The sequence below is a fragment of the Ambystoma mexicanum genome, chromosome 2p, assembly GCF_040938575.1.
Source record: "Ambystoma mexicanum isolate Mex_15411 chromosome 2p, UKY_AmexF1_1, whole genome shotgun sequence".
NCBI classification, from domain to species: domain Eukaryota; kingdom Metazoa; phylum Chordata; class Amphibia; order Caudata; family Ambystomatidae; genus Ambystoma; species Ambystoma mexicanum.
Genome location: NC_090923.1, coordinates 1311270740 through 1311342828, shown reverse-complemented (window position 1 = coordinate 1311342828; position 72089 = coordinate 1311270740).

The window sequence follows — 72089 nt, the reverse complement described above, 5'->3', positions numbered from 1 at the left end:
AGCCTGAAAGGGGTATTAACCCACATCCTAGACCACTGAAATTCCCAAAAATAACTTTGGCACAAAAAATGCATCCTACACCAATGAAAGTTACGAACATGTTAGCAGCCCAAAAAAGGCCGTAAAATGCATTTTAGGCCTGCAAAAATGTTGAAAACTTTGGAGGCCCAAAAAAGGGGTTTACAGGCATCCTAGACCCCCTAAAGTCCAGAAAATGATGGTGGCCCAAAAGGTGCGTCAGAGAGCTCTGAATGTCCCAAAAACATTTGCATCCTGAAAGGGGCATTAACCCGGATCCTAGACCACTGAAATTCCCAAAAATAATTTTGGCACAAAAAATGCATCCTACACCCCTGAAAGTTAAGAATATGTTAGCAGCCCAAAAAAGGCCTTAAAATGCATCTTAGGCCTGCAAAAATGTTGAAAACTTTGGAGGCCCAAAAAAGGGGTTTACAGGCATCCTAGATCCCCTAAAGTCCAGAAAATGATGGTGGGCCAAAAACTGTGTCAGAGAGCTCTGAATGTCCCAAAAACATTTGCACCCTGAAAGGGGCTTTAACCCGCATCCTAGACCACTGAAATTCCCAAAAATATTTTTTCCACGAAAAATGCATCTTACATCCTTGAACGTTCAGAATATGTTAGCAGCCCAAAAAGGTCTTAAAATGCATCTTAGGGCTGCAAAAATGTAGAAAACTTTGGAGGCCCAAAAAAGAGGTTTACAGGCATCCTAGACCCCCTAAAGTCCAGAAAATGATGGTGGCCCAAAAGGTGCGTCAGAGAGCTCTGAATGTCCCAAAAACATTTGCATCCTGAAACGGGCAGTAACCCGCATCCTAGACCACTGAAATTCCCAAAAATAATTTTGGCACAAAAAATGCATCCTACACCCCTGAAAGTTAAGAATATGTTAGCAGCCCAAAAAAGGCCTTAAAATGCATTTAGCCCTGCAAAAATGTTGAAAACTTTGGAGGCCCAAAAAAGGTGTTTACAGGCATCCTAGACCCCCTAAAGTCCAGAAAATGATGGTGCCCAAAAGGTGCGTCAGAGAGATCTGAATGTCCCAAAAACATTTGCAGCCTGAAAGGGGCATTAACCCACATCCCAGACGAACTGAAATTCCCAAAAATAATTTTGGCACAAAAAATGCATCCTACACCCCTGAAAGTTAAGAATATGTTAGCAGCCCAAAAAGGCCTTAAAATGCAACTTAGGCCTGCAAAAATGTTGAAAACTTTGAAGGCCCAAAAAAGGGGTTTACAGGCATCCTAGACCCCCTAAAGTCCAGAAAATGATGGTGGCCCAAAAACTGCATCAGAGAGCTCTGAATGTCCCAAAAACATTTGCAGTCTGAAAGGGGAATTAACCCACACCCTAGACCACTGAAATTCCCAAAAATAATTTTGGCACAAAAATGCATCCTACACCCCTGAAAGTTAAGAATATCAGCCCAAAAAAGGCCTTAAAATGCAACTTAGGCCTGCAAAAATGTTGAAAACTTTGGAGGCCCAAAAAAGGGGTTTACAGGCATCCTAGACCCCCTAAAGTCCAGAAAATGATGGTGGCCCAAAAGGTGCGTCAGAGAGCTCTGAATGTCCCAAAAACATTTGCATCCTGAAAAGGGCATTAACCCGCATCCTGGACCACTGAAATTCCCAAAAATAATTTTGGCACAAAAAATGCATCCTACACCCCTGAAAGTTAAGAATATGTTAGCAGCCCAAAAAAGGCCTTAAAATGCATTTTAGGCCTGCAAAAATGTTGAAAACTTTGGAGGCCCTAAAATGGGGTTTACAGGCATCCTAGACCCCCTAAAGTCCAGAAAATGTTGATGGCCCAGAAACAGGGTCAGAGAGCTCTGAATGTCCTAAAAATATTTGCAGCCTGAAAGGGGCATTAACCCGCATCCTAGACCACTGAAATTCCAAAAATTATTTTTTCCACGAAAAATGCATCTTACATCCGTGAACGTTCAGAATATGTTAGCAGCCCAAAAAAGGCCTTAAAATGCATCTTAGGCCTGCAAAAATGTAGAAAACTTTGGAGGCCCAAAAAAGAGGTTTACAGGCATCCTAGACCCCCTAAAGTCCAGAAAATGATGGTGGCCCAAAAACTGTGTCAGAGAGCTCTGAAAGTCCCAAAAACATTTGCAGCCTGAAAGGGGCATTAACCCACATCCTAGACCACTGAAATTCCCAAAAATAACTTTGGCACAAAAAATGCATCCTACACCACTGAAAGTTACGAATATGTTAGCAGCCCAAAAAAGGCTGTAAGATGCATTTTAGGCCTGCAAAAATGTTGAAAACTTTGGAGGCCCAAAAAAGGTGTTTACAGGCATCCTAGACCCCCTAAAGTCCAGAAAATGATGGTGCCCAAAAGGTGTGTCAGAGAGAACTGAATGTCCCAAAAACATTTGTAGCCTGAAAGGGGCATTAACCCACATCCTAGACCACTGAAATTCCCAAAAATAACTTTGGCACAAAAAATGCATCCTACACCACTGAAAGTTACGAATATGTTAGCAGCCCAAAAAAGGCCGTAAAATGCATTTTAGGCCTGCAAAAATGTTGAAAACTTTGGAGGCCCAAAAAAGGGGTTTACAGGCATCCTAGACCCCCTAAAGTCCAGAAAATGATGGTGGCCCAAAAACTGTGTCAGAGAGCTCTGAAAGTCCCAAAAACATTTGCAGCCTAAAAGGGGCATTAACCCACATCCTAGACCACTGAAATTCCCAAAAATAACTTTGGCACAAAAAATGCATCCTACACCACTGAAAGTTACGAATATGTTAGCAGCCCAAAAAAGGCCGTAAAATGCATTTTAGGCCTGCAAAAATGTTGAAAACTTTGGAGGCCCAAAAAAGGGGTTTACAGGCATCCTAGACCCCCTAAAGTCCAGAAAATGATGGTGGCCCAAAAACTGTGTCAGAGAGCTCTGAATGTCCCAAAAACATTTGCACCCTGAAAGGGGCTTTAACCCGCATCCTAGACCACTGAATTTCCCAAAAATATTTTTTCCACGAAAAATGCATCTTACATCCTTGAACGTTCAGAATATGTTAGCAGCCCAAAAAGGCCTTAAAATGCATCTTAGGGCTGCAAAAATGTAGAAAACTTTGGAGGCCCAAAAAAGAGGTTTACAGGCATCCTAGACCCCCTAAAGTCCAGAAAATGATGGTGGCCCAAAAACTGTGTCAGAGAGCTCTGAAAGTCCCAAAAACATTTGCAGCCTGAAAGGGGCATTAACCCACATCCTAGACCACTGAAATTCCCAAAAATAACTTTGGCACAAAAAATGCATCCTACACCACTGAAAGTTAAGAATATGTTAGCAGCCCAAAAAAGGCCTTAAAATGCAACTTAGGCCTGCAAAAATGTTGAAAACTTTGGAGGCCCAAAAAAGGGGTTTACAGGCATCCTAGATCCCCTAAAGTCCAGAAAATGATGGTGGCCCAAAAGGTGCGTCAGAGAGCTCTGAATGTCCCAAAAACATTTGCAGTCTGAAAGGGGCATTAACCCGCATCCTAGACCACTGAAATTCCCAAAAATAACTTTGACACAAAAAATGCATCCTACACCACTGAAAGTTACGAATATGTTAGCAGCCCAAAAAAGGCCTTAAAATGCATTTTAGGCCTGCAAAAATGTTGAAAACTTTGGAGGCCCAAAAAAGGTGTTTACAGGCATCCTAGACCCCCTAAAGTCCAGAAAATGATGGTGGCCCAAAAACTGCATCAGAGAGCTCTGAATGTCCCAAAAACATTTGCAGTCTGAAAGGGGAATTAACCCGCACCCTAGACCACTGAAATTCCCAAAAATAATTTTGGCACAAAAAATGCATCCTACACCCCTGAAAGTTAAGAATATGTTAGCAGCCCAAAAAAGGCCTTAAAATGCAACTTAGGCCTGCAAAAATGTTGAAAACTTTGAAGGCCCAAAAAAGGGGTTTACAGGCATCCTAGACCCCTTAAAGTCCAGAAAATGATGGTGGCCCAAAAGGTGCGTCAGAGAGCTCTGAATGTCCAAAAAACATTGGCAGCCTGAAAGGGGCATTAACCCGCATCCTAGACCACTGAAATTCCCAAAAATAATTTTGGCACAAAAAATGCATCCTACACCCCTGAAAGTTATGAATATGTTAGCAGCCCAAAAAAGGCCTTAAAATGCATTTTAGGCCTGCAAAAATGTTGAAAACTTTGGAGGCCCAAAAAAGGGGTTTACAGGCATCCTAGACCCCCTAAAGTCCAGAAAATGATGGTGACCCAAAAACTGCATCAGAGAGCTCTGAATGTCCCAAAAACATTTGCAGTCTGAAAGGGGAATTAACCCGCACCCTAGACCACTGAAATTCCCAAAAATAATTTTGGCACAAAAAATGCATCCTACACCCCTGAAAGTTAAGAATATCAGCCCAAAAAAGGCCTTAAAATGCAACTTAGGCCTGCAAAAATGTTGAAAACTTTGGAGGCCCAAAAAAGGGGTTTACAGGCATCCTAGACCCCCTAAAGTCCAGAAAATGATGGTGGCCCAAAAGGTGCGTCAGAGAGCTCTGAATGTCCCAAAAACATTTGCATCCTGAAAGGGGCATTGACCTGCATCCTAGACCACCGAAATTCCCAAAAAATATTTTGGCACAAAAAATGCATCCTACACCCCTGAAAGTTAAGAATATGTTAGCAGCCCAAAAAAGGCCTTAAAATGCATTTTAGGCCTGCAAAAATGTTGAAAACTTTGGAGGCCCTAAAAAGGGGTTTACAGGCATCCTAGACTCTCTAAAGTCCAGAAAATGATGGTGGCCCAAAAACTGTGTCAGAGAGCTCTGAAAGTCCCAAAAACATTTGCAGCCTGAAAGGGGTATTAACCCACATCCTAGACCACTGAAATTCCCAAAAATAACTTTGGCACAAAAAATGCATCCTACACCAATGAAAGTTACGAACATGTTAGCAGCCCAAAAAAGGCCGTAAAATGCATTTTAGGCCTGCAAAAATGTTGAAAACTTTGGAGGCCCAAAAAAGGGGTTTACAGGCATCCTAGACCCCCTAAAGTCCAGAAAATGATGGTGGCCCAAAAGGTGCGTCAGAGAGCTCTGAATGTCCCAAAAACATTTGCATCCTGAAAGGGGCATTAACCCGGATCCTAGACCACTGAAATTCCCAAAAATAATTTTGGCACAAAAAATGCATCCTACACCCCTGAAAGTTAAGAATATGTTAGCAGCCCAAAAAAGGCCTTAAAATGCATCTTAGGCCTGCAAAAATGTTGAAAACTTTGGAGGCCCAAAAAAGGGGTTTACAGGCATCCTAGATCCCCTAAAGTCCAGAAAATGATGGTGGGCCAAAAACTGTGTCAGAGAGCTCTGAATGTCCCAAAAACATTTGCACCCTGAAAGGGGCTTTAACCCGCATCCTAGACCACTGAAATTCCCAAAAATATTTTTTCCACGAAAAATGCATCTTACATCCTTGAACGTTCAGAATATGTTAGCAGCCCAAAAAGGTCTTAAAATGCATCTTAGGGCTGCAAAAATGTAGAAAACTTTGGAGGCCCAAAAAAGAGGTTTACAGGCATCCTAGACCCCCTAAAGTCCAGAAAATGATGGTGGCCCAAAAGGTGCGTCAGAGAGCTCTGAATGTCCCAAAAACATTTGCATCCTGAAACGGGCAGTAACCCGCATCCTAGACCACTGAAATTCCCAAAAATAATTTTGGCACAAAAAATGCATCCTACACCCCTGAAAGTTAAGAATATGTTAGCAGCCCAAAAAAGGCCTTAAAATGCATTTAGCCCTGCAAAAATGTTGAAAACTTTGGAGGCCCAAAAAAGGTGTTTACAGGCATCCTAGACCCCCTAAAGTCCAGAAAATGATGGTGCCCAAAAGGTGCGTCAGAGAGATCTGAATGTCCCAAAAACATTTGCAGCCTGAAAGGGGCATTAACCCACATCCCAGACGAACTGAAATTCCCAAAAATAATTTTGGCACAAAAAATGCATCCTACACCCCTGAAAGTTAAGAATATCAGCCCAAAAAAGGCCTTAAAATGCAACTTAGGCCTGCAAAAATGTTGAAAACTTTGGAGGCCCAAAAAAGGGGTTTACAGGCATCCTAGACCCCCTAAAGTCCAGAAAATGATGGTGGCCCAAAAGGTGCGTCAGAGAGCTCTGAATGTCCCAAAAACATTTGCATCCTGAAAAGGGCATTAACCCGCATCCTGGACCACTGAAATTCCCAAAAATAATTTTGGCACAAAAAATGCATCCTACACCCCTGAAAGTTAAGAATATGTTAGCAGCCCAAAAAAGGCCTTAAAATGCATTTTAGGCCTGCAAAAATGTTGAAAACTTTGGAGGCCCTAAAATGGGGTTTACAGGCATCCTAGACCCCCTAAAGTCCAGAAAATGTTGATGGCCCAGAAACAGGGTCAGAGAGCTCTGAATGTCCTAAAAATATTTGCAGCCTGAAAGGGGCATTAACCCGCATCCTAGACCACTGAAATTCCAAAAATTATTTTTTCCACGAAAAATGCATCTTACATCCGTGAACGTTCAGAATATGTTAGCAGCCCAAAAAAGGCCTTAAAATGCATCTTAGGCCTGCAAAAATGTAGAAAACTTTGGAGGCCCAAAAAAGAGGTTTACAGGCATCCTAGACCCCCTAAAGTCCAGAAAATGATGGTGGCCCAAAAACTGTGTCAGAGAGCTCTGAAAGTCCCAAAAACATTTGCAGCCTGAAAGGGGCATTAACCCACATCCTAGACCACTGAAATTCCCAAAAATAACTTTGGCACAAAAAATGCATCCTACACCACTGAAAGTTACGAATATGTTAGCAGCCCAAAAAAGGCTGTAAGATGCATTTTAGGCCTGCAAAAATGTTGAAAACTTTGGAGGCCCAAAAAAGGTGTTTACAGGCATCCTAGACCCCCTAAAGTCCAGAAAATGATGGTGCCCAAAAGGTGTGTCAGAGAGAACTGAATGTCCCAAAAACATTTGTAGCCTGAAAGGGGCATTAACCCACATCCTAGACCACTGAAATTCCCAAAAATAACTTTGGCACAAAAAATGCATCCTACACCACTGAAAGTTACGAATATGTTAGCAGCCCAAAAAAGGCCGTAAAATGCATTTTAGGCCTGCAAAAATGTTGAAAACTTTGGAGGCCCAAAAAAGGGGTTTACAGGCATCCTAGACCCCCTAAAGTCCAGAAAATGATGGTGGCCCAAAAACTGTGTCAGAGAGCTCTGAAAGTCCCAAAAACATTTGCAGCCTAAAAGGGGCATTAACCCACATCCTAGACCACTGAAATTCCCAAAAATAACTTTGGCACAAAAAATGCATCCTACACCACTGAAAGTTACGAATATGTTAGCAGCCCAAAAAAGGCCGTAAAATGCATTTTAGGCCTGCAAAAATGTTGAAAACTTTGGAGGCCCAAAAAAGGGGTTTACAGGCATCCTAGACCCCCTAAAGTCCAGAAAATGATGGTGGCCCAAAAACTGTGTCAGAGAGCTCTGAATGTCCCAAAAACATTTGCACCCTGAAAGGGGCTTTAACCCGCATCCTAGACCACTGAATTTCCCAAAAATATTTTTTCCACGAAAAATGCATCTTACATCCTTGAACGTTCAGAATATGTTAGCAGCCCAAAAAGGCCTTAAAATGCATCTTAGGGCTGCAAAAATGTAGAAAACTTTGGAGGCCCAAAAAAGAGGTTTACAGGCATCCTAGACCCCCTAAAGTCCAGAAAATGATGGTGGCCCAAAAACTGTGTCAGAGAGCTCTGAAAGTCCCAAAAACATTTGCAGCCTGAAAGGGGCATTAACCCACATCCTAGACCACTGAAATTCCCAAAAATAACTTTGGCACAAAAAATGCATCCTACACCACTGAAAGTTAAGAATATGTTAGCAGCCGAAAAAAGGCCTTAAAATGCAACTTAGGCCTGCAAAAATGTTGAAAACTTTGAAGGCCCAAAAAAGGGGTTTACAGGCATCCTAGACCCCCTAAAGTCCAGAAAATGATGGTGGCCCAAAAGGTGCGTCAGAGAGCTCTGAATGTCCCAAAAACATTTGCATCCTGAAACGGGCATTAACCCACATCCTAGACCACTGAAATTCCCAAAAATAATTTTGGCACAAAAAATGCATCCTACACCCCTGAAAGTTAAGAATATGTTAGCAGCCCAAAAAAGGCCTTAAAATGCAACTTAGGCCTGCAAAAATGTTGAAAACTTTGAAGGCCCAAAAAAGGGGTTTACAGGCATCCTAGACCCCCTAAAGTCCAGAAAATGATGGTGGCCCAAAAACTGCATCAGAGAGCTCTGAATGTCCCAAAAACATTTGCAGTCTGAAAGGGGCATTAACCCGCATCCTAGACCACTGAAATTCCCAAAAATAACTTTGGCACAAAAAATGCATCCTACACCACTGAAAGTTACGAATATGTTAGCAGCCCAAAAAAGGCCTTAAAATGCATTTTAGGCCTGCAAAAATGTTGAAAACTTTGGAGGCCCAAAAAAGGGGTTTACAGGCATCCTAGACCCCCTAAAGTCCAGAAAATGATGGTGGCCCAAAAACTGCATCAGAGAGCTCTGAATGTCCCAAAAACATTTGCAGTCTGAAAGGGGAATTAACCCGCACCCTAGACCACTGAAATTCCCAAAAATAATTTTGGCACAAAAAATGCATCCTACACCCCTGAAAGTTAAGAATATGTTAGCAGCCCAAAAAAGGCCTTAAAATGCAACTTAGGCCTGCAAAAATGTTGAAAACTTTGGAGGCCCAAAAAAGGGGTTTACAGGCATCCTAGACCCCCTAAAGTCCAGAAAATGATGGTGGCCCAAAAACTGCATCAGAGAGCTCTGAATGTCCCAAAATCATTGGCAGCCTGAAAGGGGCATTAACCCGCATCCCAGACGAACTGAAATTCCCAAAAATAATTTTGGCACAAAAAATGCATCCTACACCCCTGAAAGTTAAGAATATGTTAGCAGCCCAAAAAGGCCTTAAAATGCAACTTAGGCCTGCAAAAATGTTGAAAACTTTGAAGGCCCAAAAAAGGGGTTTACAGGCATCCTAGACCCCCTAAAGTCCAGAAAATGATGGTGGCCCAAAAACTGCATCAGAGAGCTCTGAATGTCCCAAAAACATTTGCAGTCTGAAAGGGGAATTAACCCACACCCTAGACCACTGAAATTCCCAAAAATAATTTTGGCACAAAAATGCATCCTACACCCCTGAAAGTTAAGAATATCAGCCCAAAAAAGGCCTTAAAATGCAACTTAGGCCTGCAAAAATGTTGAAAACTTTGGAGGCCCAAAAAAGGGGTTTACAGGCATCCTAGACCCCCTAAAGTCCAGAAAATGATGGTGGCCCAAAAGGTGCGTCAGAGAGCTCTGAATGTCCCAAAAACATTTGCATCCTGAAAGGGGCATTAACCCGGATCCTAGACCACTGAAATTCCCAAAAATAATTTTGGCACAAAAAATGCATCCTACACCCCTGAAAGTTAAGAATATGTTAGCAGCCCAAAAAAGGCCTTAAAATGCATCTTAGGCCTGCAAAAATGTTGAAAACTTTGGAGGCCCTAAAAAGGGGTTTACAGGCATCCTAGACCCCCTAAAGTCCAGAAAATGTTGATGGCCCAGAAACAGGGTCAGAGAGCTCTGAATGTCCCAAAAATATTTGCAGCCTGAAAGGGGCATTAACCCGCATCCTAGACAACTGAAATTCCAAAAATTATTTTTTCCACGAAAAATGCATCTTACATCCGTGAACGTTCAGAATATGTTAGCAGCCCAAAAAAGGCCTTAAAATGCATCTTAGGCCTGCAAAAATGTAGAAAACTTTGGAGGCCCAAAAAAGAGGTTTACAGGCATCCTAGACCCCCTAAAGTCCAGAAAATGATGGTGGCCCTAAAACTGTGTCAGAGAGCTCTGAAAGTCCCAAAAACATTTGCAGCCTGAAAGGGGCATTAACCAGCATCCTAGACCACTGAAATTCCCAAAAATAATTTTGGCACGAAAAATGCATCCTACACCCCTGAAAGTTAAGAATATGTTAGCAGCCCAAAAAAGGCCTTAAAATGCATCTTAGGCCTGCAAAAATATTGAAAACTTTGGAGGCCCACAAAAGGGGTTTACAGGCATCCTAGACCCCCTAAAGTCCAGAAAATGATGGTGGCCCAAAAACTGCATCAGAGAGCTCTGAATGTCCCAAAAACATTTGCAGTCTGAAAGGGGCATTAACCCGCATCCTAGACCACTGAAATTCCCAAAAATAACTTTGACACAAAAAATGCATCCTACACCACTGAAAGTTACGAATATGTTAGCAGCCCAAAAAAGGCCTTAAAATGCATTTTAGGCCTGCAAAAATGGTGAAAACTTTGGAGGCCCAAAAAAGGTGTTTACAGGCATCCTAGACCCCCTAAAGTCCAGAAAATGATGGTGGCCCAAAAACTGCATCAGAGAGCTCTGAATGTCCCAAAAACATTTGCAGTCTGAAAGGGGAATTAACCCGCACCCTAGACCACTGAAATTCCCAAAAATAATTTTGGCACAAAAAATGCATCCTACACCCCTGAAAGTTAAGAATATGTTAGCAGCCCAAAAAAGGCCTTAAAATGCAACTTAGGCCTGCAAAAATGTTGAAAACTTTGAAGGCCCAAAAAAGGGGTTTACAGGCATCCTAGACCCCCTAAAGTCCAGAAAATGATGGTGGCCCAAAAGGTGCGTCAGAGAGCTCTGAATGTCCAAAAAACATTGGCAGCCTGAAAGGGGCATTAACCAGCATCCTAGACCACTGAAATTCCCAAAAATAATTTTGGCACAAAAAATGCATCCTACACCCCTGAAAGTTATGAATATGTTAGCAGCCCAAAAAAGGCCTTAAAATGCATTTTAGGCCTGCAAAAATGTTGAAAACTTTGGAGGCCCAAAAAAGGGGTTTACAGGCATCCTAGACCCCCTAAAGTCCAGAAAATGATGGTGACCCAAAAACTGCATCAGAGAGCTCTGAATGTCCCAAAAACATTTGCAGTCTGAAAGGGGAATTAACCCGCACCCTAGACCACTGAAATTCCCAAAAATAATTTTGGCACAAAAAATGCATCCTACACCCCTGAAAGTTAAGAATATCAGCCCAAAAAAGGCCTTAAAATGCAACTTAGGCCTGCAAAAATGTTGAAAACTTTGGAGGCCCAAAAAAGGGGTTTACAGGCATCCTAGACCCCCTAAAGTCCAGAAAATGATGGTGGCCCAAAAGGTGCGTCAGAGAGCTCTGAATGTCCCAAAAACATTTGCATCCTGAAAGGGGCATTGACCTGCATCCTAGACCACCGAAATTCCCAAAAAATATTTTGGCACAAAAAATGCATCCTACACCCCTGAAAGTTAAGAATATGTTAGCAGCCCAAAAAAGGCCTTAAAATGCAACTTAGGCCTGCAAAAATGTTGAAAACTTTGGAGGCCCAAAAAAGGGGTTTACAGGCATCCTAGACCCCCTAAAGTCCAGAAAATGATGGTGGCCCAAAAACTGCATCAGAGAGCTCTGAATGTCCCAAAATCATTGGCAGCCTGAAAGGGGCATTAACCCGCATCCCAGACGAACTGAAATTCCCAAAAATAATTTTGGCACAAAAAATGCATCCTACACCCCTGAAAGTTAAGAATATGTTAGCAGCCCAAAAAGGCCTTAAAATGCAACTTAGGCCTGCAAAAATGTTGAAAACTTTGAAGGCCCAAAAAAGGGGTTTACAGGCATCCTAGACCCCCTAAAGTCCAGAAAATGATGGTGGCCCAAAAACTGCATCAGAGAGCTCTGAATGTCCCAAAAACATTTGCAGTCTGAAAGGGGAATTAACCCACACCCTAGACCACTGAAATTCCCAAAAATAATTTTGGCACAAAAATGCATCCTACACCCCTGAAAGTTAAGAATATCAGCCCAAAAAAGGCCTTAAAATGCAACTTAGGCCTGCAAAAATGTTGAAAACTTTGGAGGCCCAAAAAAGGGGTTTACAGGCATCCTAGACCCCCTAAAGTCCAGAAAATGATGGTGGCCCAAAAGGTGCGTCAGAGAGCTCTGAATGTCCCAAAAACATTTGCATCCTGAAAGGGGCATTAACCCGGATCCTAGACCACTGAAATTCCCAAAAATAATTTTGGCACAAAAAATGCATCCTACACCCCTGAAAGTTAAGAATATGTTAGCAGCCCAAAAAAGGCCTTAAAATGCATCTTAGGCCTGCAAAAATGTTGAAAACTTTGGAGGCCCTAAAAAGGGGTTTACAGGCATCCTAGACCCCCTAAAGTCCAGAAAATGTTGATGGCCCAGAAACAGGGTCAGAGAGCTCTGAATGTCCCAAAAATATTTGCAGCCTGAAAGGGGCATTAACCCGCATCCTAGACAACTGAAATTCCAAAAATTATTTTTTCCACGAAAAATGCATCTTACATCCGTGAACGTTCAGAATATGTTAGCAGCCCAAAAAAGGCCTTAAAATGCATCTTAGGCCTGCAAAAATGTAGAAAACTTTGGAGGCCCAAAAAAGAGGTTTACAGGCATCCTAGACCCCCTAAAGTCCAGAAAATGATGGTGGCCCTAAAACTGTGTCAGAGAGCTCTGAAAGTCCCAAAAACATTTGCAGCCTGAAAGGGGCATTAACCAGCATCCTAGACCACTGAAATTCCCAAAAATAATTTTGGCACGAAAAATGCATCCTACACCCCTGAAAGTTAAGAATATGTTAGCAGCCCAAAAAAGGCCTTAAAATGCATCTTAGGCCTGCAAAAATATTGAAAACTTTGGAGGCCCACAAAAGGGGTTTACAGGCATCCTAGACCCCCTAAAGTCCAGAAAATGATGGTGGCCCAAAAACTGCATCAGAGAGCTCTGAATGTCCCAAAAACATTTGCAGTCTGAAAGGGGCATTAACCCGCATCCTAGACCACTGAAATTCCCAAAAATAACTTTGACACAAAAAATGCATCCTACACCACTGAAAGTTACGAATATGTTAGCAGCCCAAAAAAGGCCTTAAAATGCATTTTAGGCCTGCAAAAATGTTGAAAACTTTGGAGGCCCAAAAAAGGTGTTTACAGGCATCCTAGACCCCCTAAAGTCCAGAAAATGATGGTGGCCCAAAAACTGCATCAGAGAGCTCTGAATGTCCCAAAAACATTTGCAGTCTGAAAGGGGAATTAACCCGCACCCTAGACCACTGAAATTCCCAAAAATAATTTTGGCACAAAAAATGCATCCTACACCCCTGAAAGTTAAGAATATGTTAGCAGCCCAAAAAAGGCCTTAAAATGCAACTTAGGCCTGCAAAAATGTTGAAAACTTTGAAGGCCCAAAAAAGGGGTTTACAGGCATCCTAGACCCCTTAAAGTCCAGAAAATGATGGTGGCCCAAAAGGTGCGTCAGAGAGCTCTGAATGTCCAAAAAACATTGGCAGCCTGAAAGGGGCATTAACCCGCATCCTAGACCACTGAAATTCCCAAAAATAATTTTGGCACAAAAATTGCATCCTACACCCCTGAAAGTTATGAATATGTTAGCAGCCCAAAAAAGGCCTTAAAATGCATTTTAGGCCTGCAAAAATGTTGAAAACTTTGGAGGCCCAAAAAAGGGGTTTACAGGCATCCTAGACCCCCTAAAGTCCAGAAAATGATGGTGACCCAAAAACTGCATCAGAGAGCTCTGAATGTCCCAAAAACATTTGCAGTCTGAAAGGGGAATTAACCCGCACCCTAGACCACTGAAATTCCCAAAAATAATTTTGGCACAAAAAATGCATCCTACACCCCTGAAAGTTAAGAATATCAGCCCAAAAAAGGCCTTAAAATGCAACTTAGGCCTGCAAAAATGTTGAAAACTTTGGAGGCCCAAAAAAGGGGTTTACAGGCATCCTAGACCCCCTAAAGTCCAGAAAATGATGGTGGCCCAAAAGGTGCGTCAGAGAGCTCTGAATGTCCCAAAAACATTTGCATCCTGAAAGGGGCATTGACCTGCATCCTAGACCACCGAAATTCCCAAAAAATATTTTGGCACAAAAAATGCATCCTACACCCCTGAAAGTTAAGAATATGTTAGCAGCCCAAAAAAGGCCTTAAAATGCATTTTAGGCCTGCAAAAATGTTGAAAACTTTGGAGGCCCTAAAAAGGGGTTTACAGGCATCCTAGACTCTCTAAAGTCCAGAAAATGATGGTGGCCCAAAAACTGTGTCAGAGAGCTCTGAAAGTCCCAAAAACATTTGCAGCCTGAAAGGGGTATTAACCCACATCCTAGACCACTGAAATTCCCAAAAATAACTTTGGCACAAAAAATGCATCCTACACCAATGAAAGTTACGAACATGTTAGCAGCCCAAAAAAGGCCGTAAAATGCATTTTAGGCCTGCAAAAATGTTGAAAACTTTGGAGGCCCAAAAAAGGGGTTTACAGGCATCCTAGACCCCCTAAAGTCCAGAAAATGATGGTGGCCCAAAAGGTGCGTCAGAGAGCTCTGAATGTCCCAAAAACATTTGCATCCTGAAAGGGGCATTAACCCGGATCCTAGACCACTGAAATTCCCAAAAATAATTTTGGCACAAAAAATGCATCCTACACCCCTGAAAGTTAAGAATATGTTAGCAGCCCAAAAAAGGCCTTAAAATGCATCTTAGGCCTGCAAAAATGTTGAAAACTTTGGAGGCCCAAAAAAGGGGTTTACAGGCATCCTAGATCCCCTAAAGTCCAGAAAATGATGGTGGCCCAAAAACTGTGTCAGAGAGCTCTGAATGTCCCAAAAACATTTGCACCCTGAAAGGGGCTTTAACCCGCATCCTAGACCACTGAAATTCCCAAAAATATTTTTTCCACGAAAAATGCATCTTACATCCTTGAACGTTCAGAATATGTTAGCAGCCCAAAAAGGTCTTAAAATGCATCTTAGGGCTGCAAAAATGTAGAAAACTTTGGAGGCCCAAAAAAGAGGTTTACAGGCATCCTAGACCCCCTAAAGTCCAGAAAATGATGGTGGCCCAAAAGGTGCGTCAGAGAGCTCTGAATGTCCCAAAAACATTTGCATCCTGAAACGGGCATTAACCCGCATCCTAGACCACTGAAATTCCCAAAAATAATTTTGGCACAAAAAATGCATCCTACACCCCTGAAAGTTAAGAATATGTTAGCAGCCCAAAAAAGGCCTTAAAATGCATTTAGCCCTGCAAAAATGTTGAAAACTTTGGAGGCCCAAAAAAGGTGTTTACAGGCATCCTAGACCCCCTAAAGTCCAGAAAATGATGGTGCCCAAAAGGTGCGTCAGAGAGATCTGAATGTCCCAAAAACATTTGCAGCCTGAAAGGGGCATTAACCCACATCCTAGACCAGTGAAATTCCCAAAAATAACTTTGGCACAAAAAATGCATCCTAAACCAATGAAAGTTACGAATATGTTAGCAGCCCAAAAAAGGCAGTAAAATGCATTTTAGGCCTGCAAAATTGTTGAAAACTTTGGAGGCCCAAAAAAGGGGTTTACAGGCATCCTAGACCCCCTAAAGTCCAGAAAATGATGGTGGCCCAAAAGGTGCGTCAGAGAGCTCTGAATGTCCCAAAAACATTTGCATCCTGAAAAGGGCATTAACCCGCATCCTGGACCACTGAAATTCCCAAAAATAATTTTGGCACAAAAAATGCATCCTACACCCCTGAAAGTTAAGAATATGTTAGCAGCCCAAAAAAGGCCTTAAAATGCATTTTAGGCCTGCAAAAATGTTGAAAACTTTGGAGGCCCTAAAATGGGGTTTACAGGCATCCTAGACCCCCTAAAGTCCAGAAAATGTTGATGGCCCAGAAACAGGGTCAGAGAGCTCTGAATGTCCTAAAAATATTTGCAGCCTGAAAGGGGCATTAACCCGCATCCTAGACCACTGAAATTCCAAAAATTATTTTTTCCACGAAAAATGCATCTTACATCCGTGAACGTTCAGAATATGTTAGCAGCCCAAAAAAGGCCTTAAAATGCATCTTAGGCCTGCAAAAATGTAGAAAACTTTGGAGGCCCAAAAAAGAGGTTTACAGGCATCCTAGACCCCCTAAAGTCCAGAAAATGATGGTGGCCCAAAAACTGTGTCAGAGAGCTCTGAAAGTCCCAAAAACATTTGCAGCCTGAAAGGGGCATTAACCCACATCCTAGACCACTGAAATTCCCAAAAATAACTTTGGCACAAAAAATGCATCCTACACCACTGAAAGTTACGAATATGTTAGCAGCCCAAAAAAGGCTGTAAGATGCATTTTAGGCCTGCAAAAATGTTGAAAACTTTGGAGGCCCAAAAAAGGTGTTTACAGGCATCCTAGACCCCCTAAAGTCCAGAAAATGATGGTGCCCAAAAGGTGTGTCAGAGAGAACTGAATGTCCCAAAAACATTTGTAGCCTGAAAGGGGCATTAACCCACATCCTAGACCACTGAAATTCCCAAAAATAACTTTGGCACAAAAAATGCATCCTACACCACTGAAAGTTACGAATATGTTAGCAGCCCAAAAAAGGCCGTAAAATGCATTTTAGGCCTGCAAAAATGTTGAAAACTTTGGAGGCCCAAAAAAGGGGTTTACAGGCATCCTAGACCCCCTAAAGTCCAGAAAATGATGGTGGCCCAAAAACTGTGTCAGAGAGCTCTGAAAGTCCCAAAAACATTTGCAGCCTAAAAGGGGCATTAACCCACATCCTAGACCACTGAAATTCCCAAAAATAACTTTGGCACAAAAAATGCATCCTACACCACTGAAAGTTACGAATATGTTAGCAGCCCAAAAAAGGCCGTAAAATGCATTTTAGGCCTGCAAAAATGTTGAAAACTTTGGAGGCCCAAAAAAGGGGTTTACAGGCATCCTAGACCCCCTAAAGTCCAGAAAATGATGGTGGCCCAAAAACTGTGTCAGAGAGCTCTGAATGTCCCAAAAACATTTGCACCCTGAAAGGGGCTTTAACCCGCATCCTAGACCACTGAATTTCCCAAAAATATTTTTTCCACGAAAAATGCATCTTACATCCTTGAACGTTCAGAATATGTTAGCAGCCCAAAAAGGCCTTAAAATGCATCTTAGGGCTGCAAAAATGTAGAAAACTTTGGAGGCCCAAAAAAGAGGTTTACAGGCATCCTAGACCCCCTAAAGTCCAGAAAATGATGGTGGCCCAAAAACTGTGTCAGAGAGCTCTGAAAGTCCCAAAAACATTTGCAGCCTGAAAGGGGCATTAACCCACATCCTAGACCACTGAAATTCCCAAAAATAACTTTGGCACAAAAAATGCATCCTACACCACTGAAAGTTAAGAATATGTTAGCAGCCGAAAAAAGGCCTTAAAATGCAACTTAGGCCTGCAAAAATGTTGAAAACTTTGAAGGCCCAAAAAAGGGGTTTACAGGCATCCTAGACCCCCTAAAGTCCAGAAAATGATGGTGGCCCAAAAGGTGCGTCAGAGAGCTCTGAATGTCCCAAAAACATTTGCATCCTGAAACGGGCATTAACCCACATCCTAGACCACTGAAATTCCCAAAAATAATTTTGGCACAAAAAATGCATCCTACACCCCTGAAAGTTAAGAATATGTTAGCAGCCCAAAAAAGGCCTTAAAATGCAACTTAGGCCTGCAAAAATGTTGAAAACTTTGAAGGCCCAAAAAAGGGGTTTACAGGCATCCTAGACCCCCTAAAGTCCAGAAAATGATGGTGGCCCAAAAACTGCATCAGAGAGCTCTGAATGTCCCAAAAACATTTGCAGTCTGAAAGGGGCATTAACCCGCATCCTAGACCACTGAAATTCCCAAAAATAACTTTGGCACAAAAAATGCATCCTACACCACTGAAAGTTACGAATATGTTAGCAGCCCAAAAAAGGCCTTAAAATGCATTTTAGGCCTGCAAAAATGTTGAAAACTTTGGAGGCCCAAAAAAGGGGTTTACAGGCATCCTAGACCCCCTAAAGTCCAGAAAATGATGGTGGCCCAAAAACTGCATCAGAGAGCTCTGAATGTCCCAAAAACATTTGCAGTCTGAAAGGGGAATTAACCCGCACCCTAGACCACTGAAATTCCCAAAAATAATTTTGGCACAAAAAATGCATCCTACACCCCTGAAAGTTAAGAATATGTTAGCAGCCCAAAAAAGGCCTTAAAATGCAACTTAGGCCTGCAAAAATGTTGAAAACTTTGGAGGCCCAAAAAAGGGGTTTACAGGCATCCTAGACCCCCTAAAGTCCAGAAAATGATGGTGGCCCAAAAACTGCATCAGAGAGCTCTGAATGTCCCAAAATCATTGGCAGCCTGAAAGGGGCATTAACCCGCATCCCAGACGAACTGAAATTCCCAAAAATAATTTTGGCACAAAAAATGCATCCTACACCCCTGAAAGTTAAGAATATGTTAGCAGCCCAAAAAGGCCTTAAAATGCAACTTAGGCCTGCAAAAATGTTGAAAACTTTGAAGGCCCAAAAAAGGGGTTTACAGGCATCCTAGACCCCCTAAAGTCCAGAAAATGATGGTGGCCCAAAAACTGCATCAGAGAGCTCTGAATGTCCCAAAAACATTTGCAGTCTGAAAGGGGAATTAACCCACACCCTAGACCACTGAAATTCCCAAAAATAATTTTGGCACAAAAATGCATCCTACACCCCTGAAAGTTAAGAATATCAGCCCAAAAAAGGCCTTAAAATGCAACTTAGGCCTGCAAAAATGTTGAAAACTTTGGAGGCCCAAAAAAGGGGTTTACAGGCATCCTAGACCCCCTAAAGTCCAGAAAATGATGGTGGCCCAAAAGGTGCGTCAGAGAGCTCTGAATGTCCCAAAAACATTTGCATCCTGAAAGGGGCATTAACCCGGATCCTAGACCACTGAAATTCCCAAAAATAATTTTGGCACAAAAAATGCATCCTACACCCCTGAAAGTTAAGAATATGTTAGCAGCCCAAAAAAGGCCTTAAAATGCATCTTAGGCCTGCAAAAATGTTGAAAACTTTGGAGGCCCTAAAAAGGGGTTTACAGGCATCCTAGACCCCCTAAAGTCCAGAAAATGTTGATGGCCCAGAAACAGGGTCAGAGAGCTCTGAATGTCCCAAAAATATTTGCAGCCTGAAAGGGGCATTAACCCGCATCCTAGACAACTGAAATTCCAAAAATTATTTTTTCCACGAAAAATGCATCTTACATCCGTGAACGTTCAGAATATGTTAGCAGCCCAAAAAAGGCCTTAAAATGCATCTTAGGCCTGCAAAAATGTAGAAAACTTTGGAGGCCCAAAAAAGAGGTTTACAGGCATCCTAGACCCCCTAAAGTCCAGAAAATGATGGTGGCCCTAAAACTGTGTCAGAGAGCTCTGAAAGTCCCAAAAACATTTGCAGCCTGAAAGGGGCATTAACCAGCATCCTAGACCACTGAAATTCCCAAAAATAATTTTGGCACGAAAAATGCATCCTACACCCCTGAAAGTTAAGAATATGTTAGCAGCCCAAAAAAGGCCTTAAAATGCATCTTAGGCCTGCAAAAATATTGAAAACTTTGGAGGCCCACAAAAGGGGTTTACAGGCATCCTAGACCCCCTAAAGTCCAGAAAATGATGGTGGCCCAAAAACTGCATCAGAGAGCTCTGAATGTCCCAAAAACATTTGCAGTCTGAAAGGGGCATTAACCCGCATCCTAGACCACTGAAATTCCCAAAAATAACTTTGACACAAAAAATGCATCCTACACCACTGAAAGTTACGAATATGTTAGCAGCCCAAAAAAGGCCTTAAAATGCATTTTAGGCCTGCAAAAATGTTGAAAACTTTGGAGGCCCAAAAAAGGTGTTTACAGGCATCCTAGACCCCCTAAAGTCCAGAAAATGATGGTGGCCCAAAAACTGCATCAGAGAGCTCTGAATGTCCCAAAAACATTTGCAGTCTGAAAGGGGAATTAACCCGCACCCTAGACCACTGAAATTCCCAAAAATAATTTTGGCACAAAAAATGCATCCTACACCCCTGAAAGTTAAGAATATGTTAGCAGCCCAAAAAAGGCCTTAAAATGCAACTTAGGCCTGCAAAAATGTTGAAAACTTTGAAGGCCCAAAAAAGGGGTTTACAGGCATCCTAGACCCCTTAAAGTCCAGAAAATGATGGTGGCCCAAAAGGTGCGTCAGAGAGCTCTGAATGTCCAAAAAACATTGGCAGCCTGAAAGGGGCATTAACCCGCATCCTAGACCACTGAAATTCCCAAAAATAATTTTGGCACAAAAATTGCATCCTACACCCCTGAAAGTTATGAATATGTTAGCAGCCCAAAAAAGGCCTTAAAATGCATTTTAGGCCTGCAAAAATGTTGAAAACTTTGGAGGCCCAAAAAAGGGGTTTACAGGCATCCTAGACCCCCTAAAGTCCAGAAAATGATGGTGACCCAAAAACTGCATCAGAGAGCTCTGAATGTCCCAAAAACATTTGCAGTCTGAAAGGGGAATTAACCCGCACCCTAGACCACTGAAATTCCCAAAAATAATTTTGGCACAAAAAATGCATCCTACACCCCTGAAAGTTAAGAATATCAGCCCAAAAAAGGCCTTAAAATGCAACTTAGGCCTGCAAAAATGTTGAAAACTTTGGAGGCCCAAAAAAGGGGTTTACAGGCATCCTAGACCCCCTAAAGTCCAGAAAATGATGGTGGCCCAAAAGGTGCGTCAGAGAGCTCTGAATGTCCCAAAAACATTTGCATCCTGAAAGGGGCATTGACCTGCATCCTAGACCACCGAAATTCCCAAAAAATATTTTGGCACAAAAAATGCATCCTACACCCCTGAAAGTTAAGAATATGTTAGCAGCCCAAAAAAGGCCTTAAAATGCATTTTAGGCCTGCAAAAATGTTGAAAACTTTGGAGGCCCTAAAAAGGGGTTTACAGGCATCCTAGACTCTCTAAAGTCCAGAAAATGATGGTGGCCCAAAAACTGTGTCAGAGAGCTCTGAAAGTCCCAAAAACATTTGCAGCCTGAAAGGGGTATTAACCCACATCCTAGACCACTGAAATTCCCAAAAATAACTTTGGCACAAAAAATGCATCCTACACCAATGAAAGTTACGAACATGTTAGCAGCCCAAAAAAGGCCGTAAAATGCATTTTAGGCCTGCAAAAATGTTGAAAACTTTGGAGGCCCAAAAAAGGGGTTTACAGGCATCCTAGACCCCCTAAAGTCCAGAAAATGATGGTGGCCCAAAAGGTGCGTCAGAGAGCTCTGAATGTCCCAAAAACATTTGCATCCTGAAAGGGGCATTAACCCGGATCCTAGACCACTGAAATTCCCAAAAATAATTTTGGCACAAAAAATGCATCCTACACCCCTGAAAGTTAAGAATATGTTAGCAGCCCAAAAAAGGCCTTAAAATGCATCTTAGGCCTGCAAAAATGTTGAAAACTTTGGAGGCCCAAAAAAGGGGTTTACAGGCATCCTAGATCCCCTAAAGTCCAGAAAATGATGGTGGCCCAAAAACTGTGTCAGAGAGCTCTGAATGTCCCAAAAACATTTGCACCCTGAAAGGGGCTTTAACCCGCATCCTAGACCACTGAAATTCCCAAAAATATTTTTTCCACGAAAAATGCATCTTACATCCTTGAACGTTCAGAATATGTTAGCAGCCCAAAAAGGTCTTAAAATGCATCTTAGGGCTGCAAAAATGTAGAAAACTTTGGAGGCCCAAAAAAGAGGTTTACAGGCATCCTAGACCCCCTAAAGTCCAGAAAATGATGGTGGCCCAAAAGGTGCGTCAGAGAGCTCTGAATGTCCCAAAAACATTTGCATCCTGAAACGGGCATTAACCCGCATCCTAGACCACTGAAATTCCCAAAAATAATTTTGGCACAAAAAATGCATCCTACACCCCTGAAAGTTAAGAATATGTTAGCAGCCCAAAAAAGGCCTTAAAATGCATTTAGCCCTGCAAAAATGTTGAAAACTTTGGAGGCCCAAAAAAGGTGTTTACAGGCATCCTAGACCCCCTAAAGTCCAGAAAATGATGGTGCCCAAAAGGTGCGTCAGAGAGATCTGAATGTCCCAAAAACATTTGCAGCCTGAAAGGGGCATTAACCCACATCCTAGACCAGTGAAATTCCCAAAAATAACTTTGGCACAAAAAATGCATCCTAAACCAATGAAAGTTACGAATATGTTAGCAGCCCAAAAAAGGCAGTAAAATGCATTTTAGGCCTGCAAAATTGTTGAAAACTTTGGAGGCCCAAAAAAGGGGTTTACAGGCATCCTAGACCCCCTAAAGTCCAGAAAATGATGGTGGCCCAAAAGGTGCGTCAGAGAGCTCTGAATGTCCCAAAAACATTTGCATCCTGAAAAGGGCATTAACCCGCATCCTGGACCACTGAAATTCCCAAAAATAATTTTGGCACAAAAAATGCATCCTACACCCCTGAAAGTTAAGAATATGTTAGCAGCCCAAAAAAGGCCTTAAAATGCATTTTAGGCCTGCAAAAATGTTGAAAACTTTGGAGGCCCTAAAATGGGGTTTACAGGCATCCTAGACCCCCTAAAGTCCAGAAAATGTTGATGGCCCAGAAACAGGGTCAGAGAGCTCTGAATGTCCTAAAAATATTTGCAGCCTGAAAGGGGCATTAACCCGCATCCTAGACCACTGAAATTCCAAAAATTATTTTTTCCACGAAAAATGCATCTTACATCCGTGAACGTTCAGAATATGTTAGCAGCCCAAAAAAGGCCTTAAAATGCATCTTAGGCCTGCAAAAATGTAGAAAACTTTGGAGGCCCAAAAAAGAGGTTTACAGGCATCCTAGACCCCCTAAAGTCCAGAAAATGATGGTGGCCCAAAAACTGTGTCAGAGAGCTCTGAAAGTCCCAAAAACATTTGCAGCCTGAAAGGGGCATTAACCCACATCCTAGACCACTGAAATTCCCAAAAATAACTTTGGCACAAAAAATGCATCCTACACCACTGAAAGTTACGAATATGTTAGCAGCCCAAAAAAGGCTGTAAGATGCATTTTAGGCCTGCAAAAATGTTGAAAACTTTGGAGGCCCAAAAAAGGTGTTTACAGGCATCCTAGACCCCCTAAAGTCCAGAAAATGATGGTGCCCAAAAGGTGTGTCAGAGAGAACTGAATGTCCCAAAAACATTTGTAGCCTGAAAGGGGCATTAACCCACATCCTAGACCACTGAAATTCCCAAAAATAACTTTGGCACAAAAAATGCATCCTACACCACTGAAAGTTACGAATATGTTAGCAGCCCAAAAAAGGCCGTAAAATGCATTTTAGGCCTGCAAAAATGTTGAAAACTTTGGAGGCCCAAAAAAGGGGTTTACAGGCATCCTAGACCCCCTAAAGTCCAGAAAATGATGGTGGCCCAAAAACTGTGTCAGAGAGCTCTGAAAGTCCCAAAAACATTTGCAGCCTAAAAGGGGCATTAACCCACATCCTAGACCACTGAAATTCCCAAAAATAACTTTGGCACAAAAAATGCATCCTACACCACTGAAAGTTACGAATATGTTAGCAGCCCAAAAAAGGCCGTAAAATGCATTTTAGGCCTGCAAAAATGTTGAAAACTTTGGAGGCCCAAAAAAGGGGTTTACAGGCATCCTAGACCCCCTAAAGTCCAGAAAATGATGGTGGCCCAAAAACTGTGTCAGAGAGCTCTGAATGTCCCAAAAACATTTGCACCCTGAAAGGGGCTTTAACCCGCATCCTAGACCACTGAATTTCCCAAAAATATTTTTTCCACGAAAAATGCATCTTACATCCTTGAACGTTCAGAATATGTTAGCAGCCCAAAAAGGCCTTAAAATGCATCTTAGGGCTGCAAAAATGTAGAAAACTTTGGAGGCCCAAAAAAGAGGTTTACAGGCATCCTAGACCCCCTAAAGTCCAGAAAATGATGGTGGCCCAAAAACTGTGTCAGAGAGCTCTGAAAGTCCCAAAAACATTTGCAGCCTGAAAGGGGCATTAACCCACATCCTAGACCACTGAAATTCCCAAAAATAACTTTGGCACAAAAAATGCATCCTACACCACTGAAAGTTAAGAATATGTTAGCAGCCGAAAAAAGGCCTTAAAATGCAACTTAGGCCTGCAAAAATGTTGAAAACTTTGAAGGCCCAAAAAAGGGGTTTACAGGCATCCTAGACCCCCTAAAGTCCAGAAAATGATGGTGGCCCAAAAGGTGCGTCAGAGAGCTCTGAATGTCCCAAAAACATTTGCATCCTGAAACGGGCATTAACCCACATCCTAGACCACTGAAATTCCCAAAAATAATTTTGGCACAAAAAATGCATCCTACACCCCTGAAAGTTAAGAATATGTTAGCAGCCCAAAAAAGGCCTTAAAATGCAACTTAGGCCTGCAAAAATGTTGAAAACTTTGAAGGCCCAAAAAAGGGGTTTACAGGCATCCTAGACCCCCTAAAGTCCAGAAAATGATGGTGGCCCAAAAACTGCATCAGAGAGCTCTGAATGTCCCAAAAACATTTGCAGTCTGAAAGGGGCATTAACCCGCATCCTAGACCACTGAAATTCCCAAAAATAACTTTGGCACAAAAAATGCATCCTACACCACTGAAAGTTACGAATATGTTAGCAGCCCAAAAAAGGCCTTAAAATGCATTTTAGGCCTGCAAAAATGTTGAAAACTTTGGAGGCCCAAAAAAGGGGTTTACAGGCATCCTAGACCCCCTAAAGTCCAGAAAATGATGGTGGCCCAAAAACTGCATCAGAGAGCTCTGAATGTCCCAAAAACATTTGCAGTCTGAAAGGGGAATTAACCCGCACCCTAGACCACTGAAATTCCCAAAAATAATTTTGGCACAAAAAATGCATCCTACACCCCTGAAAGTTAAGAATATGTTAGCAGCCCAAAAAAGGCCTTAAAATGCAACTTAGGCCTGCAAAAATGTTGAAAACTTTGGAGGCCCAAAAAAGGGGTTTACAGGCATCCTAGACCCCCTAAAGTCCAGAAAATGATGGTGGCCCAAAAACTGCATCAGAGAGCTCTGAATGTCCCAAAATCATTGGCAGCCTGAAAGGGGCATTAACCCGCATCCCAGACGAACTGAAATTCCCAAAAATAATTTTGGCACAAAAAATGCATCCTACACCCCTGAAAGTTAAGAATATGTTAGCAGCCCAAAAAGGCCTTAAAATGCAACTTAGGCCTGCAAAAATGTTGAAAACTTTGAAGGCCCAAAAAAGGGGTTTACAGGCATCCTAGACCCCCTAAAGTCCAGAAAATGATGGTGGCCCAAAAACTGCATCAGAGAGCTCTGAATGTCCCAAAAACATTTGCAGTCTGAAAGGGGAATTAACCCACACCCTAGACCACTGAAATTCCCAAAAATAATTTTGGCACAAAAATGCATCCTACACCCCTGAAAGTTAAGAATATCAGCCCAAAAAAGGCCTTAAAATGCAACTTAGGCCTGCAAAAATGTTGAAAACTTTGGAGGCCCAAAAAAGGGGTTTACAGGCATCCTAGACCCCCTAAAGTCCAGAAAATGATGGTGGCCCAAAAGGTGCGTCAGAGAGCTCTGAATGTCCCAAAAACATTTGCATCCTGAAAGGGGCATTAACCCGGATCCTAGACCACTGAAATTCCCAAAAATAATTTTGGCACAAAAAATGCATCCTACACCCCTGAAAGTTAAGAATATGTTAGCAGCCCAAAAAAGGCCTTAAAATGCATCTTAGGCCTGCAAAAATGTTGAAAACTTTGGAGGCCCTAAAAAGGGGTTTACAGGCATCCTAGACCCCCTAAAGTCCAGAAAATGTTGATGGCCCAGAAACAGGGTCAGAGAGCTCTGAATGTCCCAAAAATATTTGCAGCCTGAAAGGGGCATTAACCCGCATCCTAGACAACTGAAATTCCAAAAATTATTTTTTCCACGAAAAATGCATCTTACATCCGTGAACGTTCAGAATATGTTAGCAGCCCAAAAAAGGCCTTAAAATGCATCTTAGGCCTGCAAAAATGTAGAAAACTTTGGAGGCCCAAAAAAGAGGTTTACAGGCATCCTAGACCCCCTAAAGTCCAGAAAATGATGGTGGCCCTAAAACTGTGTCAGAGAGCTCTGAAAGTCCCAAAAACATTTGCAGCCTGAAAGGGGCATTAACCAGCATCCTAGACCACTGAAATTCCCAAAAATAATTTTGGCACGAAAAATGCATCCTACACCCCTGAAAGTTAAGAATATGTTAGCAGCCCAAAAAAGGCCTTAAAATGCATCTTAGGCCTGCAAAAATATTGAAAACTTTGGAGGCCCACAAAAGGGGTTTACAGGCATCCTAGACCCCCTAAAGTCCAGAAAATGATGGTGGCCCAAAAACTGCATCAGAGAGCTCTGAATGTCCCAAAAACATTTGCAGTCTGAAAGGGGCATTAACCCGCATCCTAGACCACTGAAATTCCCAAAAATAACTTTGACACAAAAAATGCATCCTACACCACTGAAAGTTACGAATATGTTAGCAGCCCAAAAAAGGCCTTAAAATGCATTTTAGGCCTGCAAAAATGGTGAAAACTTTGGAGGCCCAAAAAAGGTGTTTACAGGCATCCTAGACCCCCTAAAGTCCAGAAAATGATGGTGGCCCAAAAACTGCATCAGAGAGCTCTGAATGTCCCAAAAACATTTGCAGTCTGAAAGGGGAATTAACCCGCACCCTAGACCACTGAAATTCCCAAAAATAATTTTGGCACAAAAAATGCATCCTACACCCCTGAAAGTTAAGAATATGTTAGCAGCCCAAAAAAGGCCTTAAAATGCAACTTAGGCCTGCAAAAATGTTGAAAACTTTGAAGGCCCAAAAAAGGGGTTTACAGGCATCCTAGACCCCCTAAAGTCCAGAAAATGATGGTGGCCCAAAAGGTGCGTCAGAGAGCTCTGAATGTCCAAAAAACATTGGCAGCCTGAAAGGGGCATTAACCCGCATCCTAGACCACTGAAATTCCCAAAAATAATTTTGGCACAAAAAATGCATCCTACACCCCTGAAAGTTATGAATATGTTAGCAGCCCAAAAAAGGCCTTAAAATGCATTTTAGGCCTGCAAAAATGTTGAAAACTTTGGAGGCCCAAAAAAGGGGTTTACAGGCATCCTAGACCCCCTAAAGTCCAGAAAATGATGGTGACCCAAAAACTGCATCAGAGAGCTCTGAATGTCCCAAAAACATTTGCAGTCTGAAAGGGGAATTAACCCGCACCCTAGACCACTGAAATTCCCAAAAATAATTTTGGCACAAAAAATGCATCCTACACCCCTGAAAGTTAAGAATATCAGCCCAAAAAAGGCCTTAAAATGCAACTTAGGCCTGCAAAAATGTTGAAAACTTTGGAGGCCCAAAAAAGGGGTTTACAGGCATCCTAGACCCCCTAAAGTCCAGAAAATGATGGTGGCCCAAAAGGTGCGTCAGAGAGCTCTGAATGTCCCAAAAACATTTGCATCCTGAAAGGGGCATTGACCTGCATCCTAGACCACCGAAATTCCCAAAAAATATTTTGGCACAAAAAATGCATCCTACACCCCTGAAAGTTAAGAATATGTTAGCAGCCCAAAAAAGGCCTTAAAATGCATTTTAGGTCTGCAAAAATGTTGAAAACTTTGGAGGCCCTAAAAAGGGGTTTACAGGCATCCTAGACTCTCTAAAGTCCAGAAAATGATGGTGGCCCAAAAACTGTGTCAGAGAGCTCTGAAAGTCCCAAAAACATTTGCAGCCTGAAAGGGGTATTAACCCACATCCTAGACCACTGAAATTCCCAAAAATAACTTTGGCACAAAAAATGCATCCTACACCAATGAAAGTTACGAACATGTTAGCAGCCCAAAAAAGGCCGTAAAATGCATTTTAGGCCTGCAAAAATGTTGAAAACTTTGGAGGCCCAAAAAAGGGGTTTACAGGCATCCTAGACCCCCTAAAGTCCAGAAAATGATGGTGGCCCAAAAGGTGCGTCAGAGAGCTCTGAATGTCCCAAAAACATTTGCATACTGAAAGGGGCATTAACCCGGATCCTAGACCACTGAAATTCCCAAAAATAATTTTGGCACAAAAAATGCATCCTACACCCCTGAAAGTTAAGAATATGTTAGAAGCCCAAAAAAGGCCTTAAAATGCATCTTAGGCCTGCAAAAATGTTGAAAACTTTGGAGGCCCAAAAAAGGGGTTTACAGGCATCCTAGATCCCCTAAAGTCCAGAAAATGATGGTGGCCCAAAAACTGTGTCAGAGAGCTCTGAATGTCCCAAAAACATTTGCACCCTGAAAGGGGCTTTAACCCGCATCCTAGACCACTGAAATTCCCAAAAATATTTTTTCCACGAAAAATGCATCTTACATCCTTGAACGTTCAGAATATGTTAGCAGCCCAAAAAGGTCTTAAAATGCATCTTAGGGCTGCAAAAATGTAGAAAACTTTGGAGGCCCAAAAAAGAGGTTTACAGGCATCCTAGACCCCCTAAAGTCCAGAAAATGATGGTGGCCCAAAAGGTGCGTCAGAGAGCTCTGAATGTCCCAAAAACATTTGCATCCTGAAACGGGCATTAACCCGCATCCTAGACCACTGAAATTCCCAAAAATAATTTTGGCACAAAAAATGCATCCTACACCCCTGAAAGTTAAGAATATGTTAGCAGCCCAAAAAAGGCCTTAAAATGCATTTAGCCCTGCAAAAATGTTGAAAACTTTGGAGGCCCAAAAAAGGTGTTTACAGGCATCCTAGACCCCCTAAAGTCCAGAAAATGATGGTGCCCAAAAGGTGCATCAGAGAGCTCTGAATGTCCCAAAAACATTTGCAGTCTGAAAGGGGCATTAACCCGCATCCTAGACCACTGAAATTCCCAAAAATAACTTTGACACAAAAAATGCATCCTACACCACTGAAAGTTACGAATATGTTAGCAGCCCAAAAAAGGCCTTAAAATGCATTTTAGGCCTGCAAAAATGGTGAAAACTTTGGAGGCCCAAAAAAGGTGTTTACAGGCATCCTAGACCCCCTAAAGTCCAGAAAATGATGGTGGCCCAAAAACTGCATCAGAGAGCTCTGAATGTCCCAAAAACATTTGCAGTCTGAAAGGGGAATTAACCCGCACCCTAGACCACTGAAATTCCCAAAAATAATTTTGGCACAAAAAATGCATCCTACACCCCTGAAAGTTAAGAATATGTTAGCAGCCCAAAAAAGGCCTTAAAATGCAACTTAGGCCTGCAAAAATGTTGAAAACTTTGAAGGCCCAAAAAAGGGGTTTACAGGCATCCTAGACCCCCTAAAGTCCAGAAAATGATGGTGGCCCAAAAGGTGCGTCAGAGAGCTCTGAATGTCCAAAAAACATTGGCAGCCTGAAAGGGGCATTAACCCGCATCCTAGACCACTGAAATTCCCAAAAATAATTTTGGCACAAAAAATGCATCCTACACCCCTGAAAGTTATGAATATGTTAGCAGCCCAAAAAAGGCCTTAAAATGCATTTTAGGCCTGCAAAAATGTTGAAAACTTTGGAGGCCCAAAAAAGGGGTTTACAGGCATCCTAGACCCCCTAAAGTCCAGAAAATGATGGTGACCCAAAAACTGCATCAGAGAGCTCTGAATGTCCCAAAAACATTTGCAGTCTGAAAGGGGAATTAACCCGCACCCTAGACCACTGAAATTCCCAAAAATAATTTTGGCACAAAAAATGCATCCTACACCCCTGAAAGTTAAGAATATCAGCCCAAAAAAGGCCTTAAAATGCAACTTAGGCCTGCAAAAATGTTGAAAACTTTGGAGGCCCAAAAAAGGGGTTTACAGGCATCCTAGACCCCCTAAAGTCCAGAAAATGATGGTGGCCCAAAAGGTGCGTCAGAGAGCTCTGAATGTCCCAAAAACATTTGCATCCTGAAAGGGGCATTGACCTGCATCCTAGACCACCGAAATTCCCAAAAAATATTTTGGCACAAAAAATGCATCCTACACCCCTGAAAGTTAAGAATATGTTAGCAGCCCAAAAAAGGCCTTAAAATGCATTTTAGGTCTGCAAAAATGTTGAAAACTTTGGAGGCCCTAAAAAGGGGTTTACAGGCATCCTAGACTCTCTAAAGTCCAGAAAATGATGGTGGCCCAAAAACTGTGTCAGAGAGCTCTGAAAGTCCCAAAAACATTTGCAGCCTGAAAGGGGTATTAACCCACATCCTAGACCACTGAAATTCCCAAAAATAACTTTGGCACAAAAAATGCATCCTACACCAATGAAAGTTACGAACATGTTAGCAGCCCAAAAAAGGCCGTAAAATGCATTTTAGGCCTGCAAAAATGTTGAAAACTTTGGAGGCCCAAAAAAGGGGTTTACAGGCATCCTAGACCCCCTAAAGTCCAGAAAATGATGGTGGCCCAAAAGGTGCGTCAGAGAGCTCTGAATGTCCCAAAAACATTTGCATCCTGAAAGGGGCATTAACCCGGATCCTAGACCACTGAAATTCCCAAAAATAATTTTGGCACAAAAAATGCATCCTACACCCCTGAAAGTTAAGAATATGTTAGAAGCCCAAAAAAGGCCTTAAAATGCATCTTAGGCCTGCAAAAATGTTGAAAACTTTGGAGGCCCAAAAAAGGGGTTTACAGGCATCCTAGATCCCCTAAAGTCCAGAAAATGATGGTGGCCCAAAAACTGTGTCAGAGAGCTCTGAATGTCCCAAAAACATTTGCACCCTGAAAGGGGCTTTAACCCGCATCCTAGACCACTGAAATTCCCAAAAATATTTTTTCCACGAAAAATGCATCTTACATCCTTGAACGTTCAGAATATGTTAGCAGCCCAAAAAGGTCTTAAAATGCATCTTAGGGCTGCAAAAATGTAGAAAACTTTGGAGGCCCAAAAAAGAGGTTTACAGGCATCCTAGACCCCCTAAAGTCCAGAAAATGATGGTGGCCCAAAAGGTGCGTCAGAGAGCTCTGAATGTCCCAAAAACATTTGCATCCTGAAACGGGCATTAACCCGCATCCTAGACCACTGAAATTCCCAAAAATAATTTTGGCACAAAAAATGCATCCTACACCCCTGAAAGTTAAGAATATGTTAGCAGCCCAAAAAAGGCCTTAAAATGCATTTAGCCCTGCAAAAATGTTGAAAACTTTGGAGGCCCAAAAAAGGTGTTTACAGGCATCCTAGACCCCCTAAAGTCCAGAAAATGATGGTGCCCAAAAGGTGCGTCAGAGAGATCTGAATGTCCCAAAAACATTTGCAGCCTGAAAGGGGCATTAACCCACATCCTAGACCAGTGAAATTCCCAAAAATAACTTTGGCACAAAAAATGCATCCTAAACCAATGAAAGTTACGAATATGTTAGCAGCCCAAAAAAGGCAGTAAAATGCATTTTAGGCCTGCAAAATTGTTGAAAACTTTGGAGGCCCAAAAAAGGGGTTTACAGGCATCCTAGACCCCCTAAAGTCCAGAAAATGATGGTGGCCCAAAAGGTGCGTCAGAGAGCTCTGAATGTCCCAAAAACATTTGCATCCTGAAAAGGGCATTAACCCGCATCCTGGACCACTGAAATTCCCAAAAATAATTTTGGCACAAAAAATGCATCCTACACCCCTGAAAGTTAAGAATATGTTAGCAGCCCAAAAAAGGCCTTAAAATGCATTTTAGGCCTGCAAAAATGTTGAAAACATTGGAGGCCCTAAAATGGGGTTTACAGGCATCCTAGACCCCCTAAAGTCCAGAAAATGTTGATGGCCCAGAAACAGGGTCAGAGAGCTCTGAATGTCCTAAAAATATTTGCAGCCTGAAAGGGGCATTAACCCGCATCCTAGACCACTGAAATTCCAAAAATTATTTTTTCCACGAAAAATGCATCTTACATCCGTGAACGTTCAGAATATGTTAGCAGCCCAAAAAAGGCCTTAAAATGCATCTTAGGCCTGCAAAAATGTAGAAAACTTTGGAGGCCCAAAAAAGAGGTTTACAGGCATCCTAGACCCCCTAAAGTCCAGAAAATGATGGTGGCCCAAAAACTGTGTCAGAGAGCTCTGAAAGTCCCAAAAACATTTGCAGCCTGAAAGGGGCATTAACCCACATCCTAGACCACTGAAATTCCCAAAAATAACTTTGGCACAAAAAATGCATCCTACACCACTGAAAGTTACGAATATGTTAGCAGCCCAAAAAAGGCTGTAAGATGCATTTTAGGCCTGCAAAAATGTTGAAAACTTTGGAGGCCCAAAAAAGGTGTTTACAGGCATCCTAGACCCCCTAAAGTCCAGAAAATGATGGTGCCCAAAAGGTGTGTCAGAGAGAACTGAATGTCCCAAAAACATTTGTAGCCTGAAAGGGGCATTAACCCACATCCTAGACCACTGAAATTCCCAAAAATAACTTTGGCACAAAAAATGCATCCTACACCACTGAAAGTTACGAATATGTTAGCAGCCCAAAAAAGGCCGTAAAATGCATTTTAGGCCTGCAAAAATGTTGAAAACTTTGGAGGCCCAAAAAAGGGGTTTACAGGCATCCTAGACCCCCTAAAGTCCAGAAAATGATGGTGGCCCAAAAACTGTGTCAGAGAGCTCTGAAAGTCCCAAAAACATTTGCAGCCTAAAAGGGGCATTAACCCACATCCTAGACCACTGAAATTCCCAAAAATAACTTTGGCACAAAAAATGCATCCTACACCACTGAAAGTTACGAATATGTTAGCAGCCCAAAAAAGGCCGTAAAATGCATTTTAGGCCTGCAAAAATGTTGAAAACTTTGGAGGCCCAAAAAAGGGGTTTACAGGCATCCTAGACCCCCTAAAGTCCAGAAAATGATGGTGGCCCAAAAACTGTGTCAGAGAGCTCTGAATGTCCCAAAAACATTTGCACCCTGAAAGGGGCTTTAACCCGCATCCTAGACCACTGAATTTCCCAAAAATATTTTTTCCACGAAAAATGCATCTTACATCCTTGAACGTTCAGAATATGTTAGCAGCCCAAAAAGGCCTTAAAATGCATCTTAGGGCTGCAAAAATGTAGAAAACTTTGGAGGCCCAAAAAAGAGGTTTACAGGCATCCTAGACCCCCTAAAGTCCAGAAAATGATGGTGGCCCAAAAACTGTGTCAGAGAGCTCTGAAAGTCCCAAAAACATTTGCAGCCTGAAAGGGGCATTAACCCACATCCTAGACCACTGAAATTCCCAAAAATAACTTTGGCACAAAAAATGCATCCTACACCACTGAAAGTTAAGAATATGTTAGCAGCCGAAAAAAGGCCTTAAAATGCAACTTAGGCCTGCAAAAATGTTGAAAACTTTGAAGGCCCAAAAAAGGGGTTTACAGGCATCCTAGACCCCCTAAAGTCCAGAAAATGATGGTGGCCCAAAAGGTGCGTCAGAGAGCTCTGAATGTCCCAAAAACATTTGCATCCTGAAACGGGCATTAACCCACATCCTAGACCACTGAAATTCCCAAAAATAATTTTGGCACAAAAAATGCATCCTACACCCCTGAAAGTTAAGAATATGTTAGCAGCCCAAAAAAGGCCTTAAAATGCAACTTAGGCCTGCAAAAATGTTGAAAACTTTGAAGGCCCAAAAAAGGGGTTTACAGGCATCCTAGACCCCCTAAAGTCCAGAAAATGATGGTGGCCCAAAAACTGCATCAGAGAGCTCTGAATGTCCCAAAAACATTTGCAGTCTGAAAGGGGCATTAACCCGCATCCTAGACCACTGAAATTCCCAAAAATAACTTTGGCACAAAAAATGCATCCTACACCACTGAAAGTTACGAATATGTTAGCAGCCCAAAAAAGGCCTTAAAATGCATTTTAGGCCTGCAAAAATGTTGAAAACTTTGGAGGCCCAAAAAAGGGGTTTACAGGCATCCTAGACCCCCTAAAGTCCAGAAAATGATGGTGGCCCAAAAACTGCATCAGAGAGCTCTGAATGTCCCAAAAACATTTGCAGTCTGAAAGGGGAATTAACCCGCACCCTAGACCACTGAAATTCCCAAAAATAATTTTGGCACAAAAAATGCATCCTACACCCCTGAAAGTTAAGAATATGTTAGCAGCCCAAAAAAGGCCTTAAAATGCAACTTAGGCCTGCAAAAATGTTGAAAACTTTGGAGGCCCAAAAAAGGGGTTTACAGGCATCCTAGACCCCCTAAAGTCCAGAAAATGATGGTGGCCCAAAAACTGCATCAGAGAGCTCTGAATGTCCCAAAATCATTGGCAGCCTGAAAGGGGCATTAACCCGCATCCCAGACGAACTGAAATTCCCAAAAATAATTTTGGCACAAAAAATGCATCCTACACCCCTGAAAGTTAAGAATATGTTAGCAGCCCAAAAAGGCCTTAAAATGCAACTTAGGCCTGCAAAAATGTTGAAAACTTTGAAGGCCCAAAAAAGGGGTTTACAGGCATCCTAGACCCCCTAAAGTCCAGAAAATGATGGTGGCCCAAAAACTGCATCAGAGAGCTCTGAATGTCCCAAAAACATTTGCAGTCTGAAAGGGGAATTAACCCACACCCTAGACCACTGAAATTCCCAAAAATAATTTTGGCACAAAAATGCATCCTACACCCCTGAAAGTTAAGAATATCAGCCCAAAAAAGGCCTTAAAATGCAACTTAGGCCTGCAAAAATGTTGAAAACTTTGGAGGCCCAAAAAAGGGGTTTACAGGCATCCTAGACCCCCTAAAGTCCAGAAAATGATGGTGGCCCAAAAGGTGCGTCAGAGAGCTCTGAATGTCCCAAAAACATTTGCATCCTGAAAGGGGCATTAACCCGGATCCTAGACCACTGAAATTCCCAAAAATAATTTTGGCACAAAAAATGCATCCTACACCCCTGAAAGTTAAGAATATGTTAGCAGCCCAAAAAAGGCCTTAAAATGCATCTTAGGCCTGCAAAAATGTTGAAAACTTTGGAGGCCCTAAAAAGGGGTTTACAGGCATCCTAGACCCCCTAAAGTCCAGAAAATGTTGATGGCCCAGAAACAGGGTCAGAGAGCTCTGAATGTCCCAAAAATATTTGCAGCCTGAAAGGGGCATTAACCCGCATCCTAGACAACTGAAATTCCAAAAATTATTTTTTCCACGAAAAATGCATCTTACATCCGTGAACGTTCAGAATATGTTAGCAGCCCAAAAAAGGCCTTAAAATGCATCTTAGGCCTGCAAAAATGTAGAAAACTTTGGAGGCCCAAAAAAGAGGTTTACAGGCATCCTAGACCCCCTAAAGTCCAGAAAATGATGGTGGCCCTAAAACTGTGTCAGAGAGCTCTGAAAGTCCCAAAAACATTTGCAGCCTGAAAGGGGCATTAACCAGCATCCTAGACCACTGAAATTCCCAAAAATAATTTTGGCACGAAAAATGCATCCTACACCCCTGAAAGTTAAGAATATGTTAGCAGCCCAAAAAAGGCCTTAAAATGCATCTTAGGCCTGCAAAAATATTGAAAACTTTGGAGGCCCACAAAAGGGGTTTACAGGCATCCTAGACCCCCTAAAGTCCAGAAAATGATGGTGGCCCAAAAACTGCATCAGAGAGCTCTGAATGTCCCAAAAACATTTGCAGTCTGAAAGGGGCATTAACCCGCATCCTAGACCACTGAAATTCCCAAAAATAACTTTGACACAAAAAATGCATCCTACACCACTGAAAGTTACGAATATGTTAGCAGCCCAAAAAAGGCCTTAAAATGCATTTTAGGCCTGCAAAAATGTTGAAAACTTTGGAGGCCCAAAAAAGGTGTTTACAGGCATCCTAGACCCCCTAAAGTCCAGAAAATGATGGTGGCCCAAAAACTGCATCAGAGAGCTCTGAATGTCCCAAAAACATTTGCAGTCTGAAAGGGGAATTAACCCGCACCCTAGACCACTGAAATTCCCAAAAATAATTTTGGCACAAAAAATGCATCCTACACCCCTGAAAGTTAAGAATATGTTAGCAGCCCAAAAAAGGCCTTAAAATGCAACTTAGGCCTGCAAAAATGTTGAAAACTTTGAAGGCCCAAAAAAGGGGTTTACAGGCATCCTAGACCCCCTAAAGTCCAGAAAATGATGGTGGCCCAAAAGGTGCGTCAGAGAGCTCTGAATGTCCAAAAAACATTGGCAGCCTGAAAGGGGCATTAACCCGCATCCTAGACCACTGAAATTCCCAAAAATAATTTTGGCACAAAAAATGCATCCTACACCCCTGAAAGTTATGAATATGTTAGCAGCCCAAAAAAGGCCTTAAAATGCATTTTAGGCCTGCAAAAATGTTGAAAACTTTGGAGGCCCAAAAAAGGGGTTTACAGGCATCCTAGACCCCCTAAAGTCCAGAAAATGATGGTGACCCAAAAACTGCATCAGAGAGCTCTGAATGTCCCAAAAACATTTGCAGTCTGAAAGGGGAATTAACCCGCACCCTAGACCACTGAAATTCCCAAAAATAATTTTGGCACAAAAAATGCATCCTACACCCCTGAAAGTTAAGAATATCAGCCCAAAAAAGGCCTTAAAATGCAACTTAGGCCTGCAAAAATGTTGAAAACTTTGGAGGCCCAAAAAAGGGGTTTACAGGCATCCTAGACCCCCTAAAGTCCAGAAAATGATGGTGGCCCAAAAGGTGCGTCAGAGAGCTCTGAATGTCCCAAAAACATTTGCATCCTGAAAGGGGCATTGACCTGCATCCTAGACCACCGAAATTCCCAAAAAATATTTTGGCACAAAAAATGCATCCTACACCCCTGAAAGTTAAGAATATGTTAGCAGCCCAAAAAAGGCCTTAAAATGCATTTTAGGCCTGCAAAAATGTTGAAAACTTTGGAGGCCCTAAAAAGGGGTTTACAGGCATCCTAGACTCTCTAAAGTCCAGAAAATGATGGTGGCCCAAAAACTGTGTCAGAGAGCTCTGAAAGTCCCAAAAACATTTGCAGCCTGAAAGGGGTATTAACCCACATCCTAGACCACTTAAATTCCCAAAAATAACTTTGGCACAAAAAATGCATCCTACACCAATGAAAGTTACGAACATGTTAGCAGCCCAAAAAAGGCCGTAAAATGCATTTTAGGCCTGCAAAAATGTTGAAAACTTTGGAGGCCCAAAAAAGGGGTTTACAGGCATCCTAGACCCCCTAAAGTCCAGAAAATGATGGTGGCCCAAAAGGTGCGTCAGAGAGCTCTGAATGTCCCAAAAACATTTGCATCCTGAAAGGGGCATTAACCCGGATCCTAGACCACTGAAATTCCCAAAAATAATTTTGGCACAAAAAATGCATCCTACACCCCTGAAAGTTAAGAATATGTTAGCAGCCCAAAAAAGGCCTTAAAATGCATCTTAGGCCTGCAAAAATGTTGAAAACTTTGGAGGCCCAAAAAAGGGGTTTACAGGCATCCTAGATCCCCTAAAGTCCAGAAAATGATGGTGGCCCAAAAACTGTGTCAGAGAGCTCTGAATGTCCCAAAAACATTTGCACCCTGAAAGGGGCTTTAACCCGCATCCTAGACCACTGAAATTCCCAAAAATATTTTTTCCACGAAAAATGCATCTTACATCCTTGAACGTTCAGAATATGTTAGCAGCCCAAAAAGGTCTTAAAATGCATCTTAGGGCTGCAAAAATGTAGAAAACTTTGGAGGCCCAAAAAAGAGGTTTACAGGCATCCTAGACCCCCTAAAGTCCAGAAAATGATGGTGGCCCAAAAGGTGCGTCAGAGAGCTCTGAATGTCCCAAAAACATTTGCATCCTGAAACGGGCATTAACCCGCATCCTAGACCACTGAAATTCCCAAAAATAATTTTGGCACAAAAAATGCATCCTACACCCCTGAAAGTTAAGAATATGTTAGCAGCCCAAAAAAGGCCTTAAAATGCATTTAGCCCTGCAAAAATGTTGAAAACTTTGGAGGCCCAAAAAAGGTGTTTACAGGCATCCTAGACCCCCTAAAGTCCAGAAAATGATGGTGCCCAAAAGGTGCGTCAGAGAGATCTGAATGTCCCAAAAACATTTGCAGCCTGAAAGGGGCATTAACCCACATCCTAGACCAGTGAAATTCCCAAAAATAACTTTGGCACAAAAAATGCATCCTAAACCAATGAAAGTTACGAATATGTTAGCAGCCCAAAAAAGGCAGTAAAATGCATTTTAGGCCTGCAAAATTGTTGAAAACTTTGGAGGCCCAAAAAAGGGGTTTACAGGCATCCTAGACCCCCTAAAGTCCAGAAAATGATGGTGGCCCAAAAGGTGCGTCAGAGAGCTCTGAATGTCCCAAAAACATTTGCATCCTGAAAAGGGCATTAACCCGCATCCTGGACCACTGAAATTCCCAAAAATAATTTTGGCACAAAAAATGCATCCTACACCCCTGAAAGTTAAGAATATGTTAGCAGCCCAAAAAAGGCCTTAAAATGCTTTTTAGGCCTGCAAAAATGTTGAAAACTTTGGAGGCCCTAAAATGGGGTTTACAGGCATCCTAGACCCCCTAAAGTCCAGAAAATGTTGATGGCCCAGAAACAGGGTCAGAGAGCTCTGAATGTCCTAAAAATATTTGCAGCCTGAAAGGGGCATTAACCCGCATCCTAGACCACTGAAATTCCAAAAATTATTTTTTCCACGAAAAATGCATCTTACATCCGTGAACGTTCAGAATATGTTAGCAGCCCAAAAAAGGCCTTAAAATGCATCTTAGGCCTGCAAAAATGTAGAAAACTTTGGAGGCCCAAAAAAGAGGTTTACAGGCATCCTAGACCCCCTAAAGTCCAGAAAATGATGGTGGCCCAAAAACTGTGTCAGAGAGCTCTGAAAGTCCCAAAAACATTTGCAGCCTGAAAGGGGCATTAACCCACATCCTAGACCACTGAAATTCCCAAAAATAACTTTGGCACAAAAAATGCATCCTACACCACTGAAAGTTACGAATATGTTAGCAGCCCAAAAAAGGCTGTAAGATGCATTTTAGGCCTGCAAAAATGTTGAAAACTTTGGAGGCCCAAAAAAGGTGTTTACAGGCATCCTAGACCCCCTAAAGTCCAGAAAATGATGGTGCCCAAAAGGTGTGTCAGAGAGAACTGAATGTCCCAAAAACATTTGTAGCCTGAAAGGGGCATTAACCCACATCCTAGACCACTGAAATTCCCAAAAATAACTTTGGCACAAAAAATGCATCCTACACCACTGAAAGTTACGAATATGTTAGCAGCCCAAAAAAGGCCGTAAAATGCATTTTAGGCCTGCAAAAATGTTGAAAACTTTGGAGGCCCAAAAAAGGGGTTTACAGGCATCCTAGACCCCCTAAAGTCCAGAAAATGATGGTGGCCCAAAAACTGTGTCAGAGAGCTCTGAAAGTCCCAAAAACATTTGCAGCCTAAAAGGGGCATTAACCCACATCCTAGACCACTGAAATTCCCAAAAATAACTTTGGCACAAAAAATGCATCCTACACCACTGAAAGTTACGAATATGTTAGCAGCCCAAAAAAGGCCGTAAAATGCATTTTAGGCCTGCAAAAATGTTGAAAACTTTGGAGGCCCAAAAAAGGGGTTTACAGGCATCCTAGACCCCCTAAAGTCCAGAAAATGATGGTGGCCCAAAAACTGTGTCAGAGAGCTCTGAATGTCCCAAAAACATTTGCACCCTGAAAGGGGCTTTAACCCGCATCCTAGACCACTGAATTTCCCAAAAATATTTTTTCCACGAAAAATGCATCTTACATCCTTGAACGTTCAGAATATGTTAGCAGCCCAAAAAGGCCTTAAAATGCATCTTAGGGCTGCAAAAATGTAGAAAACTTTGGAGGCCCAAAAAAGAGGTTTACAGGCATCCTAGACCCCCTAAAGTCCAGAAAATGATGGTGGCCCAAAAACTGTGTCAGAGAGCTCTGAAAGTCCCAAAAACATTTGCAGCCTGAAAGGGGCATTAACCCACATCCTAGACCACTGAAATTCCCAAAAATAACTTTGGCACAAAAAATGCATCCTACACCACTGAAAGTTAAGAATATGTTAGCAGCCGAAAAAAGGCCTTAAAATGCAACTTAGGCCTGCAAAAATGTTGAAAACTTTGAAGGCCCAAAAAAGGGGTTTACAGGCATCCTAGACCCCCTAAAGTCCAGAAAATGATGGTGGCCCAAAAGGTGCGTCAGAGAGCTCTGAATGTCCCAAAAACATTTGCATCCTGAAACGGGCATTAACCCACATCCTAGACCACTGAAATTCCCAAAAATAATTTTGGCACAAAAAATGCATCCTACACCCCTGAAAGTTAAGAATATGTTAGCAGCCCAAAAAAGGCCTTAAAATGCAACTTAGGCCTGCAAAAATGTTGAAAACTTTGGAGGCCCAAAAAAGGGGTTTACAGGCATCCTAGACCCCCTAAAGTCCAGAAAATGATGGTGGCCCAAAAACTGCATCAGAGAGCTCTGAATGTCCCAAAAACATTTGCAGTCTGAAAGGGGCATTAACCCGCATCCTAGACCACTGAAATTCCCAAAAATAACTTTGGCACAAAAAATGCATCCTACACCACTGAAAGTTACGAATATGTTAGCAGCCCAAAAAAGGCCTTAAAATGCATTTTAGGCCTGCAAAAATGTTGAAAACTTTGGAGGCCCAAAAAAGGGGTTTACAGGCATCCTAGACCCCCTAAAGTCCAGAAAATGATGGTGGCCCAAAAACTGCATCAGAGAGCTCTGAATGTCCCAAAAACATTTGCAGTCTGAAAGGGGAATTAACCCGCACCCTAGACCACTGAAATTCCCAAAAATAATTTTGGCACAAAAAATGCATCCTACACCCCTGAAAGTTAAGAATATGTTAGCAGCCCAAAAAAGGCCTTAAAATGCAACTTAGGCCTGCAAAAATGTTGAAAACTTTGGAGGCCCAAAAAAGGGGTTTACAGGCATCCTAGACCCCCTAAAGTCCAGAAAATGATGGTGGCCCAAAAACTGCATCAGAGAGCTCTGAATGTCCCAAAATCATTGGCAGCCTGAAAGGGGCATTAACCCGCATCCCAGACGAACTGAAATTCCCAAAAATAATTTTGGCACAAAAAATGCATCCTACACCCCTGAAAGTTAAGAATATGTTAGCAGCCCAAAAAGGCCTTAAAATGCAACTTAGGCCTGCAAAAATGTTGAAAACTTTGAAGGCCCAAAAAAGGGGTTTACAGGCATCCTAGACCCCCTAAAGTCCAGAAAATGATGGTGGCCCAAAAACTGCATCAGAGAGCTCTGAATGTCCCAAAAACATTTGCAGTCTGAAAGGGGAATTAACCCACACCCTAGACCACTGAAATTCCCAAAAATAATTTTGGCACAAAAATGCATCCTACACCCCTGAAAGTTAAGAATATCAGCCCAAAAAAGGCCTTAAAATGCAACTTAGGCCTGCAAAAATGTTGAAAACTTTGGAGGCCCAAAAAAGGGGTTTACAGGCATCCTAGACCCCCTAAAGTCCAGAAAATGATGGTGGCCCAAAAGGTGCGTCAGAGAGCTCTGAATGTCCCAAAAACATTTGCATCCTGAAAGGGGCATTAACCCGGATCCTAGACCACTGAAATTCCCAAAAATAATTTTGGCACAAAAAATGCATCCTACACCCCTGAAAGTTAAGAATATGTTAGCAGCCCAAAAAAGGCCTTAAAATGCATCTTAGGCCTGCAAAAATGTTGAAAACTTTGGAGGCCCTAAAAAGGGGTTTACAGGCATCCTAGACCCCCTAAAGTCCAGAAAATGTTGATGGCCCAGAAACAGGGTCAGAGAGCTCTGAATGTCCCAAAAATATTTGCAGCCTGAAAGGGGCATTAACCCGCATCCTAGACAACTGAAATTCCAAAAATTATTTTTTCCACGAAAAATGCATCTTACATCCGTGAACGTTCAGAATATGTTAGCAGCCCAAAAAAGGCCTTAAAATGCATCTTAGGCCTGCAAAAATGTAGAAAACTTTGGAGGCCCAAAAAAGAGGTTTACAGGCATCCTAGACCCCCTAAAGTCCAGAAAATGATGGTGGCCCTAAAACTGTGTCAGAGAGCTCTGAAAGTCCCAAAAACATTTGCAGCCTGAAAGGGGCATTAACCAGCATCCTAGACCACTGAAATTCCCAAAAATAATTTTGGCACGAAAAATGCATCCTACACCCCTGAAAGTTAAGAATATGTTAGCAGCCCAAAAAAGGCCTTAAAATGCATCTTAGGCCTGCAAAAATATTGAAAACTTTGGAGGCCCACAAAAGGGGTTTACAGGCATCCTAGACCCCCTAAAGTCCAGAAAATGATGGTGGCCCAAAAACTGCATCAGAGAGCTCTGAATGTCCCAAAAACATTTGCAGTCTGAAAGGGGCATTAACCCGCATCCTAGACCACTGAAATTCCCAAAAATAACTTTGACACAAAAAATGCATCCTACACCACTGAAAGTTACGAATATGTTAGCAGCCCAAAAAAGGCCTTAAAATGCATTTTAGGCCTGCAAAAATGTTGAAAACTTTGGAGGCCCAAAAAAGGTGTTTACAGGCATCCTAGACCCCTAAAGTCCAGAAAATGATGGTGGCCCAAAAACTGCATCAGAGAGCTCTGAATGTCCCAAAAACATTTGCAGTCTGAAAGGGGAATTAACCCGCACCCTAGACCACTGAAATTCCCAAAAATAATTTTGGCACAAAAAATGCATCCTACACCCCTGAAAGTTAAGAATATGTTAGCAGCCCAAAAAAGGCCTTAAAATGCAACTTAGGCCTGCAAAAATGTTGAAAACTTTGAAGGCCCAAAAAAGGGGTTTACAGGCATCCTAGACCCCCTAAAGTCCAGAAAATGATGGTGGCCCAAAAGGTGCGTCAGAGAGCTCTGAATGTCCAAAAAACATTGGCAGCCTGAAAGGGGCATTAACCCGCATCCTAGACCACTGAAATTCCCAAAAATAATTTTGGCACAAAAAATGCATCCTACACCCCTGAAAGTTATGAATATGTTAGCAGCCCAAAAAAGGCCTTAAAATGCATTTTAGGCCTGCAAAAATGTTGAAAACTTTGGAGGCCCAAAAAAGGGGTTTACAGGCATCCTAGACCCCCTAAAGTCCAGAAAATGATGGTGACCCAAAAACTGCATCAGAGAGCTCTGAATGTCCCAAAAACATTTGCAGTCTGAAAGGGGAATTAACCCGCACCCTAGACCACTGAAATTCCCAAAAATAATTTTGGCACAAAAAATGCATCCTACACCCCTGAAAGTTAAGAATATCAGCCCAAAAAAGGCCTTAAAATGCAACTTAGGCCTGCAAAAATGTTGAAAACTTTGGAGGCCCAAAAAAGGGGTTTACAGGCATCCTAGACCCCCTAAAGTCCAGAAAATGATGGTGGCCCAAAAGGTGCGTCAGAGAGCTCTGAATGTCCCAAAAACATTTGCATCCTGAAAGGGGCATTGACCTGCATCCTAGACCACCGAAATTCCCAAAAAATATTTTGGCACAAAAAATGCATCCTACACCCCTGAAAGTTAAGAATATGTTAGCAGCCCAAAAAAGGCCTTAAAATGCATTTTAGGCCTGCAAAAATGTTGAAAACTTTGGAGGCCCTAAAAAGGGGTTTACAGGCATCCTAGACTCTCTAAAGTCCAGAAAATGATGGTGGCCCAAAAACTGTGTCAGAGAGCTCTGAAAGTCCCAAAAACATTTGCAGCCTGAAAGGGGTATTAACCCACATCCTAGACCACTGAAATTCCCAAAAATAACTTTGGCACAAAAAATGCATCCTACACCAATGAAAGTTACGAACATGTTAGCAGCCCAAAAAAGGCCGTAAAATGCATTTTAGGCCTGCAAAAATGTTGAAAACTTTGGAGGCCCAAAAAAGGGGTTTACAGGCATCCTAGACCCCCTAAAGTCCAGAAAATGATGGTGGCCCAAAAGGTGCGTCAGAGAGCTCTGAATGTCCCAAAAACATTTGCATCCTGAAAGGGGCATTAACCCGGATCCTAGACCAGTGAAATTCCCAAAAATAATTTTGGCACAAAAAATGCATCCTACACCCCTGAAAGTTAAGAATATGTTAGCAGCCCAAAAAAGGCCTTAAAATGCATCTTAGGCCTGCAAAAATGTTGAAAACTTTGGAGGCCCAAAAAAGGGGTTTACAGGCATCCTAGATCCCCTAAAGTCCAGAAAATGATGGTGGCCCAAAAACTGTGTCAGAGAGCTCTGAATGTCCCAAAAACATTTGCACCCTGAAAGGGGCTTTAACCCGCATCCTAGACCACTGAAATTCCCAAAAATATTTTTTCCACGAAAAATGCATCTTACATCCTTGAACGTTCAGAATATGTTAGCAGCCCAAAAAGGTCTTAAAATGCATCTTAGGGCTGCAAAAATGTAGAAAACTTTGGAGGCCCAAAAAAGAGGTTTACAGGCATCCTAGACCCCCTAAAGTCCAGAAAATGATGGTGGCCCAAAAGGTGCGTCAGAGAGCTCTGAATGTCCCAAAAACATTTGCATCCTGAAACGGGCATTAACCCGCATCCTAGACCACTGAAATTCCCAAAAATAATTTTGGCACAAAAAATGCATCCTACACCCCTGAAAGTTAAGAATATGTTAGCAGCCCAAAAAAGGCCTTAAAATGCATTTAGCCCTGCAAAAATGTTGAAAACTTTGGAGGCCCAAAAAAGGTGTTTACAGGCATCCTAGACCCCCTAAAGTCCAGAAAATGATGGTGCCCAAAAGGTGCGTCAGAGAGATCTGAATGTCCCAAAAACATTTGCAGCCTGAAAGGGGCATTAACCCACATCCTAGACCAGTGAAATTCCCAAAAATAACTTTGGCACAAAAAATGCATCCTAAACCAATGAAAGTTACGAATATGTTAGCAGCCCAAAAAAGGCAGTAAAATGCATTTTAGGCCTGCAAAATTGTTGAAAACTTTGGAGGCCCAAAAAAGGGGTTTACAGGCATCCTAGACCCCCTAAAGTCCAGAAAATGATGGTGGCCCAAAAGGTGCGTCAGAGAGCTCTGAATGTCCCAAAAACATTTGCATCCTAAAAGGGGCATTAACCCACATCCTGGACCACTGAAATTCCCAAAAATAACTTTGGCACAAAAAATGCATCCTACACCACTGAAAGTTACGAATATGTTAGCAGCCCAAAAAAGGCCGTAAAATGCATTTTAGGCCTGCAAAAATGTTGAAAACTTTGGAGGCCCAAAAAAGGGGTTTACAGGCATCCTAGACCCCCTAAAGTCCAGAAAATGATGGTGGCCCAAAAACTGTGTCAGAGAGCTCTGAATGTCCCAAAAACATTTGCACCCTGAAAGGGGCTTTAACCCGCATCCTAGACCACTGAATTTCCCAAAAATATTTTTTCCACGAAAAATGCATCTTACATCCTTGAACGTTCAGAATATGTTAGCAGCCCAAAAAGGCCTTAAAATGCATCTTAGGGCTGCAAAAATGTAGAAAACTTTGGAGGCCCAAAAAAGAGGTTTACAGGCATCCTAGACCCCCTAAAGTCCAGAAAATGATGGTGGCCCAAAAACTGTGTCAGAGAGCTCTGAAAGTCCCAAAAACATTTGCAGCCTGAAAGGGGCATTAACCCACATCCTAGACCACTGAAATTCCCAAAAATAACTTTGGCACAAAAAATGCATCCTACACCACTGAAAGTTAAGAATATGTTAGCAGCCGAAAAAAGGCCTTAAAATGCAACTTAGGCCTGCAAAAATGTTGAAAACTTTGAAGGCCCAAAAAAGGGGTTTACAGGCATCCTAGACCCCCTAAAGTCCAGAAAATGATGGTGGCCCAAAAGGTGCGTCAGAGAGCTCTGAATGTCCCAAAAACATTTGCATCCTGAAACGGGCATTAACCCACATCCTAGACCACTGAAATTCCCAAAAATAATTTTGGCACAAAAAATGCATCCTACACCCCTGAAAGTTAAGAATATGTTAGCAGCCCAAAAAAGGCCTTAAAATGCAACTTAGGCCTGCAAAAATGTTGAAAACTTTGAAGGCCCAAAAAAGGGGTTTACAGGCATCCTAGACCCCCTAAAGTCCAGAAAATGATGGTGGCCCAAAAACTGCATCAGAGAGCTCTGAATGTCCCAAAAACATTTGCAGTCTGAAAGGGGCATTAACCCGCATCCTAGACCACTGAAATTCCCAAAAATAACTTTGGCACAAAAAATGCATCCTACACCACTGAAAGTTACGAATATGTTAGCAGCCCAAAAAAGGCCTTAAAATGCATTTTAGGCCTGCAAAAATGTTGAAAACTTTGGAGGCCCAAAAAAGGGGTTTACAGGCATCCTAGACCCCCTAAAGTCCAGAAAATGATGGTGGCCCAAAAACTGCATCAGAGAGCTCTGAATGTCCCAAAAACATTTGCAGTCTGAAAGGGGAATTAACCCGCACCCTAGACCACTGAAATTCCCAAAAATAATTTTGGCACAAAAAATGCATCCTACACCCCTGAAAGTTAAGAATATGTTAGCAGCCCAAAAAAGGCCTTAAAATGCAACTTAGGCCTGCAAAAATGTTGAAAACTTTGGAGGCCCAAAAAAGGGGTTTACAGGCATCCTAGACCCCCTAAAGTCCAGAAAATGATGGTGGCCCAAAAACTGCATCAGAGAGCTCTGAATGTCCCAAAATCATTGGCAGCCTGAAAGGGGCATTAACCCGCATCCCAGACGAACTGAAATTCCCAAAAATAATTTTGGCACAAAAAATGCATCCTACACCCCTGAAAGTTAAGAATATGTTAGCAGCCCAAAAAGGCCTTAAAATGCAACTTAGGCCTGCAAAAATGTTGAAAACTTTGAAGGCCCAAAAAAGGGGTTTACAGGCATCCTAGACCCCCTAAAGTCCAGAAAATGATGGTGGCCCAAAAACTGCATCAGAGAGCTCTGAATGTCCCAAAAACATTTGCAGTCTGAAAGGGGAATTAACCCACACCCTAGACCACTGAAATTCCCAAAAATAATTTTGGCACAAAAATGCATCCTACACCCCTGAAAGTTAAGAATATCAGCCCAAAAAAGGCCTTAAAATGCAACTTAGGCCTGCAAAAATGTTGAAAACTTTGGAGGCCCAAAAAAGGGGTTTACAGGCATCCTAGACCCCCTAAAGTCCAGAAAATGATGGTGGCCCAAAAGGTGCGTCAGAGAGCTCTGAATGTCCCAAAAACATTTGCATCCTGAAAGGGGCATTAACCCGGATCCTAGACCACTGAAATTCCCAAAAATAATTTTGGCACAAAAAATGCATCCTACACCCCTGAAAGTTAAGAATATGTTAGCAGCCCAAAAAAGGCCTTAAAATGCATCTTAGGCCTGCAAAAATGTTGAAAACTTTGGAGGCCCTAAAAAGGGGTTTACAGGCATCCTAGACCCCCTAAAGTCCAGAAAATGTTGATGGCCCAGAAACAGGGTCAGAGAGCTCTGAATGTCCCAAAAATATTTGCAGCCTGAAAGGGGCATTAACCCGCATCCTAGACAACTGAAATTCCAAAAATTATTTTTTCCACGAAAAATGCATCTTACATCCGTGAACGTTCAGAATATGTTAGCAGCCCAAAAAAGGCCTTAAAATGCATCTTAGGCCTGCAAAAATGTAGAAAACTTTGGAGGCCCAAAAAAGAGGTTTACAGGCATCCTAGACCCCCTAAAGTCCAGAAAATGATGGTGGCCCTAAAACTGTGTCAGAGAGCTCTGAAAGTCCCAAAAACATTTGCAGCCTGAAAGGGGCATTAACCAGCATCCTAGACCACTGAAATTCCCAAAAATAATTTTGGCACGAAAAATGCATCCTACACCCCTGAAAGTTAAGAATATGTTAGCAGCCCAAAAAAGGCCTTAAAATGCATCTTAGGCCTGCAAAAATATTGAAAACTTTGGAGGCCCACAAAAGGGGTTTACAGGCATCCTAGACCCCCTAAAGTCCAGAAAATGATGGTGGCCCAAAAACTGCATCAGAGAGCTCTGAATGTCCCAAAAACATTTGCAGTCTGAAAGGGGCATTAACCCGCATCCTAGACCACTGAAATTCCCAAAAATAACTTTGACACAAAAAATGCATCCTACACCACTGAAAGTTACGAATATGTTAGCAGCCCAAAAAAGGCCTTAAAATGCATTTTAGGCCTGCAAAAATGTTGAAAACTTTGGAGGCCCAAAAAAGGTGTTTACAGGCATCCTAGACCCCCTAAAGTCCAGAAAATGATGGTGGCCCAAAAACTGCATCAGAGAGCTCTGAATGTCCCAAAAACATTTGCAGTCTGAAAGGGGAATTAACCCGCACCCTAGACCACTGAAATTCCCAAAAATAATTTTGGCACAAAAAATGCATCCTACACCCCTGAAAGTTAAGAATATGTTAGCAGCCCAAAAAAGGCCTTAAAATGCAACTTAGGCCTGCAAAAATGTTGAAAACTTTGAAGGCCCAAAAAAGGGGTTTACAGGCATCCTAGACCCCCTAAAGTCCAGAAAATGATGGTGGCCCAAAAGGTGCGTCAGAGAGCTCTGAATGTCCAAAAAACATTGGCAGCCTGAAAGGGGCATTAACCCGCATCCTAGACCACTGAAATTCCCAAAAATAATTTTGGCACAAAAAATGCATCCTACACCCCTGAAAGTTATGAATATGTTAGCAGCCCAAAAAAGGCCTTAAAATGCATTTTAGGCCTGCAAAAATGTTGAAAACTTTGGAGGCCCAAAAAAGGGGTTTACAGGCATCCTAGACCCCCTAAAGTCCAGAAAATGATGGTGACCCAAAAACTGCATCAGAGAGCTCTGAATGTCCCAAAAACATTTGCAGTCTGAAAGGGGAATTAACCCGCACCCTAGACCACTGAAATTCCCAAAAATAATTTTGGCACAAAAAATGCATCCTACACCCCTGAAAGTTAAGAATATCAGCCCAAAAAAGGCCTTAAAATGCAACTTAGGCCTGCAAAAATGTTGAAAACTTTGGAGGCCCAAAAAAGGGGTTTACAGGCATCCTAGACCCCCTAAAGTCCAGAAAATGATGGTGGCCCAAAAGGTGCGTCAGAGAGCTCTGAATGTCCCAAAAACATTTGCATCCTGAAAGGGGCATTGACCTGCATCCTAGACCACCGAAATTCCCAAAAAATATTTTGGCACAAAAAATGCATCCTACACCCCTGAAAGTTAAGAATATGTTAGCAGCCCAAAAAAGGCCTTAAAATGCATTTTAGGCCTGCAAAAATGTTGAAAACTTTGGAGGCCCTAAAAAGGGGTTTACAGGCATCCTAGACTCTCTAAAGTCCAGAAAATGATGGTGGCCCAAAAACTGTGTCAGAGAGCTCTGAAAGTCCCAAAAACATTTGCAGCCTGAAAGGGGTATTAACCCACATCCTAGACCACTGAAATTCCCAAAAATAACTTTGGCACAAAAAATGCATCCTACACCAATGAAAGTTACGAACATGTTAGCAGCCCAAAAAAGGCCGTAAAATGCATTTTAGGCCTGCAAAAATGTTGAAAACTTTGGAGGCCCAAAAAAGGGGTTTACAGGCATCCTAGACCCCCTAAAGTCCAGAAAATGATGGTGGCCCAAAAGGTGCGTCAGAGAGCTCTGAATGTCCCAAAAACATTTGCATCCTGAAAGGGGCATTAACCCGGATCCTAGACCACTGAAATTCCCAAAAATAATTTTGGCACAAAAAATGCATCCTACACCCCTGAAAGTTAAGAATATGTTAGCAGCCCAAAAAAGGCCTTAAAATGCATCTTAGGCCTGCAAAAATGTTGAAAACTTTGGAGGCCCAAAAAAGGGGTTTACAGGCATCCTAGATCCCCTAAAGTCCAGAAAATGATGGTGGCCCAAAAACTGTGTCAGAGAGCTCTGAATGTCCCAAAAACATTTGCACCCTGAAAGGGGCTTTAACCCGCATCCTAGACCACTGAAATTCCCAAAAATATTTTTTCCACGAAAAATGCATCTTACATCCTTGAACGTTCAGAATATGTTAGCAGCCCAAAAAGGTCTTAAAATGCATCTTAGGGCTGCAAAAATGTAGAAAACTTTGGAGGCCCAAAAAAGAGGTTTACAGGCATCCTAGACCCCCTAAAGTCCAGAAAATGATGGTGGCCCAAAAGGTGCGTCAGAGAGCTCTGAATGTCCCAAAAACATTTGCATCCTGAAACGGGCATTAACCCGCATCCTAGACCACTGAAATTCCCAAAAATAATTTTGGCACAAAAAATGCATCCTACACCCCTGAAAGTTAAGAATATGTTAGCAGCCCAAAAAAGGCCTTAAAATGCATTTAGCCCTGCAAAAATGTTGAAAACTTTGGAGGCCCAAAAAAGGTGTTTACAGGCATCCTAGACCCCCTAAAGTCCAGAAAATGATGGTGCCCAAAAGGTGCGTCAGAGAGATCTGAATGTCCCAAAAACATTTGCAGCCTGAAAGGGGCATTAACCCACATCCTAGACCAGTGAAATTCCCAAAAATAACTTTGGCACAAAAAATGCATCCTAAACCAATGAAAGTTACGAATATGTTAGCAGCCCAAAAAAGGCAGTAAAATGCATTTTAGGCCTGCAAAATTGTTGAAAACTTTGGAGGCCCAAAAAAGGGGTTTACAGGCATCCTAGACCCCCTAAAGTCCAGAAAATGATGGTGGCCCAAAAGGTGCGTCAGAGAGCTCTGAATGTCCCAAAAACATTTGCATCCTGAAAAGGGCATTAACCCGCATCCTGGACCACTGAAATTCCCAAAAATAATTTTGGCACAAAAAATGCATCCTACACCCCTGAAAGTTAAGAATATGTTAGCAGCCCAAAAAAGGCCTTAAAATGCATTTTAGGCCTGCAAAAATGTTGAAAACTTTGGAGGCCCTAAAATGGGGTTTACAGGCATCCTAGACCCCCTAAAGTCCAGAAAATGTTGATGGCCCAGAAACAGGGTCAGAGAGCTCTGAATGTCCTAAAAATATTTGCAGCCTGAAAGGGGCATTAACCCGCATCCTAGACCACTGAAATTCCAAAAATTATTTTTTCCACGAAAAATGCATCTTACATCCGTGAACGTTCAGAATATGTTAGCAGCCCAAAAAAGGCCTTAAAATGCATCTTAGGCCTGCAAAAATGTAGAAAACTTTGGAGGCCCAAAAAAGAGGTTTACAGGCATCCTAGACCCCCTAAAGTCCAGAAAATGATGGTGGCCCAAAAACTGTGTCAGAGAGCTCTGAAAGTCCCAAAAACATTTGCAGCCTGAAAGGGGCATTAACCCACATCCTAGACCACTGAAATTCCCAAAAATAACTTTGGCACAAAAAATGCATCCTACACCACTGAAAGTTACGAATATGTTAGCAGCCCAAAAAAGGCTGTAAGATGCATTTTAGGCCTGCAAAAATGTTGAAAACTTTGGAGGCCCAAAAAAGGTGTTTACAGGCATCCTAGACCCCCTAAAGTCCAGAAAATGATGGTGCCCAAAAGGTGTGTCAGAGAGAACTGAATGTCCCAAAAACATTTGTAGCCTGAAAGGGGCATTAACCCACATCCTAGACCACTGAAATTCCCAAAAATAACTTTGGCACAAAAAATGCATCCTACACCACTGAAAGTTACGAATATGTTAGCAGCCCAAAAAAGGCCGTAAAATGCATTTTAGGCCTGCAAAAATGTTGAAAACTTTGGAGGCCCAAAAAAGGGGTTTACAGGCATCCTAGACCCCCTAAAGTCCAGAAAATGATGGTGGCCCAAAAACTGTGTCAGAGAGCTCTGAAAGTCCCAAAAACATTTGCAGCCTAAAAGGGGCATTAACCCACATCCTAGACCACTGAAATTCCCAAAAATAACTTTGGCACAAAAAATGCATCCTACACCACTGAAAGTTACGAATATGTTAGCAGCCCAAAAAAGGCCGTAAAATGCATTTTAGGCCTGCAAAAATGTTGAAAACTTTGGAGGCCCAAAAAAGGGGTTTACAGGCATCCTAGACCCCCTAAAGTCCAGAAAATGATGGTGGCCCAAAAACTGTGTCAGAGAGCTCTGAATGTCCCAAAAACATTTGCACCCTGAAAGGGGCTTTAACCCGCATCCTAGACCACTGAATTTCCCAAAAATATTTTTTCCACGAAAAATGCATCTTACATCCTTGAACGTTCAGAATATGTTAGCAGCCCAAAAAGGCCTTAAAATGCATCTTAGGGCTGCAAAAATGTAGAAAACTTTGGAGGCCCAAAAAAGAGGTTTACAGGCATCCTAGACCCCCTAAAGTCCAGAAAATGATGGTGGCCCAAAAACTGTGTCAGAGAGCTCTGAAAGTCCCAAAAACATTTGCAGCCTGAAAGGGGCATTAACCCACATCCTAGACCACTGAAATTCCCAAAAATAACTTTGGCACAAAAAATGCATCCTACACCACTGAAAGTTAAGAATATGTTAGCAGCCGAAAAAAGGCCTTAAAATGCAACTTAGGCCTGCAAAAATGTTGAAAACTTTGAAGGCCCAAAAAAGGGGTTTACAGGCATCCTAGACCCCCTAAAGTCCAGAAAATGATGGTGGCCCAAAAGGTGCGTCAGAGAGCTCTGAATGTCCCAAAAACATTTGCATCCTGAAACGGGCATTAACCCACATCCTAGACCACTGAAATTCCCAAAAATAATTTTGGCACAAAAAATGCATCCTACACCCCTGAAAGTTAAGAATATGTTAGCAGCCCAAAAAAGGCCTTAAAATGCAACTTAGGCCTGCAAAAATGTTGAAAACTTTGAAGGCCCAAAAAAGGGGTTTACAGGCATCCTAGACCCCCTAAAGTCCAGAAAATGATGGTGGCCCAAAAACTGCATCAGAGAGCTCTGAATGTCCCAAAAACATTTGCAGTCTGAAAGGGGCATTAACCCGCATCCTAGACCACTGAAATTCCCAAAAATAACTTTGGCACAAAAAATGCATCCTACACCACTGAAAGTTACGAATATGTTAGCAGCCCAAAAAAGGCCTTAAAATGCATTTTAGGCCTGCAAAAATGTTGAAAACTTTGGAGGCCCAAAAAAGGGGTTTACAGGCATCCTAGACCCCCTAAAGTCCAGAAAATGATGGTGGCCCAAAAACTGCATCAGAGAGCTCTGAATGTCCCAAAAACATTTGCAGTCTGAAAGGGGAATTAACCCGCACCCTAGACCACTGAAATTCCCAAAAATAATTTTGGCACAAAAAATGCATCCTACACCCCTGAAAGTTAAGAATATGTTAGCAGCCCAAAAAAGGCCTTAAAATGCAACTTAGGCCTGCAAAAATGTTGAAAACTTTGGAGGCCCAAAAAAGGGGTTTACAGGCATCCTAGACCCCCTAAAGTCCAGAAAATGATGGTGGCCCAAAAACTGCATCAGAGAGCTCTGAATGTCCCAAAATCATTGGCAGCCTGAAAGGGGCATTAACCCGCATCCCAGACGAACTGAAATTCCCAAAAATAATTTTGGCACAAAAAATGCATCCTACACCCCTGAAAGTTAAGAATATGTTAGCAGCCCAAAAAGGCCTTAAAATGCAACTTAGGCCTGCAAAAATGTTGAAAACTTTGAAGGCCCAAAAAAGGGGTTTACAGGCATCCTAGACCCCCTAAAGTCCAGAAAATGATTTTGGCCCAAAAACTGCATCAGAGAGCTCTGAATGTCCCAAAAACATTTGCAGTCTGAAAGGGGAATTAACCCACACCCTAGACCACTGAAATTCCCAAAAATAATTTTGGCACAAAAATGCATCCTACACCCCTGAAAGTTAAGAATATCAGCCCAAAAAAGGCCTTAAAATGCAACTTAGGCCTGCAAAAATGTTGAAAACTTTGGAGGCCCAAAAAAGGGGTTTACAGGCATCCTAGACCCCCTAAAGTCCAGAAAATGATGGTGGCCCAAAAGGTGCGTCAGAGAGCTCTGAATGTCCCAAAAACATTTGCATCCTGAAAGGGGCATTAACCCGGATCCTAGACCACTGAAATTCCCAAAAATAATTTTGGCAAAAAAATGCATCCTACACCCCTGAAAGTTAAGAATATGTTAGCAGCCCAAAAAAGGCCTTAAAATGCATCTTAGGCCTGCAAAAATGTTGAAAACTTTGGAGGCCCTAAAAAGGGGTTTACAGGCATCCTAGACCCCCTAAAGTCCAGAAAATGTTGATGGCCCAGAAACAGGGTCAGAGAGCTCTGAATGTCCCAAAAATATTTGCAGCCTGAAAGGGGCATTAACCCGCATCCTAGACAACTGAAATTCCAAAAATTATTTTTTCCACGAAAAATGCATCTTACATCCGTGAACGTTCAGAATATGTTAGCAGCCCAAAAAAGGCCTTAAAATGCATCTTAGGCCTGCAAAAATGTAGAAAACTTTGGAGGCCCAAAAAAGAGGTTTACAGGCATCCTAGACCCCCTAAAGTCCAGAAAATGATGGTGGCCCTAAAACTGTGTCAGAGAGCTCTGAAAGTCCCAAAAACATTTGCAGCCTGAAAGGGGCATTAACCAGCATCCTAGACCACTGAAATTCCCAAAAATAATTTTGGCACGAAAAATGCATCCTACACCCCTGAAAGTTAAGAATATGTTAGCAGCCCAAAAAAGGCCTTAAAATGCATCTTAGGCCTGCAAAAATATTGAAAACTTTGGAGGCCCACAAAAGGGGTTTACAGGCATCCTAGACCCCCTAAAGTCCAGAAAATGATGGTGGCCCAAAAACTGCATCAGAGAGCTCTGAATGTCCCAAAAACATTTGCAGTCTGAAAGGGGCATTAACCCGCATCCTAGACCACTGAAATTCCCAAAAATAACTTTGACACAAAAAATGCATCCTACACCACTGAAAGTTACGAATATGTTAGCAGCCCAAAAAAGGCCTTAAAATGCATTTTAGGCCTGCAAAAATGTTGAAAACTTTGGAGGCCCAAAAAAGGTGTTTACAGGCATCCTAGACCCCCTAAAGTCCAGAAAATGATGGTGGCCCAAAAACTGCATCAGAGAGCTCTGAATGTCCCAAAAACATTTGCAGTCTGAAAGGGGAATTAACCCGCACCCTAGACCACTGAAATTCCCAAAAATAATTTTGGCACAAAAAATGCATCCTACACCCCTGAAAGTTAAGAATATGTTAGCAGCCCAAAAAAGGCCTTAAAATGCAACTTAGGCCTGCAAAAATGTTGAAAACTTTGAAGGCCCAAAAAAGGGGTTTACAGGCATCCTAGACCCCCTAAAGTCCAGAAAATGATGGTGGCCCAAAAGGTGCGTCAGAGAGCTCTGAATGTCCAAAAAACATTGGCAGCCTGAAAGGGGCATTAACCCGCATCCTAGACCACTGAAATTCCCAAAAATAATTTTGGCACAAAAAATGCATCCTACACCCCTGAAAGTTATGAATATGTTAGCAGCCCAAAAAAGGCCTTAAAATGCATTTTAGGCCTGCAAAAATGTTGAAAACTTTGGAGGCCCAAAAAAGGGGTTTACAGGCATCCTAGACCCCCTAAAGTCCAGAAAATGATGGTGGCCCAAAAACTGTGTCAGAGAGCTCTGAATGTCCCAAAAACATTTGCACCCTGAAAGGGGCTTTAACCCGCATCCTAGACCACTGAATTTCCCAAAAATATTTTTTCCACGAAAAATGCATCTTACATCCTTGAACGTTCAGAATATGTTAGCAGCCCAAAAAGGCCTTAAAATGCATCTTAGGCCTGCAAAAATGTAGAAAACTTTGGAGGCCCAAAAAAGAGGTTTACAGGCATCCTAGACCCCCTAAAGTCCAGAAAATGATGGTGGCCCAAAAACTGTGTCAGAGAGCTCTGAAAGTCCCAAAAACATTTGCAGCCTGAAAGGGGCATTAACCCACATCCTAGACCACTGAAATTCCCAAAAATAACTTTGGCACAAAAAATGCATCCTACACCACTGAAAGTTACGAATATGTTAGCAGCCCAAAAAAGGCTGTAAGATGCATTTTAGGCCTGCAAAAATGTTGAAAACTTTGGAGGCCCAAAAAAGGTGTTTACAGGCATCCTAGACCCCCTAAAGTCCAGAAAATGATGGTGCCCAAAAGGTGTGTCAGAGAGATCTGAATGTCCCAAAAACATTTGTAGCCTGAAAGGGGCATTAACCCACATCCTAGACCACTGAAATTCCCAAAAATAACTTTGGCACAAAAAATGCATCCTACACCACTGAAAGTTACGAATATGTTAGCAGCCCAAAAAAGGCCGTAAAATGCATTTTAGGCCTGCAAAAATGTTGAAAACTTTGGAGGCCCAAAAAAGGGGTTTACAGGCATCCTAGACCCCCTAAAGTCCAGAAAATGATGGTGGCCCAAAAACTGTGTCAGAGAGCTCTGAAAGTCCCAAAAACATTTGCAGCCTAAAAGGGGCATTAACCCACATCCTAGACCACTGAAATTCCCAAAAATAACTTTGGCACAAAAAATGCATCCTACACCACTGAAAGTTACGAATATGTTAGCAGCCCAAAAAAGGCCGTAAAATGCATTTTAGGCCTGCAAAAATGTTGAAAACTTTGGAGGCCCAAAAAAGGGGTTTACAGGCATCCTAGACCCCCTAAAGTCCAGAAAATGATGGTGGCCCAAAAACTGTGTCAGAGAGCTCTGAATGTCCCAAAAACATTTGCACCCTGAAAGGGGCTTTAACCCGCATCCTAGACCACTGAATTTCCCAAAAATATTTTTTCCACGAAAAATGCATCTTACATCCTTGAACGTTCAGAATATGTTAGCAGCCCAAAAAGGCCTTAAAATGCATCTTAGGGCTGCAAAAATGTAGAAAACTTTGGAGGCCCAAAAAAGAGGTTTACAGGCATCCTTGACCCCCTAAAGTCCAGAAAATGTTGGTGGCCCAAAAATTGTGTCAGAGAGCTCTGAAAGTCCCAAAAACATTTGCAGCCTGAAAGGGGCATTAACCCACATCCTAGACCACTGAAATTCCCAAAAATAACTTTGGCACAAAAAATGCATCCTACACCACTGAAAGTTAAGAATATGTTAGCAGCCGAAAAAAGGCCTTAAAATGCAACTTAGGCCTGCAAAAATGTTGAAAACTTTGAAGGCCCAAAAAAGGGGTTTACAGGCATCCTAGACCCCCTAAAGTCCAGAAAATGATGGTGGCCCAAAAGGTGCGTCAGAGAGCTCTGAATGTCCCAAAAACATTTGCATCCTGAAACGGGCATTAACCCACATCCTAGACCACTGAAATTCACAAAAATAATTTTGGCACAAAAAATGCATCCTACACCCCTGAAAGTTAAGAATATGTTAGCAGCCCAAAAAAGGCCTTAAAATGCATCTTAGGCCTGCAAAAATGTTGAAAACTTTGGAGGCCCTAAAATGGGGTTTACAGGCATCCTAGACCCCCTAAAGTCCAGAAAATGTTGATGGCCCAGAAACAGGGTCAGAGAGCTCTGAATGTCCCAAAAACATTTGCAGCCTGAAAGGGGCATTAACCCACATCCTAGACCAGTGAAATTCCCAAAAATAACTTTGGCACAAAAAATGCATCCTACACCAATGAAAGTTACGAATATGTTAGCAGCCCAAAAAAGGCCGTAAAATGCATTTTAGGCCTGCAAAAATGTTGAAAACTTTTGAGGCCCAAAAAAGGGGTTTACAGGCATCCTAGACCCCGTAAAATCCAGAAAATGATGGTGGCCCAAAAACTGCATCAGAGAGCTCTGAATGTCCCAAAATCATTGGCAGCCTGAAAGGGGCATTAACCCGCATCCCAGACGAACTGAAATTCCCAAAAAATAATTTTGGCACAAAAAATGCATCCTGCACCCCTGAAAGTTAAGAATATGTTAGCAGCCCAAAAAAGGCCTTAAAATGCAACTTACGCCTGCAAAAATGTTGAAAACCTTGAAGGCCCAAAAAAGGGGTTTACAGGCATCCTAGACCCCCTAAAGTCCAGAAAATGATGGTGGCCCAAAAGGTGCGTCAGAGAGCTCTGAATGTCCCAAAAACATTGGCAGCCTGAAAGGGGCATTAACCCGCATCCCAGACGAACTGAAATTCCCAAAAATAATTTTGGCACAAAAAATGCATCCTACACCCCTGAAAGTTAAGAATATGTTAGCAGCCCAAAGAAGGCCTTAAAATGCAACTTAGGCCTGCAAAAATGTTGAAAACTTTGAAGGCTCAAAAAAGGGGTTTACAGGCATCCTAGACCCCCTAAAGTCCAGAAAATGATGGTGGCCCAAAAGGTGCGTCAGAGAGCGCTGAATGTCCCAAAAACATTGGCAGCCTGAAAGGGGCATTAACCCGCATCCTAGACCACTGAAATTCCCAAAAATATTTTTGGCATAAAAAATGCATCCTACACCCCTGAAAGTTAAGAATATGTTAGCAGCCCAAAAAAGGCCTTAAAATGCATTTTAGACCTGCAAAAATGTTGAAAACTTTGGAGGCCCAAAAAAGGGGTTTACAGGCATCCTAGACCCCCTAAAGTCCAGAAAATGATGGTGGCCCAAAAACTGCATCAGAGAGCTCTGAATGTCCCAAAAACATTTGCAGTCTGAAAGGGGAATTAACCCGCACCCTAGACCACTGAAATTCCCAAAAATAATTTTGGCACAAAAAATGCATCCTACACCCCTGAAAGTTAAGAATATGTTAGCAGCCCAAAAAAGGCCTTAAAATGCAACTTAGGCCTGCAAAAATGTTGAACACTTTGGAGGCCCAAAAAAGGGGTTTACAGGCATCCTAGACCCCCTAAAATCCAGAAAATGATGGTGGCCCAAAAACTGCAACATTGAGCACTGAATGTCCCAAAATCATTGGCAGCCTGAAAGGGGCATTAACCCGCATCCCAGACGAACTGAAATTCCCAAAAATATTTTTTTTTCACAAAAAATGCATCCTGCACCCCTGAAAGTTAAGAATATGTTAGCAGCCCAAAAAAGGCCTTAAAATGCATTTTAGGCATGCAAAAATGTTGAAAACTTTGGAGGCCCAAAAAAGGGGTTTACAGGCATCCTAGACCCCCTAAAGTCCAGAAAATGATGGTGGCCCAAAAACTGCATCAGAGAGCTCTGAATGTCCCAAAAACATTTGCAGTCTGAAAGGGGAATTAACCCGCACCCTAGACCACTGAAATTCCCAAAAATAATTTTGGCACAAAAAATGCATCCTGCACCCCTGAAAGTTAAGAATATGTTAGCAGCCCAAAAAAGGCCTTAAAATGCAACTTAGGCCTGCAAAAATGTTGAAAACCTTGAAGGCCCAAAAAAGGGGTTTACAGGCTTCCTAGACCCCCTAAAGTCCAGAAAATGATGGTGGCCCAAAAGGTGCGTCAGAGAGCTATGAATGTCCCAAAAACATTGGCAGCCTGAAAGGGGCATTTACCCGCATCCCAGACGAACTGAAATTCCCAAAAATAATTTTGGCACAAAAAATGCATCCTACACCCCTGAAAGTTAAGAATATGTTAGCAGCCCAAAGAAGGCCTTAAAATGCAACTTAGGCCTGCAAAAATGTTGAAAACTTGGAAGGCTCAAAAAAGGGGTTTACAGGCATCCTAGACCCCCTAAAGTCCAGAAAATGATGGTGGCCCAAAAGGTGCGTCAGAGAGCTCTGAATGTCCCAAAAACATTGGCAGCCTGAAAGGGGCATTAACCCGCATCCTAGACCACTGAAATTCCCAAAAATATTTTGGGCATAAAAAATGCATCCTACACCCCTGAAAGTTAAGAATATGTTAGCAGCCCAAAAAAGGCCTTAAAATGCATTGTAGGCCTGCAAAAATGTTGAAAACTTTGGAGGCCCAAAAAAGGGGTTTACAGGCATCCTAGACCCCCTAAAGTCCAGAAAATGATGGTGGCCCAAAAACTGCATCAGAGAGCTCTGAATGTCCCAAAAACATTTGCAGTCTGAAAGGGGAATTAACCCGCACCCTAGACCACTGAAATTCCCAAAAATAATTTTGGCACAAAAAATGCATCCTACACCCCTGAAAGTTAAGAATATGTTAGCAGCCCAAAAAAGGCCTTAAAATGCGACTTAGGCCTGCAAAAATGTTGAACACTTTGGAGGCCCAAAAAAGGGGTTTACAGGCATCCTAGACCCCCTAAAATCCAGAAAATGATGGTGGCCCAAAAACTGCACCAGAGAGCTCTGAATGTCCCAAAATCATTGGCAGCCTGAAAGGGGCATTAACCCGCATCCCAGACGAACTGAAATTCCCAAAAATAATTTTGGCACAAAAAATGCATCCTGCACCCCTGAAAGTTAAGAATATGTTAACAGCCCAAAAGAGGCCTTAAAATGCAACTTAGGCCTGCAAAAATGTTGAAAACCTTGAAGGCCCAAAAAAGGGGTTTACAGGCATCCTAGACCCCCTAAAGTCCAGAAAATGATGGTGGCCCAAAAACTGCATCAGAGAGCTCTGAATGTCCCAAAAACATTTGCAGTCTGAAAGGGGAATTAACCCGCACCCTAGACCACTGAAATTCCCAAAAATAATTTTGGCACAAAAAATGCATCCTACACCCCTGAAAGTTAAGAATATGTTAGCAGCCCAAAAAAGGCCTTAAAATGCAACTTAGGCCTGCAAAAATGTTGAAAACTTTGGAGGCCCAAAAAAGGGGTTTACAGGCATCCTAGACCCCCTAAAGTCCAGAAAATGATGGTGGCCCAAAAACTGCATCAGAGAGCTCTGAATGTCCCAAAATCATTGGCAGCCTGAAAGGGGCATTAACCCGCATCCCAGACGAACTGAAATTCCCAAAAATAATTTTGGCACAAAAAATGCATCCTACACCCCTGAAAGTTAAGAATATGTTAGCAGCCCAAAAAGGCCTTAAAATGCAACTTAGGCCTGCAAAAATGTTGAAAACTTTGAAGGCCCAAAAAAGGGGTTTACAGGCATCCTAGACCCCCTAAAGTCCAGAAAATGATGGTGGCCCAAAAACTGCATCAGAGAGCTCTGAATGTCCCAAAAACATTTGCAGTCTGAAAGGGGAATTAACCCACACCCTAGACCACTGAAATTCCCAAAAATAATTTTGGCACAAAAATGCATCCTACACCCCTGAAAGTTAAGAATATCAGCCCAAAAAAGGCCTTAAAATGCAACTTAGGCCTGCAAAAATGTTGAAAACTTTGGAGGCCCAAAAAAGGGGTTTACAGGCATCCTAGACCCCCTAAAGTCCAGAAAATGATGGTGGCCCAAAAGGTGCGTCAGAGAGCTCTGAATGTCCCAAAAACATTTGCATCCTGAAAGGGGCATTAACCCGGATCCTAGACCACTGAAATTCCCAAAAATAATTTTGGCACAAAAAATGCATCCTACACCCCTGAAAGTTAAGAATATGTTAGCAGCCCAAAAAAGGCCTTAAAATGCATCTTAGGCCTGCAAAAATGTTGAAAACTTTGGAGGCCCTAAAAAGGGGTTTACAGGCATCCTAGACCCCCTAAAGTCCAGAAAATGTTGATGGCCCAGAAACAGGGTCAGAGAGCTCTGAATGTCCCAAAAATATTTGCAGCCTGAAAGGGGCATTAACCCGCATCCTAGACAACTGAAATTCCAAAAATTATTTTTTCCACGAAAAATGCATCTTACATCCGTGAACGTTCAGAATATGTTAGCAGCCCAAAAAAGGCCTTAAAATGCATCTTAGGCCTGCAAAAATGTAGAAAACTTTGGAGGCCCAAAAAAGAGGTTTACAGGCATCCTAGACCCCCTAAAGTCCAGAAAATGATGGTGGCCCTAAAACTGTGTCAGAGAGCTCTGAAAGTCCCAAAAACATTTGCAGCCTGAAAGGGGCATTAACCAGCATCCTAGACCACTGAAATTCCCAAAAATAATTTTGGCACGAAAAATGCATCCTACACCCCTGAAAGTTAAGAATATGTTAGCAGCCCAAAAAAGGCCTTAAAATGCATCTTAGGCCTGCAAAAATATTGAAAACTTTGGAGGCCCACAAAAGGGGTTTACAGGCATCCTAGACCCCCTAAAGTCCAGAAAATGATGGTGGCCCAAAAACTGCATCAGAGAGCTCTGAATGTCCCAAAAACATTTGCAGTCTGAAAGGGGCATTAACCCGCATCCTAGACCACTGAAATTCCCAAAAATAACTTTGACACAAAAAATGCATCCTACACCACTGAAAGTTACGAATATGTTAGCAGCCCAAAAAAGGCCTTAAAATGCATTTTAGGCCTGCAAAAATGTTGAAAACTTTGGAGGCCCAAAAAAGGTGTTTACAGGCATCCTAGACCCCCTAAAGTCCAGAAAATGATGGTGGCCCAAAAACTGCATCAGAGAGCTCTGAATGTCCCAAAAACATTTGCAGTCTGAAAGGGGAATTAACCCGCACCCTAGACCACTGAAATTCCCAAAAATAATTTTGGCACAAAAAATGCATCCTACACCCCTGAAAGTTAAGAATATGTTAGCAGCCCAAAAAAGGCCTTAAAATGCAACTTAGGCCTGCAAAAATGTTGAAAACTTTGAAGGCCCAAAAAAGGGGTTTACAGGCATCCTAGACCCCCTAAAGTCCAGAAAATGATGGTGGCCCAAAAGGTGCGTCAGAGAGCTCTGAATGTCCAAAAAACATTGGCAGCCTGAAAGGGGCATTAACCCGCATCCTAGACCACTGAAATTCCCAAAAATAATTTTGGCACAAAAAATGCATCCTACACCCCTGAAAGTTATGAATATGTTAGCAGCCCAAAAAAGGCCTTAAAATGCATTTTAGGCCTGCAAAAATGTTGAAAACTTTGGAGGCCCAAAAAAGGGGTTTACAGGCATCCTAGACCCCCTAAAGTCCAGAAAATGATGGTGACCCAAAAACTGCATCAGAGAGCTCTGAATGTCCCAAAAACATTTGCAGTCTGAAAGGGGAATTAACCCGCACCCTAGACCACTGAAATTCCCAAAAATAATTTTGGCACAAAAAATGCATCCTACACCCCTGAAAGTTAAGAATATCAGCCCAAAAAAGGCCTTAAAATGCAACTTAGGCCTGCAAAAATGTTGAAAACTTTGGAGGCCCAAAAAAGGGGTTTACAGGCATCCTAGACCCCCTAAAGTCCAGAAAATGATGGTGGCCCAAAAGGTGCGTCAGAGAGCTCTGAATGTCCCAAAAACATTTGCATCCTGAAAGGGGCATTGACCTGCATCCTAGACCACCGAAATTCCCAAAAAATATTTTGGCACAAAAAATGCATCCTACACCCCTGAAAGTTAAGAATATGTTAGCAGCCCAAAAAAGGCCTTAAAATGCATTTTAGGCCTGCAAAAATGTTGAAAACTTTGGAGGCCCTAAAAAGGGGTTTACAGGCATCCTAGACTCTCTAAAGTCCAGAAAATGATGGTGGCCCAAAAACTGTGTCAGAGAGCTCTGAAAGTCCCAAAAACATTTGCAGCCTGAAAGGGGTATTAACCCACATCCTAGACCACTGAAATTCCCAAAAATAACTTTGGCACAAAAAATGCATCCTACACCAATGAAAGTTACGAACATGTTAGCAGCCCAAAAAAGGCCGTAAAATGCATTTTAGGCCTGCAAAAATGTTGAAAACTTTGGAGGCCCAAAAAAGGGGTTTACAGGCATCCTAGACCCCCTAAAGTCCAGAAAATGATGGTGGCCCAAAAGGTGCGTCAGAGAGCTCTGAATGTCCCAAAAACATTTGCATCCTGAAAGGGGCATTAACCCGGATCCTAGACCACTGAAATTCCCAAAAATAATTTTGGCACAAAAAATGCATCCTACACCCCTGAAAGTTAAGAATATGTTAGCAGCCCAAAAAAGGCCTTAAAATGCATCTTAGGCCTGCAAAAATGTTGAAAACTTTGGAGGCCCAAAAAAGGGGTTTACAGGCATCCTAGATCCCCTAAAGTCCAGAAAATGATGGTGGCCCAAAAACTGTGTCAGAGAGCTCTGAATGTCCCAAAAACATTTGCACCCTGAAAGGGGCTTTAACCCGCATCCTAGACCACTGAAATTCCCAAAAATATTTTTTCCACGAAAAATGCATCTTACATCCTTGAACGTTCAGAATATGTTAGCAGCCCAAAAAGGTCTTAAAATGCATCTTAGGGCTGCAAAAATGTAGAAAACTTTGGAGGCCCAAAAAAGAGGTTTACAGGCATCCTAGACCCCCTAAAGTCCAGAAAATGATGGTGGCCCAAAAGGTGCGTCAGAGAGCTCTGAATGTCCCAAAAACATTTGCATCCTGAAACGGGCATTAACCCGCATCCTAGACCACTGAAATTCCCAAAAATAATTTTGGCACAAAAAATGCATCCTACACCCCTGAAAGTTAAGAATATGTTAGCAGCCCAAAAAAGGCCTTAAAATGCATTTAGCCCTGCAAAAATGTTGAAAACTTTGGAGGCCCAAAAAAGGTGTTTACAGGCATCCTAGACCCCCTAAAGTCCAGAAAATGATGGTGCCCAAAAGGTGCGTCAGAGAGATCTGAATGTCCCAAAAACATTTGCAGCCTGAAAGGGGCATTAACCCACATCCTAGACCAGTGAAATTCCCAAAAATAACTTTGGCACAAAAAATGCATCCTAAACCAATGAAAGTTACGAATATGTTAGCAGCCCAAAAAAGGCAGTAAAATGCATTTTAGGCCTGCAAAATTGTTGAAAACTTTGGAGGCCCAAAAAAGGGGTTTACAGGCATCCTAGACCCCCTAAAGTCCAGAAAATGATGGTGGCCCAAAAGGTGCGTCAGAGAGCTCTGAATGTCCCAAAAACATTTGCATCCTGAAAAGGGCATTAACCCGCATCCTGGACCACTGAAATTCCCAAAAATAATTTTGGCACAAAAAATGCATCCTACACCCCTGAAAGTTAAGAATATGTTAGCAGCCCAAAAAAGGCCTTAAAATGCATTTTAGGCCTGCAAAAATGTTGAAAACTTTGGAGGCCCTAAAATGGGGTTTACAGGCATCCTAGACCCCCTAAAGTCCAGAAAATGTTGATGGCCCAGAAACAGGGTCAGAGAGCTCTGAATGTCCTAAAAATATTTGCAGCCTGAAAGGGGCATTAACCCGCATCCTAGACCACTGAAATTCCAAAAATTATTTTTTCCACGAAAAATGCATCTTACATCCGTGAACGTTCAGAATATGTTAGCAGCCCAAAAAAGGCCTTAAAATGCATCTTAGGCCTGCAAAAATGTAGAAAACTTTGGAGGCCCAAAAAAGAGGTTTACAGGCATCCTAGACCCCCTAAAGTCCAGAAAATGATGGTGGCCCAAAAACTGTGTCAGAGAGCTCTGAAAGTCCCAAAAACATTTGCAGCCTGAAAGGGGCATTAACCCACATCCTAGACCACTGAAATTCCCAAAAATAACTTTGGCACAAAAAATGCATCCTACACCACTGAAAGTTACGAATATGTTAGCAGCCCAAAAAAGGCTGTAAGATGCATTTTAGGCCTGCAAAAATGTTGAAAACTTTGGAGGCCCAAAAAAGGTGTTTACAGGCATCCTAGACCCCCTAAAGTCCAGAAAATGATGGTGCCCAAAAGGTGTGTCAGAGAGAACTGAATGTCCCAAAAACATTTGTAGCCTGAAAGGGGCATTAACCCACATCCTAGACCACTGAAATTCCCAAAAATAACTTTGGCACAAAAAATGCATCCTACACCACTGAAAGTTACGAATATGTTAGCAACCCAAAAAAGGCCGTAAAATGCATTTTAGGCCTGCAAAAATGTTGAAAACTTTGGAGGCCCAAAAAAGGGGTTTACAGGCATCCTAGACCCCCTAAAGTCCAGAAAATGATGGTGGCCCAAAAACTGTGTCAGAGAGCTCTGAAAGTCCCAAAAACATTTGCAGCCTAAAAGGGGCATTAACCCACATCCTAGACCACTGAAATTCCCAAAAATAACTTTGGCACAAAAAATGCATCCTACACCACTGAAAGTTACGAATATGTTAGCAGCCCAAAAAAGGCCGTAAAATGCATTTTAGGCCTGCAAAAATGTTGAAAACTTTGGAGGCCCAAAAAAGGGGTTTACAGGCATCCTAGACCCCCTAAAGTCCAGAAAATGATGGTGGCCCAAAAACTGTGTCAGAGAGCTCTGAATGTCCCAAAAACATTTGCACCCTGAAAGGGGCTTTAACCCGCATCCTAGACCACTGAATTTCCCAAAAATATTTTTTCCACGAAAAATGCATCTTACATCCTTGAACGTTCAGAATATGTTAGCAGCCCAAAAAGGCCTTAAAATGCATCTTAGGGCTGCAAAAATGTAGAAAACTTTGGAGGCCCAAAAAAGAGGTTTACAGGCATCCTAGACCCCCTAAAGTCCAGAAAATGATGGTGGCCCAAAAACTGTGTCAGAGAGCTCTGAAAGTCCCAAAAACATTTGCAGCCTGAAAGGGGCATTAACCCACATCCTAGACCACTGAAATTCCCAAAAATAACTTTGGCACAAAAAATGCATCCTACACCACTGAAAGTTAAGAATATGTTAGCAGCCGAAAAAAGGCCTTAAAATGCAACTTAGGCCTGCAAAAATGTTGAAAACTTTGAAGGCCCAAAAAAGGGGTTTACAGGCATCCTAGACCCCCTAAAGTCCAGAAAATGATGGTGGCCCAAAAGGTGCGTCAGAGAGCTCTGAATGTCCCAAAAACATTTGCATCCTGAAACGGGCATTAACCCACATCCTAGACCACTGAAATTCCCAAAAATAATTTTGGCACAAAAAATGCATCCTACACCCCTGAAAGTTAAGAATATGTTAGCAGCCCAAAAAAGGCCTTAAAATGCAACTTAGGCCTGCAAAAATGTTGAAAACTTTGAAGGCCCAAAAAAGGGGTTTACAGGCATCCTAGACCCCCTAAAGTCCAGAAAATGATGGTGGCCCAAAAACTGCATCAGAGAGCTCTGAATGTCCCAAAAACATTTGCAGTCTGAAAGGGGCATTAACCCGCATCCTAGACCACTGAAATTCCCAAAAATAACTTTGGCACAAAAAATGCATCCTACACCACTGAAAGTTACGAATATGTTAGCAGCCCAAAAAAGGCCTTAAAATGCATTTTAGGCCTGCAAAAATGTTGAAAACTTTGGAGGCCCAAAAAAGGGGTTTACAGGCATCCTAGACCCCCTAAAGTCCAGAAAATGATGGTGGCCCAAAAACTGCATCAGAGAGCTCTGAATGTCCCAAAAACATTTGCAGTCTGAAAGGGGAATTAACCCGCACCCTAGACCACTGAAATTCCCAAAAATAATTTTGGCACAAAAAATGCATCCTACACCCCTGAAAGTTAAGAATATGTTAGCAGCCCAAAAAAGGCCTTAAAATGCAACTTAGGCCTGCAAAAATGTTGAAAACTTTGGAGGCCCAAAAAAGGGGTTTACAGGCATCCTAGACCCCCTAAAGTCCAGAAAATGATGGTGGCCCAAAAACTGCATCAGAGAGCTCTGAATGTCCCAAAATCATTGGCAGCCTGAAAGGGGCATTAACCCGCATCCCAGACGAACTGAAATTCCCAAAAATAATTTTGGCACAAAAAATGCATCCTACACCCCTGAAAGTTAAGAATATGTTAGCAGCCCAAAAAGGCCTTAAAATGCAACTTAGGCCTGCAAAAATGTTGAAAACTTTGAAGGCCCAAAAAAGGGGTTTACAGGCATCCTAGACCCCCTAAAGTCCAGAAAATGATGGTGGCCCAAAAACTGCATCAGAGAGCTCTGAATGTCCCAAAAACATTTGCAGTCTGAAAGGGGAATTAACCCACACCCTAGACCACTGAAATTCCCAAAAATAATTTTGGCACAAAAATGCATCCTACACCCCTGAAAGTTAAGAATATCAGCCCAAAAAAGGCCTTAAAATGCAACTTAGGCCTGCAAAAATGTTGAAAACTTTGGAGGCCCAAAAAAGGGGTTTACAGGCATCCTAGACCCCCTAAAGTCCAGAAAATGATGGTGGCCCAAAAGGTGCGTCAGAGAGCTCTGAATGTCCCAAAAACATTTGCATCCTGAAAGGGGCATTAACCCGGATCCTAGACCACTGAAATTCCCAAAAATAATTTTGGCAAAAAAATGCATCCTACACCCCTGAAAGTTAAGAATATGTTAGCAGCCCAAAAAAGGCCTTAAAATGCATCTTAGGCCTGCAAAAATGTTGAAAACTTTGGAGGCCCTAAAAAGGGGTTTACAGGCATCCTAGACCCCCTAAAGTCCAGAAAATGTTGATGGCCCAGAAACAGGGTCAGAGAGCTCTGAATGTCCCAAAAATATTTGCAGCCTGAAAGGGGCATTAACCCGCATCCTAGACAACTGAAATTCCAAAAATTATTTTTTCCACGAAAAATGCATCTTACATCCGTGAACGTTCAGAATATGTTAGCAGCCCAAAAAAGGCCTTAAAATGCATCTTAGGCCTGCAAAAATGTAGAAAACTTTGGAGGCCCAAAAAAGAGGTTTACAGGCATCCTAGACCCCCTAAAGTCCAGAAAATGATGGTGGCCCTAAAACTGTGTCAGAGAGCTCTGAAAGTCCCAAAAACATTTGCAGCCTGAAAGGGGCATTAACCAGCATCCTAGACCACTGAAATTCCCAAAAATAATTTTGGCACGAAAAATGCATCCTACACCCCTGAAAGTTAAGAATATGTTAGCAGCCCAAAAAAGGCCTTAAAATGCATCTTAGGCCTGCAAAAATATTGAAAACTTTGGAGGCCCACAAAAGGGGTTTACAGGCATCCTAGACCCCCTAAAGTCCAGAAAATGATGGTGGCCCAAAAACTGCATCAGAGAGCTCTGAATGTCCCAAAAACATTTGCAGTCTGAAAGGGGCATTAACCCGCATCCTAGACCACTGAAATTCCCAAAAATAACTTTGACACAAAAAATGCATCCTACACCACTGAAAGTTACGAATATGTTAGCAGCCCAAAAAAGGCCTTAAAATGCATTTTAGGCCTGCAAAAATGTTGAAAACTTTGGAGGCCCAAAAAAGGTGTTTACAGGCATCCTAGACCCCCTAAAGTCCAGAAAATGATGGTGGCCCAAAAACTGCATCAGAGAGCTCTGAATGTCCCAAAAACATTTGCAGTCTGAAAGGGGAATTAACCCGCACCCTAGACCACTGAAATTCCCAAAAATAATTTTGGCACAAAAAATGCATCCTACACCCCTGAAAGTTAAGAATATGTTAGCAGCCCAAAAAAGGCCTTAAAATGCAACTTAGGCCTGCAAAAATGTTGAAAACTTTGAAGGCCCAAAAAAGGGGTTTACAGGCATCCTAGACCCCCTAAAGTCCAGAAAATGATGGTGGCCCAAAAGGTGCGTCAGAGAGCTCTGAATGTCCAAAAAACATTGGCAGCCTGAAAGGGGCATTAACCCGCATCCTAGACCACTGAAATTCCCAAAAATAATTTTGGCACAAAAAATGCATCCTACACCCCTGAAAGTTATGAATATGTTAGCAGCCCAAAAAAGGCCTTAAAATGCATTTTAGGCCTGCAAAAATGTTGAAAACTTTGGAGGCCCAAAAAAGGGGTTTACAGGCATCCTAGACCCCCTAAAGTCCAGAAAATGATGGTGGCCCAAAAACTGTGTCAGAGAGCTCTGAATGTCCCAAAAACATTTGCACCCTGAAAGGGGCTTTAACCCGCATCCTAGACCACTGAATTTCCCAAAAATATTTTTTCCACGAAAAATGCATCTTACATCCTTGAACGTTCAGAATATGTTAGCAGCCCAAAAAGGCCTTAAAATGCATCTTAGGCCTGCAAAAATGTAGAAAACTTTGGAGGCCCAAAAAAGAGGTTTACAGGCATCCTAGACCCCCTAAAGTCCAGAAAATGATGGTGGCCCAAAAACTGTGTCAGAGAGCTCTGAAAGTCCCAAAAACATTTGCAGCCTGAAAGGGGCATTAACCCACATCCTAGACCACTGAAATTCCCAAAAATAACTTTGGCACAAAAAATGCATCCTACACCACTGAAAGTTACGAATATGTTAGCAGCCCAAAAAAGGCTGTAAGATGCATTTTAGGCCTGCAAAAATGTTGAAAACTTTGGAGGCCCAAAAAAGGTGTTTACAGGCATCCTAGACCCCCTAAAGTCCAGAAAATGATGGTGCCCAAAAGGTGTGTCAGAGAGATCTGAATGTCCCAAAAACATTTGTAGCCTGAAAGGGGCATTAACCCACATCCTAGACCACTGAAATTCCCAAAAATAACTTTGGCACAAAAAATGCATCCTACACCACTGAAAGTTACGAATATGTTAGCAGCCCAAAAAAGGCCGTAAAATGCATTTTAGGCCTGCAAAAATGTTGAAAACTTTGGAGGCCCAAAAAAGGGGTTTACAGGCATCCTAGACCCCCTAAAGTCCAGAAAATGATGGTGGCCCAAAAACTGTGTCAGAGAGCTCTGAAAGTCCCAAAAACATTTGCAGCCTAAAAGGGGCATTAACCCACATCCTAGACCACTGAAATTCCCAAAAATAACTTTGGCACAAAAAATGCATCCTACACCACTGAAAGTTACGAATATGTTAGCAGCCCAAAAAAGGCCGTAAAATGCATTTTAGGCCTGCAAAAATGTTGAAAACTTTGGAGGCCCAAAAAAGGGGTTTACAGGCATCCTAGACCCCCTAAAGTCCAGAAAATGATGGTGGCCCAAAAACTGTGTCAGAGAGCTCTGAATGTCCCAAAAACATTTGCACCCTGAAAGGGGCTTTAACCCGCATCCTAGACCACTGAATTTCCCAAAAATATTTTTTCCACGAAAAATGCATCTTACATCCTTGAACGTTCAGAATATGTTAGCAGCCCAAAAAGGCCTTAAAATGCATCTTAGGGCTGCAAAAATGTAGAAAACTTTGGAGGCCCAAAAAAGAGGTTTACAGGCATCCTTGACCCCCTAAAGTCCAGAAAATGTTGGTGGCCCAAAAATTGTGTCAGAGAGCTCTGAACGTCCCAAAAACATTTGCAGCCTGAAAGGGGCATTAACCCACATCCTAGACCACTGAAATTCCCAAAAATAACTTTGGCACAAAAAATGCATCCTACACCACTGAAAGTTAAGAATATGTTAGCAGCCGAAAAAAGGCCTTAAAATGCAACTTAGGCCTGCAAAAATGTTGAAAACTTTGAAGGCCCAAAAAAGGGGTTTACAGGCATCCTAGACCCCCTAAAGTCCAGAAAATGATGGTGGCCCAAAAGGTGCGTCAGAGAGCTCTGAATGTCCCAAAAACATTTGCATCCTGAAACGGGCATTAACCCACATCCTAGACCACTGAAATTCCCAAAAATAATTTTGGCACAAAAAATGCATCCTACACCCCTGAAAGTTAAGAATATGTTAGCAGCCCAAAAAAGGCCTTAAAATGCATCTTAGGCCTGCAAAAATGTTGAAAACTTTGGAGGCCCTAAAATGGGGTTTACAGGCATCCTAGACCCCCTAAAGTCCAGAAAATGTTGATGGCCCAGAAACAGGGTCAGAGAGCTCTGAATGTCCCAAAAACATTTGCAGCCTGAAAGGGGCATTAACCCACATCCTAGACCAGTGAAATTCCCAAAAATAACTTTGGCACAAAAAATGCATCCTACACCAATGAAAGTTACGAATATGTTAGCAGCCCAAAAAAGGCCGTAAAATGCATTTTAGGCCTGCAAAAATGTTGAAAACTTTTGAGGCCCAAAAAAGGGGTTTACAGGCATCCTAGACCCCGTAAAATCCAGAAAATGATGGTGGCCCAAAAACTGCATCAGAGAGCTCTGAATGTCCCAAAATCATTGGCAGCCTGAAAGGGGCATTAACCCGCATCCCAGACGAACTGAAATTCCCAAAAAATAATTTTGGCACAAAAAATGCATCCTGCACCCCTGAAAGTTAAGAATATGTTAGCAGCCCAAAAAAGGCCTTAAAATGCAACTTACGCCTGCAAAAATGTTGAAAACCTTGAAGGCCCAAAAAAGGGGTTTACAGGCATCCTAGACCCCCTAAAGTCCAGAAAATGATGGTGGCCCAAAAGGTGCGTCAGAGAGCTCTGAATGTCCCAAAAACATTGGCAGCCTGAAAGGGGCATTAACCCGCATCCCAGACGAACTGAAATTCCCAAAAATAATTTTGGCACAAAAAATGCATCCTACACCCCTGAAAGTTAAGAATATGTTAGCAGCCCAAAGAAGGCCTTAAAATGCAACTTAGGCCTGCAAAAATGTTGAAAACTTTGAA